General features: G+C 40.3%; 1 protein-coding gene and 1 long non-coding RNA gene across 2 annotated transcripts; one reads left to right on the top strand and one right to left on the bottom strand.

Moving 5' to 3' along the window:
* Positions 7,554 to 8,437, bottom strand: LOC110269512. The gene is made up of 3 exons (XR_002358323.1): positions 8,244 to 8,437; positions 7,707 to 7,831; positions 7,554 to 7,581 (listed from the first exon to the last, which is right to left on the bottom strand). It is a non-coding gene; the product is annotated as an uncharacterized LOC110269512 (long non-coding RNA).
* LOC107605902 lies at positions 16,469 to 37,869 on the top strand. Its single transcript, XM_016307846.1, has 4 exons — positions 16,469 to 17,205; positions 17,827 to 18,160; positions 18,242 to 18,662; positions 37,697 to 37,869. The coding sequence occupies exons 1-4, from the start codon at positions 16,469 to 16,471 to the stop codon at positions 37,867 to 37,869; spliced, it is 1,665 nt and encodes a 554-aa protein (XP_016163332.1).

Below are 64,770 nucleotides of genomic sequence, written 5' to 3'. Positions count from 1 at the left end.
TTGATAGTTATTTTTATTTATAAAAACAAAATAAATTGCAAAGTAATTTTCTTTGGTTGTGTTACATCTTCTAAGATCAACGAGTCGAGTCTATCCTTGGTAGTTGGTAACAAGAACTGGAGGGTTTCCTCGTGCGACGGGGGTTGGATCTTACTAAGTTACTAGATCCGAAAGTTCTATATTGGCTAAATCAGACCTACATAGACAAACTAATTAAATACATATGGACCTCGGTGACACGCATTTAAGAAGTTATCCTTAATGAGACTAGTGGGTAGTGGCTAACTAACAAACCTTGATGTGGGAACCAACCCGTCAATATCATTAGAATTTTTTATTTTATTTAACTTAAACTCATACTAATAGTTAGGAGTGTTTGCGGTATAGTTTGATTCGGTTTTTGAGAGAAAAATCATCCGATCCGACGTCTAATTAAACTGTGGTTCAGTTTGGTTCGGTTTTTTATCGAGGTCATCCGAATCAAATCACACCAATTAAAATCGGTTTGGTTTAGTTCAATTTGTTCGGTTTTTTCAATCAATTCAAAAAAAATACTATCATACTATTTCACAAAGTCATAACATTGAAATCGACAAACACAAATACACAATAACTAACAAAGTCTTAATCCAATGAAATTTAACGACAAAAGGAATTCAAATACGACAATTGAAGAAGTTTAAAAATTCAATAGTCAACACAACTGAAAATAAAAATAAATTTCCATTAAAAGATAGCTAAGTTATGGTGTCTTCTCCAACAAAACAGCTAAACTTCTTAACATAAACCAACCTGATATGAGATATACCACCGAGTGAATTCAAATTTTCTGAAGGTTGCTCCTCAAGTGGCTAATTCTTCTGTAGTCTTTGTAACTTCTGCCCACTGAACAAAGAAGATACCACAATGCTAACGAATTTGCGAGTGGTAGTAATGGTAGTGTCAGCCAAGGAAGAATGAAAAAAGTAACGCATAGAGTCAGTGAACTATGAAAGGAAAAAAGGTGTCAAGGAAGTTTTTGCAGTTTACAAGCAATCAGACAGATTGAGGGACAAGGTTTGCTTATATTACCTTCCTTTTAAGGAATCCTGAGTTGCATTTGTAAAACCATTAAATGCAAGGTTCAGGAAACATAGTCCATATCCAAGGGGAGCATTTGGATGTAAATTAACAAAATCAAGAGCAGAAACACAACAAAAAATAAATTAAAAATAGAACAATACCAACAATAAAGTAATTCAACAAAAGTAATTCAACAATATCCAATTTCTTATGATATATACTAAATTATTAGATACACTGATGAAGTGATACGTGGTCAAGAGGGAATTTTCGTCATTTTAGAGCTAAGGGGCAGAATGGTAATTTTGTCATATTCAACTATCTGAATACTAGAAGAATTGTACTATGCCAATCTTAGACATCAAGAAGACCAAGAGTCCGTCTCAAAAACAGTGGTGCTGAAAGGGCAACAACTCATAAGGCCAATTGGGTTAAGGTAGGACAACAAGAAACCCAATAATACTTTTTCAAATTCAATGGGAGGCATAATTTATTTTTAATTTTCAAACTTTTATAGGCATTTATTTTAATTTGTTTTGCTGTTAGAGTTTGTTGAAAGATTTGATTTACCTTTGATTTGCTTAGTAGTATTTTTAGGGATTTTAAATTTAAATCAAATATGATCTAATCTAATAAGATCAAATTTGATTCAAATTAGTTATCATATCTTTACGATTTTAAAATTTAAATTAAATATGATCTAATCCAATAAGATCAAATCTGATTTAAATTAGTTATCTTATCTTATCTTTTAGCTAGTTTGTTAAGGGTCTATTTTTTTTTTTGGTGACTCGTTAAGGGTCTATTTAAACACTTTTGTTGAGACAATTTACATAACTTTGATGAATAAAATTTTCTTAGTGCTTTATGCATGTTTTTTTAGTGTGATTAGTGAGGTGAGTGATTTGCTTCACTTGTTGTATGGAGAAGATTGAGTGATTCAATTTTTATCCCTCTAATCTTGGTTGTCAAGGACAGGTTCTTTGAATGTTTAGTAGGAAAAATCCTTCCCGTGACCTAGGTTGCTAAGAACAGGTTTCTTAAAGGTCTAGTAGGAAAAATTCTATTTATCTATCTTTTTATGTTTCCGTTGTGTTTCTTTATACCAATAAATTCCTCTTCTTAATGCCATTCTTTTCTTGTCCCTCTTCTTGATAACCAACTAGCTTCACAAGTGGCAACATCAAGAGACCTATATTCAACTTTTGCAGAGGACTTGGCAACGGTGGTTTACTTCTTACTCTTCCAGCTAACGAGAGAGTTTCCAAGCATGAAGCAATGACCAGAAATGGAGCGACGAATATCGGCACAGGTAGCCTAGTCAGTGTCGGCAAATCTAGTGAGATGTTGATTAGAAGTAGAGGAGAAGAATAAACCAGTTACAGGTCTGCCTTTTAAATATTAGAGTACGTAGAAAGCAGCCTATAGGTGAGAAGTGGTTGCACAGTCCAAAAACTGGCTCAAACATCCCACAGCAAAAGAGATATCAGGTCTAGTGTTTGTGAGATAAAGGAGTCGGCCGATGAGCTGTCTGTAAGTAGTGTTTTCCGTTAAAATGGTACCTGACTCCTTCGAGAGTTTCTGACTGTAATCAAATGAGGTGGAGAGAGGCTTGCAATCAAGATAACTAAAATCCTTGAGAAGGTCCATGGCATACTTCCACTGATAAATGTGAATTCCAGTGTTAGGGTATGCTACTTCCATTCCCAGAAAGTAATTGAGATCACCAAGATCCTTTATTTTAAATTTGTCATCCAAAATTTTCTTGATGGAATTGATTTCGACAATCTCATCCCCGGTTAAAACTAAGTTGTCAACACATACTAGATGGCAGTGAAGCTTTCGGATTGTTGCTTGATGAAGAGGGAATGATCATAAATAACTGCTTATAACCATCATCAACAAGACTTTGAATGAGCTTAATGTTCCATTGTCTATTTGCTTGCTTGCTTAAGACCATAAAGAGACTTTTGCAGTTTACAAACCAAACTTGGTTGTGGCAAAGCCAAATCAGGTGGTATCCTCATATAAACTTCCTTGTCCAAATCTCCTTGAAGAAAAGCAGTATTGACATACAGCTGTTTCAAATGACATTTTTTTACTGCTGCTAATGCTAACATTATTCGTAGAGTAGTCATTTTGACAACTGGACTAAAAGTATCACCATAATCCACTCCTTGTACTTGAGTGAATCCTTTTGCAACTAGTCTCGATTTGTTCCTTTCTATGGTGCCATCGTGATTGAATTTTAGCAAAAAAAAAAAAAAACAATTTGTAACCCACAACTGTCTTGCCTTTTGGGAGTTTAGTGAAGCACCAAGTTCTGTTATGATCTAGAGCTATCAACTCAACTTGTATTGCATTTCTCCATCATTCATGTGTAGCTGCTTCCTCATAAGTGCTAGGTTCCAGATTTGAGGTGATGGCTAGAGAAAGGGACTTATATTTTGGGATTAGTTTATCATATGACAAGTGTTGTGAGATAGGATATAAAGAGTTACAGTTGGAAAAGTTGTTAGAGTGAGCTGCGTGGGTTATTATACAATTATAGTCCTTCAAATAAGCAGGCGGTTTCTTGACTCTTTCAGATTTTCTAGTGATGCAGTCATGTGTGATGTCATAGTTTTGTGATACAGGTGCATTGTTAGTGTGTGGTATGATAATGGGTGCAATGGTGTGTGAGAAAATTGGTGAGTACTTGAGCTTGAGAAATGCTCATTTGAATATGTGAGTGTGATATGTGTGGGTGATTGCAAATGATGTGTGGATGGTGTATCATATTAAAAAAGATCAATGCATTATGGAGTACGAGTGGGTACCGCAGGAATGTCAGTGCTAGTAGAATGTGAAAATGAAAAATGAGTTTCATAAAAAGTTACATTTCTAGATATGAAAATTTTCTTTGATTTTAAATCCATAAGTCGAAAACCCTTTGTTCCTAATTTAAAACCGAGAAAAGTTATTTTTCTGGCTCTTGGGTCTAATTTTGTTCTTGAATTTGTTAATGTGGAGGCATATGCAAGAGAACCAAATACTCTTAAATATGAAAGGTCAGGTAAGTTACCATACAAAAGCTTATAATGACTAGCATTATCCAGTTTAGTGTTGGACAGCCTATTAATTAGGTGAATAGCATGACCAACAGCATATTGCCAAAAATAATGTGGAATTTCTGATTGAAATAATAGTGCTCTAGCAACACCTAAAATGTGCTAGTGTTTTTGCTCTACAATTCTATTTTGCTCTGGTGTTTTTACACAAGAACTTTGGTGTAAAATACCAGTTGATGCGAAAAAGGATTTTAAAGTGAATTCTGGCCCATTATCAGTCCTTATACACTTAACTTGTTTTTGAAATTGTACTCTGACAAAATTCATAAAATTAATAACCAATTGTGATGCCTCAGATTTGGTTTTCATAAAAAAATCTAAGTGAATCTACTCTTGCCATCCACCACAATTAAAAAAAATTCCCATGTCTTTTATTGGAAGGGGACAGAAATAGGACCCCAGATATCCATATAAACTAAGTCAAAACAATCTTTTATTTTATTTGTACTAAGATCAGAAGATAGTTTTTTTAGTTTTGCAAAATGATATGAGTCATAAGGAAGTTTTGAAGCAATACAATCTATAAAAGGATAATATTTCTTCAGTAAAATTACTTCATGCATGGGTATGTGTCCGAATCTAAGATGCCAAATATTGTTGTGCTCAGTGTATGAAGGTGTTGTGGGATGAATAGTAGTCGTAGTTACTGCCAATGAAGCTTGCTTTGTTGGAGGAGGGGGAAAGTGAGAGAAATTCTGGTTCTCTACTTATTGTGTATAACCCTTCTCTACACTTAGCAATGTCAATCATCTTTGATGTGGATCGATCTTGTATCTCACAACACTTATCATCGATTAACAGTTGGCAATATAAGTTTGAGTTTAATTATAGAGATCAGTTTAAAATCAAAAGAAGGAATGTACAAAATATTTTTGAGAAAAAAGTTTTTAGAGAATGTGATTATACAATTGATGGTGCTAACAGTTTTAGTCCTATTTGGCAATATCACATTGATTGGAGCAATATTTTGAAAGCTTGTAAATCTTTTAAGTCGAAAATCACATGATCTGTTGCACCAGAGTCAATGACCCATAGTGCAGATTTTGGAGTGATAATGCTCATAATTCTCGCATTAAAATGTAATGCAATGATTTTACCTGGAGTGGAGGTCTGAATGGAATTAGTCAAAATTTGGTATGCATTATGCGGTTGTTACTGCACACTTTTGTCTTTGATCAACTCTAACAAGGCAAATCTTTGATCTGGGGTGAACTCAGATCTTGATATTCTAGTGTTCTCTTGGCGACAATTGAGCTGGAATTGTTTCTCATTGAGTATATCATCATACTCCTCAGTAATCCCGTGATTGATTGTGGTGTTATGTTGTTGCCATTGATGGAATTGGGAGGAGTACGCATGCTTCTTATATCACACATCTTCTGTGTGGCCTTGCTTGTTACAATGAGAGCATGCCATTGTAGCTCCACGACCCCTACTACCTAGATTATCTCTAGGGTGGAGAAAATAAGGATTTGATTGATCTTGAATCGAACTTGTGTTGCTCTTCAAAATTTGAGATTGAAGATTCGTGAGTTGATAGAGGAGATTGGCATCATTCTGGTTGTCAAAACCACCACTCGAGGATCTGCTTACTGTGTTTGCCATTTTAAAAAATCAATGAATCACAGAGAAATAAGGATTCAGATCTTCTTCTTCCTTCCAACTCGTTGATATGAACAACTATGTTCACCAAGAAAGAATCTTGCAAAATATCCTCTCATAAAACTCTATTAGATGAGTTTGAAGGAAGAGGTAAAAAAGGAAAAAAGAAAATATCGAAGGAAAAATAAGGAAAGAAAGAAAACGGCGTCATTGGCAACTATTGGCAATTCACAACCGATAACTACAACAAATAAGGATTTTCACAACGGTCGAATACCATTGGCATAAATCAAAAAACCATTCCTAATACTTTAGACAATGCTTTGGTAATGGTTTTTGACCGGTGGTATATGCGGCCAGTTACCAATGCTCATAGGCAATGGTTTTCTACCTAGGGCAACAGCAACAAAAAAAAACTGTTATTGGCATAGATAACGGTTTTGACAATAATTTTTAAAGAACAGTTTAGAACCGTTACTGGATAGGCAAAGGTTTAGAACGGTTCTCTTTCATGACGTGATGGTTTAAAACCATAACTGGATAGGCAACAGTTTTAAACTGTTGTAGTTTTTTTATTTACAAAACCAACGGTTTAAAAGTGTTGCCTTTGATTTTTTTTTGCAACGGTTTTAATACCATTGCCATTTTGTTGCTACCCTTGACCACGGTTTTAACATCATTGCCTTTTATAACTTTTGACAACGATTTTTTGTAATTATATAATTCTTTATTTATAATAGTTGTCTCATGTTGCATTAAAATTTGTTCCAACTATTTTTTTTAGTGTCAATAAATAACCGTAACTATTTGAATCAAATTACTAAATAAAACTAATTGAAAATTTACCATCAAATTTGTTTTATAAAGCATTATGTAAGATCCACTATCACATTACATCATCATTGCAAAATACTATAATACTAGTCTAAGTCTTAACTACTTCTAATTATATGATCATTATTTTTGCAAATACCATAATACTAGCATAAGTCATAACAACCTCGAACTATATCATCTAATTTTGCAAAAAATACAATAACAAAAGAGAGTTGAAATAGCTAAGTAGCAAGTAGGTTTATCATCATGTCCACAAGTTCATGACTTTTACTCTCTAATATTTGCTCTTCAAAATTTGTGACCTTAATTAAGTTCGTTTTTCGCTTCAACATGGTTTTTCTGTAAACAAAATAAAAAATTAGTAAATCAAATATAAAACTATACATTTCTAATACTAATAATGTTTACTAAGAAAATGTTTGAGAAAGAGAGAGGACAAACATATATATAACATTTTTCTATTTGGATACACAAAACAATTGAATTAACATTCACTATAAGAAATACCGTTAAAATTGACACCAGTCATACCACTAAATTCATCTTATCTATTTTGGCTATTAGTTTATACATGCCTAACATCCAAGTTTGAAGAAATTCCTCAGTTTTCAGTTGTGTGAATGAACGACTATAGTTGCAATAAAGATAGGAATTAACTAATTAATTCAACTAAATGCAAAACCTGCAAGAACCAGTATTTATTTCTCACCAACTCAGGTGGAAGGGCTGAGATGTTGTTATTAGATAAATCAAGCTCCTTGAGAGGACTGAGATCTTTTATCCCCTGAAAGAAAGGGAAAAATGAAAAAAAAAATATGCATTGAAATTAGATATGCCTGCTGCTTGTTCTTTAAAGAGAGGAGAAAAAAAATACCAGAATTGATTGAAGGGGATACTATTTCAAATCAAGGATCTGTAGTTGATGCAACTTCAATATATCTTATGTGGGAACTTATCGAGCTGCATTCTCCTGTTATTTTGTGGTGTGGAAGTTAATCATAAGATCCCAAAAATATAAAGTTATTTGAAAGTGAAATTCTGTACATATGATTATCTAATTAATCTTATGTAAATCATAAGATTCAAATAACGAACCTCAGGTAAAGCTCTTGAAGGTGTGTCTAACAAGAAAATGAAGGACCATCAACTAATGAAGCTGCATTACCATTGAGATCCAGGAGCTGAAGCATAGACACTGCTTCAAAACCATCTGATGGTATCTATAATCAAATTGCAAATTTGGGTCAGGATATTACTCTTCTGATTGGAATTTTAAATAGAGAATAAATTATATGCACACAAAAGTTTATTTTACATACAGCAGGGTCACTGACATAGTTCAATACCAGAGAAAAACCTTAACTTGGAAATGACAAACTATAAAGGAACAAAAACATATATTTTCTTACTTTCTAATTTATCTTATCCATGTAGGCATAGAAATGCAGAGAACCTAAATAGCAATTGCCACCATGGAGAGACGAAATTATTTATACACATTTTTCTATTAGAGAAACTATCTTAATAATTTATAAGGCATTACGTTTTGCAATGGTTATATACACATGTTGATATCATTATTCATTTTACAGGATAAAAGAAAAGAAAAACTCCCAAATCATTAGTCATTACCTGTCTCAGAGGATTATTGTCCAGCTTCAGACATGACAAACTAGAAAGTGACTTAAGAATTGAACCTGGCCAGTCTCTAATTTAATTCTTAGATAAAATCAATGTCTGAAAAGTGCAAAAGTATACATATGAATTAGTATGAAAATTTCAAATCTGCTTCAACGTAATTTGTAACCAGTAATTACTTTTTCCCAGCTCCAGTAACCTACTTGTTCATACCCTAGACCGAGCTATAAGGTCCGAGTTGGACTAAAACAGATCGACCGACCTCTTCAAAGGTTGGTTCGACACTGACCTCTTCATAAAGAGCTCGGACAAATCACCACAGAAAGGCCCAAAGTAAAAGGAACCACCGCCCACTAGGAGGCGGTTAGACAAAGATAATGATCTCACCTACAAAAGATAAGATAAGATAACAAATTTATCTCAAAGGAAGGTCACTCGACACTACTATAAATACACTGGAGCACCCAGGTATAACTCATATCCCAATTCTATAAAAAATCTGCCTAAAGCCCGTACTGACTTAAGCATCGGAGTCTCTTGCAGGTACCACCACCCACCGGTGATCAAAGGCCAGCAACATCTCAAACTCCAACAAGCCGGGCGTGACAGGCTCAAACAGACCAGAAGATCCCGTCCGAGATCGGCCTCAGCGTTTCAGGTAACCCTCGAAACATTGGCGCCATTGCTGGGGACCTGGAAGTCATCCCATTGTCATGGCAAACAACCTTCTTACCAATGACCACACCTCCAGATTAGAAGAAGGAATGCCATTAAAGAACACGGAAGCTACACCAACCTCTCCGAAGGATGCACACCACTCCAAGGGAGAAAAATAACCCCAGAGCGCAGAAATCTTAGAGGCCATCCGTGAACAGCAGGATCGCCTCAAACAGCTCAAACAAAAAGCCGAACGACTACGAGAAGCCGAGCGAAATCTCCGGAGAGAAACAAGGTAGCAATGGGAGATGAAAGATAAGCTCCTAAAACTCGAAGTCGATCTAAAACTAGAACCACTCGATCCGACCGTGAAACTAGCGCCCACAAGGACCAAGACCCGTTCACAAAAGAAATCATGAAAGCTAAGGTCCCAAAAGACTTCAAAGCTCCCGCCATGACCCCATATGATGGCACGTCCAACCCAAGCCATCACCTCAGCAATTTTAGGAGTCGGATGTATCTCACGGATGCCTCAGACGCAACCCGTTGTAAGGCCTTCCTGACCACCCTGACCAAAACAGCTATAAAGTGGTTCGACAGTCTACGACACAGATCAATCACGAGTTTTGACGACCTCGACAAAAAATTCCTAGCTACGTTCTCCATACAAAAGGATAAAGCCATACACGTCCCAAGCCTGCTAGGGATCAAGCAGGGAGATCGGGAAAGCCTCCGAAGCTACATGGAAAGGTTCAATAAAGCGTGCCTCGACATACAGATCCTCCCCACAGAAGTAGCCATCATGGAACTCATCAACGATCTACGTGAGGGGCCCTACAGCCACTGTATATCTAAAAAACACCCCACATCCCTAAATGAAGTACAAGAACGGGCTGAGAAATACATCAACATGGAGGAAAACTCCCGATTAGGAGAAACTTCTAAAGCTGGGTTCTCCTACCCACCTTGGGACAAAGACAAGGAGTCGAAGAAAAAGGAAGACCAATCTACAGAGAAGCCCAGGAAGTACCATAACTACACCCCCTTCGGGTATCCTTAGTAGACGTCTACTAGGAAATATACAACACAGACAAGATCCCACCTCCACGCCCAATCAAACACAAAAGGGGAGAAGTCGGACTGAATACTGTGAATACCACTGGATCTATCGACATCCCAACAATGAATGCTACGACTTGAAGAATGTCATAGAAAAATTGGCGCGAGAAGGAAGACTAGATCGATTCCTAGCAAACAAAACGGACGAGCCAAAAAAGAGAAGGAGGGATGAAGAGGGCGGATGAGCTGAACGTCCCACTCACACCTCGAAAAGGCGCATTCATATGATCAATGGAGGATTCGCAAGAGGAGGAATCTCCAAATCGTCCTGCAAAAGGCACCTCAAAGAAATATACCATGTCGGAGAAGGGGATGGATCACCCGACCTCCCCACTATTTCTTTCACCAAAGAAGACGCCGCGGGCATCATCCTTGGGCATGATAACCTCGTGGTCATTACCATCATACTGGCCAATGCCAACCTTCACCGGATACTAGTCAACCAAGGAAGCTCCGCAGACATCCTATTCAAGCCCGCCTTCGACAAGCTCGGACTGCAAGAAAAGGAGCTCAGAGCATATCCCAACAGCCTATTTGGGCTTGGTGACACTCTAATCCAAACACTTAGATACATCCCACTACACACGACCTTCGAAAAAGGATCCCGGTCCAGAACACTAAGCATAGACTACATCGTGGTTGACGTGAGCTCCGCATACAACGCCCTCATAAGCCGGACAACCTTAAATCAGCTCGCCACAGTAATCTCCATTCCACACTTATGCATGATGTTCCCAACTCCAGAAGGTATAGCCACTGTTAAAGGAGACCAAAAACTCGCGCGACGCTACTACAATGAAAGCCTGAACCTAAAGGGCGACCCCAAAGGTAAATAAACCAATACCATTGAACTCGGAGAAGCCTAGGCGCGCGACGAACTTTGTCCTCAATCGGAGAGCGAGACCGAAGAGGTCCAGATCAGAGACACCAGAGATAAAACAACAAACATAAGTGCAAACCTGAAGAAAGATCTAAAGGAGCTGCTAATAAAGTTCCTAAGGGACAATTTCTACCTCTTCTCATGGAAAGCCGCGGACATGCCCGGCATAGATCCTGGCTTAATGTGCCACAAACTAGCAGTATACACTGGATCTCGACCAGTACAACAAAAGCGCAGAAAGCTCGGCCCAGAGAGGTCACAAGTCATGGAGGAACAGGTACAGGCCTTGCTACAGGCCAGGTTCATAAGGGAGGTCAAGTACCCACTGTGGCTGGCCAACGTTGTACTGGTCAAAAAGCTAAACGAAAAGTGGCGGATGTGTGTAGACTACACCAATCTCAATAAAGCCTACCCAAAAGATCCCTATCCCTTCCCGAATATCGACACCCTGGTCGAAGCCTCGTCAGGATAAAAGTACCTCTCCTTCATGGACGCCTACTCGGGGTACAACCAGATCCCAATGCATCAACCCGACCAAGAGAAGACCTCGTTCCTAACCCCGAAAGCAAACTATTGTTATGTACTGATGCCGTTCGGACTCAAGAACGCAGGGGCCATATATCAGAGGTTGATGAACGAAGTATTCACCGACCACATCGGGAAGTTGATGGAAGTCTACGTAGATGACATGCTAGTAAAAACCCAAAGAGAAGAAATACTGCTACCCGACCTCGCCAAAATATTTGGCACCATAAGAAAGCACGGGATGAGACTGAACCCCACAATGTGCACCTTCGCGGTAGAAGCTGGCAAATTTCTAGGGTTCATGCTCACCCAAAGAGGGATTGAGGCAAACCCAAACAAATGCCAAGCTATACTCAACATGAAAACCCCGACCTGCGTCAAGGAGGTACATCAGCTGAATGGAAGACTAGCAGCCCTGTCTAGGCTCCTAGCCGGATCGGCCCTAAGATCTCTACCTTTCTATGCAACCCTAAGAAAAGGAAAGAGGTTCGACTGGACCCAAGAATGTGAACAAGCCTTCCAAAACTTTAAAACATTCTTGGGGCAACCACCTATCCTGACCCGACCTTAACAAAGAGAAGGACTGATACTATACCTCATCGTTGGAAGTTGGGCGATAGCATCAGCGCTAGTCAGAGAAGACGATAACGGACAACAGCCCATCTACTTTATCAGTAAGGCTTTACAAGGGGCTGAACTAAACTACCAAAAGATAGAAAAGTTTGCCTACGCCCTCATACTTACTTCCCGGTGGCTTCGACCATACTTTCAAGCCCACAGCATCAGAATACGGACCAACCAACCCATGAAAGGTATCCTACAGAAAACCGACTTGGCTGGAAGAATCCTTCAATGGGTAGTCGAGCTGTCCAAATTCAACCTCAAGTACGAAGCTCGGACGACCATCAAGTCCCAGTACCTGGCCGACTTCGTCGCAGAGTACACCGACACCCCAGGAACCCCCATTGAATGGAACCTCTATGTTGATGGCTCATCAAACAAAGCTGGGAGTGGGGCCGGCGTTATCCTGGAAAAGTAACCAAGGGACCCAACTTGAACTCTCCTTAAAGTTCGAGTTCTCCGCCTCAAATAATCAAGCCGAGTATGAAGCCCTACTGGCTGGTTTGAAGCTGGCTAGAGAAGTCGGAGCCCAAAAGCTTACTATCTTCAACGATTCACAAGTGGTCACCTCACAAATAGAAGGAAACTACCAGACAAAGGATCCCACCATGAAAAAATTCCTTGACAAAACCAGAGAACAACTCGAGAAATTCATGGGGTATGAGATCCGACATATACCTCGGGAACAAAATGCCCGAGCCGACGCACTTTCAAAACTAGCCAGCACCAAACCAGGGGGCAATAATAGAAGCCTCATCCAAGAAACCCTACAAAACCCGTCAACCTCAGAGGAAGAGAAGGTCCTAAACATATCAGACCAGGACCAGGGGTGGATGACCCCCATAATCAACTACCTCAAGTCCGAAACACTCCCCACAGATAAAAGGGAGGCAAAAAGGCTCATACGAGAGGCACAATATTACACCAAAGCGCACGACGTCCTATTGATGAACAACAATTTTAGGGTTTATTTTGTGTAGAATTTGGAGCGTTTTATCAATATTCTATCATACTTATCCATATAAAATGTATAGTTTTGTATCTCCTTCCTAGTATTGCTTGATGGTTGAAAACATGCCTTTTAGGCCCTAAATAGGCTATATTTTGATCTCCCTCTATTACCATTCGATGCTGTGATCTGTTTGTTGAGTGATTTTAGAGTTTATAGGGGCAAGAATGGTCTGGAAGAGAGGAAGGAAGCATGCATAAGTGGAAAGAGCATGGAAAATGGAGCTTTGGAGTATTGGCATCGACGCGCACGCGTGGCCAACGCGCACGCGTGGGAGCTAGGATCTGGATAGGTGCGTAAAAGTGGATGCATACGCGTGGCTGAGCAAAAATCCCATCGACACGTACGCGTGCCTAATGCGTACGTGTGACTTGCAAATTCTCATCGACGTGTACGTGTGACCCACGCGTACGCGTGACGCTCGGTGATGAACAGGTTTTTGCTAGTAATGAATTCACAATAAATTCTCGTTGCAGGTATAGTTTCTAAACTAACAATAATCCTTTCATACAAAAACTTGTTTGTCACTAAAGCAAACCCAATAAAATAAATCAAAGTATTTAAACCTCGGGTCGTCTCTCAAGGAATTGCAGGGAGGTGTAGTTATTATTGGTTATGGAATTATATCTTTTTGGGTTTTGAATAATGAACAGGAAAAGCAAATTGCAAAATTAAAATAATAAATAATAAAGCTCTTAGCAAGGAATGAGAACTGGACGTCCTATCCTAGTTATCCTTATCAATTGTGATGAGAATTGTTCATTGCTCCCACTTAGTTAACCCTTACTAAATAAAGGAAAGTCAAGTGGACTAATCAATTTGATTCCTCAAGTCCTAGTCAACTCTGAAGGAAAGACTAGCTTTAGAGGGATCCAAACTAACCAGCAAATTCCAATTTTCAATCAACAAGGAGTTTGATAACTCAAGTGTCTCCAGTTAATCAATTCAAGCTAAGAATATAAAAAGCTAGATTAAAATCATAAATATGAAATACTTCAAATTGCATTAAATAAAAAATCAAATTAAACATGAGAATTCATAAACCAAATAGCAACATAAAGTATAGGGGAAATAGATAAAGTAGGATACTAAGACAAATAAAAGTAGAAAAGAAACTAAATTAAAGGAATATTGAACCTAGAATTGAGAAGAAATAAACCTAAAACTAAGAGAAATCCTAAACCCTAAACTCTAGAAACTACATCTAAAACCTAAAATTATGTGAATGAGAAGTTGTTTGTATGAATCTCTGAATTTTCCCATTCTGTAGCCTCTAATCTATGTTTTCTGGGATGAAAATTCGGTCAAAAACAGCCCAGAAATTACCACCAGTGATTTTTGATACGTCCAGCACGTTGCTCTGTCACGCATACGCGTCGTCCACGCGTATGCGTGGATTGAACTTTTGCCATGTCACGCGTACGTGTGATCCACGCGTACGCGTCATCTAACAGCATGGCAACTATAATAAATTATATATCATTTTAAAGCCCCGAATGTTAGCTTTCCAACGCAACTGGAACCGCCTCATTTGGACCTATGTAGCTCAAGTTATGGTCGATTTAGTACGAGGAGGTTAGGCTGGACAGCTCAGCAATTCCTTCAGTTTCTTGTATTCCTTCCACTTTTGCATGCTTCCTTTCCATCCTCTAAGCCATTCCTACCCTATAAACCTTGAAAACACTTAACACACATATCAAGGCATCGAATGGTAATAAGTGAGGATTAAACATAGCAAAATTAAGGCCAAAGAAGCAAGTTTTCGATTATAGAACAAAACTAGGAAGAAATTGTAAAACCATGCAAATTATATGAATAAGTATGCAAAGACTTGATAAAAACTACTCAATTGAGCACAAGATAAACCATAAAATAGTGGTTTATCACTCGGCACGTGACTTCTTTAGTAAAAATGTGGCCGGAGATTTCAGAGGAGCCCCAAGCCCAGTTTTGAGCAGAATTCTGGAGGGAAAAGACATAAAGGACCAAGGATTAAGGGGGGATTCACACTTTACACACTTTTTAGTTAGTTTTGGGAAGTTATGTTTCTAGAGAGATCTAACTTCTCTCTAGATTTTGGCTTTCTCAATTTCAATTGCACTTGGATCCTTTGGTTAGATCTGAATTCAATTTAATTTTACATTGCTCTAATGTGTAGATCTCATTCTTCTACTCTCAATTTAGTGTTCTTGTTACTCTAGCATTGTAGATCATGGATTTGGATCTTATTACTTTGATTTCTATTAATGAATTGAGGAATTTCATGTTCATTGTTGTTAATTGCTTGATTGTTGTTAATTGTTTGTAATAGAAAGCTTTACTTCAAATTCTCTTTTCAGTTTCATGACGTCTTCCATTATTGCTCACCAAATGCTTGAAAAAATGTCAACTATAGCTATGGAGTAGATCTTCACTCTTGGCTTAGGGATTGGGTAATTGGAGACACTTGAATTGTCAAGGTCTTTTGTTGATTGACAATTGAAAATTACTAATTGATTTGAATGACACTAACTCTAGTCTCTCCCTAGGATTTGACTAGGACTTGTGGACTCAAATTGATTATCTCCACTTGACTTAGAGGTTAACTAAGTGGAGCAATAGCCAATTGATGTCACAATTGATGGAGATAATGATGATAGGACTTCCAATTCTCACCCCTTGCCAAGGATTTTATATTGATTGATTGTCATTCACTCTTGTTTAGTTCCAGTTCTTGTGTCCCTTAGTCTAAGTACTAGTTGTTCATTGCTTTGATTCAAGCCTATTCACATTTCTCGTGTTCAATCTCAAAACACCAAGAGAACTCCTAACCAATGATGTGCATCTTAGGGCAACTCCTAGGGAGAACGACTCGGGACTAGTACTCTCGATTATTGATTTGAATTGTGGACACACATTTTCTTTGTTTGATGTGTTATAGCTGTTGGTTTAGACTATACTCACGACGGAATTTATTGGTAAAAATTCTATACCGACAAAATAATACGCATCAAAATGGCGCCGATGCCGGGGAGTTGCATATGTGTGCCATGTTGTTGGTTAGTGTAAATATGTTGATATGTGAATACTTACATTTTTCTGTCTTGATTGTTTGCTAGCTCAATTGTTAGTTAGGATTAATCCTTGTTTAGTGCATTTTGTTGTCATAAGCTCTATGCCTCTTTTATTGAATGACGCGTTCACTACCAGATCCGAGCTTAGCTACTTTTGATCCCGAAATTGAGAGAACTTTACTCCATATTAGGCAAGCTCGGCGTCGGTTGGCCTTTGGAGGTGGTGAAAGGGTTCCTACCAATTCACCAACCCTATCCGAGGTTAAATCGAAAGCGTCATTCGAAGAAGGAATGATATACTCTTCCATTGATACTACTAATACCTCTTCCATTAACTTAGCTAGGTACTGATACTATGGCCGTTCCACGGAGAGTCACTCTTAAGGAGGTCGGTGCTCCGGACTTTGTTCTTCAACCGCTTCAAGTGCGTCATCCGGAGTTGAATGCTAATTTTGAGCTTAAGACCGCTTGGATTAATCTTCTACCCAAGTTTCATGGGCTCTCCACCCAAGATCCTATTAGACACCTCAGAGATTTTCAAGGTGTATGTTCAACAACAAGACGGGAGGGTTCCGATGAGGTTGCTATTTGGTTGTTTGCCTTCCCATTCTCACTTGAGGGAAGAGCCAAAGAGTGGTTCTACACTTTGCCCGATGAGATTGTCAGTGATTGGAATTTGCTTCGAATGGAGTTCTTAGATAAATTCTTTTCTCCGAAAGTGACGGATAGATTGAGGAAAGAGATTTCATGCATTGTCCAAGGTGAAATGGAAACTCTATACGAGTATTGGGAAAGGTTTCGGAGACTTCTTGACTCATGCCCTCACCATATGATTGACACTCTAGTGTTGATTAGCTATTTTTGCCAAGGAATGAAACCACAAGACAAGATCCTTTTGGATGCTTCAAGAAATGGTTCCTTAACAAAGTATAGAACGGCAGAGGAAGCATGGCAACTAATCACCGATTTGGCCGAGTCCACCCAACATGCTAGACAAAGAAACCATCATCCAAGAGCCATAAATGAAGTTTCTTCTAGTGGTGAGACCGCCGCCCTTACCAAGACCTTGGGAGAAATGACAAACATTCTCAAGCAACTCCAACTCAATCAACAACAACCTCCACCTCCTCAACAACAACTAAGTCAACAATTGGTCCCCCAAAGAGTGTGCGGAATTTTCTCTTGTTACTCCCATTACACCGATGAATGCCCAAACCTCCAAGAGGATAATACCTTGGTGGCTACTAATGCCTACTATAATCGTCCAAACCAAGGGTATCATCAACAAAGAGGCAACTATAATCAAGGGGGTAATTATAATCAAGGTTGGCAAGATAATTCCAACCAAGGATGGAGGGACAACTATAATCAAGGAGGAAGGGACAATGGCGGGAACTAAAGGTGGAACAACAACCACCAACAAAACCGATACCAACAAAACCCTCCATATCAACACCAAAACCAAGGCAAACCATACCAAGCCTACCAAGCACCTCATCAAAGGCAAGCACCACAACCCAACCAACCACAATCCCCCCAAATTACTTACCCTTCTTCTTCTTCCAACCAAGACGAGACCATCCGCTCTCTCATTCAAGGACAAAAAGAGTTTCAAGCCTCGATTAGCTCTAGCATTAATGGTCTCACCTCTACCATCCAAGCCTTTCTTTTCTGCATAGAATCAACCTCTACCTCTAATATTCAACCCTAAAGCTCGAGTGAACTACCTTCTCAACCCATACCCAACCCCAAGGGTAGCATCAATGCCACCACCTTGAGGTTCGGAACCAAATTACAAGAGAGGAGTGAGCAAAGCCCAAAAGAGGTCACTCAAGATGAGGATGTGGTTGAAGTAGAAGAAGTCGAAGAGGAGGATGAGGTACAAGAGGAAGTAGAAGACGTGATTGCTCAACCAAGGGGTGAAATTCCTAAGGATGGAAATGTCTTGCAAGAAGCTACTCCAATTCCTTTTCCCACATTGGCAAGGAAGACCAAGAAGCAAGTTGAGTTGGACCCCAAAATGGTGGAGATATTCAAGAAAGTTGAGGTAACCATTCCTCTCTTTGCTTCTATCCACTAAGTACCTAAATATGCCAAGTTTCTAAAGGACTTATGCATGAACAAGCAGAGAATTCATGATTTAGAAACCATTCCATTGGGGAGCTCAATTTCCGCTTTAATGGGTGATATACCGGAGAAGTGTGGCAACCCCGGTCCTTGCCTAGTCACTTGCACCATAGATGGGGTACAATTTGTTGACTGCATGTGTGATCTTGGTGCTTGTGTGAGCATCATGTCTTTGTCCATTTATGAGGTCTTAAAGCTTCCACCATTGAAACGGTTGGCCGCCCGGTTTGTTTTGGCGGACAAAAGCATAATTTCTGTGGTAGGTATTACGGAGGATGTTCTAGTGAGTATAAAAGGGTTCGTCTTCCCAATTGATTTCCATATTCTCAAGATGCCCCCTAGTGACACCGGTAGGACATCATCTATTTTTCTTGGGAGGCCATTCTTGAAGATCTCCCGGTTCAAATTGGATGCGTTTTCGGGTACTGGTGCACGAAATCACAATCACACTTTTGCAATTCCGCACAACTAACCAGCAAGTGCACTGGGTCGTCCAAGTAATACCTTACGTGAGTAAAGGTTGATCCCACGGAGATTGTCGGCTTGAAGCAAGCTATGGTTATCTTGTAAATCTTAGTCAAGATATCAGTAATAATTCTTAGTTTTAATAGTAAAAAGTAAAAGAACATGGATTAAATAATACTTGCTATGCAGTAATGGAGAACAGGTTGGGGTTTTGGAGATGCTCTGTCTTCTGAATCTCTACTTTCTGACTGCCTTCTTCTTCACGCACGCAAGGCTCCTTCCATGGTAAGCTGTATGTTGGTGGATCACCGTTGTCAATGGCTACCATCCGTCCTCTCAGTGAAAATGGTCCAACTGCGCTGTCACCGCACGACTAATCATCTGTCGGTTCTCACTCATGTCGGAATAGGATCCATTGATCCTTTTGCGTCTGTCACTACGTCCAACACTCACGAGTTTGAAGCTCATCACAGTCATCCCATCCTAAATCCTACTTAGAATACCACAGACAAGGTTTAGACGTTCCGAATCTCAAGAATGCTGCCAATTAGTTCTAGCTTATACCACGAAGACTCGGATCTGAACCAGGAGGCTAAGAGATATGCACTCCATCTAAGGTAGAACGGAGGTGGTTGTCAGGCACGCATTCATAGGTTAAGAATGGTGATGAGTGTCACAGATCATCACATTCATCAAGTTGAAGTGCGAATGAATATCTTAGAATAGAAACAAGCGTGATTGAATAGAAAACAGAAATAATTGCATTAATCCATCAAGACACAGCAGAGCTCCTCACCCCCAACCATGGGGTTTAGGGACTCATATCATAGAAGATACAAAATTCAGATGTAAAAATGTCATGAGATACAAAATAAATCACTAAAAGTGGTTTTTATAATAAACTAGTGACCTAGGGTTACAGAAAATGAGTAAGCTAGGATAGTTAGAGTAGAAATCCACTTCTGGGACCCACTTGGTGAGTGCTTGGGCTGAGCATTGAAGCTTTCACATGTAGAGACTTTTCTTGGAGTTAAATGCCAGCTTTTGTGCCAGTTTGGGCGTTTAACTCTAGCTTTTATGCCAGTTCTGGCGTTTAACGCCAGAATAGGGTAGAAAATTGGCTTTTAAACGCCATTTTGCGTCCTCAAAACTCGAGAAAAGTATGGACTATTATATATTGCTGGAAAGCCCAGGATGTCTACTTTCCAACACAATTGAGAGCGCGCCAATTGGGCTTCTGTAGCCCGAGAAAATCCATTTCGAGTGCAGGAGGGTCAGAATCCAACAGCATCTGCAGTCCTTTTTCAGCCTCTGAATCAGATTTTTTCTCAGGTCCCTCAATTTCAGCCAGAAAATACCTGAAATCACAGAAAAACATACAAACTCATAGTAAAGTCCAAAAATATGATTTTTGAATAAAAACTAATAAAAACATAATATAAACAAACTAGAATATACTAAAAACATACTAAAAACAATACCAAAAAGCGTATAAATTATCCGCTCATCACAACACCAAACTTAAATTGTTGCTTGTCCCCAAGCAACTAAAAACAAAATAGGATAAATAGAAGAGAATATACTATAAATCCCATAATATCAATGAAACTTAGTTCAAATTAGATGAGTGGGGCTAGTAGCTTTTTGCTTCTGAACAGTTTTGGCATCTCACTTTTTCCTTTGAAGTTCAGAATGATTGGCATCTATAGGAACTCAGAATTCAGATAGTGTTATTGATTCTCCTAGTACAGTATGTTGATTCTTGAACACAGTTACTTTATGAGTCTTGGTCGTGGCCCTAAGCACTTTGTTTTCCAGTATTACCACCAGATACATAAATGCCACAGACACATAACTGGGTGAACCTTTTCAGATTGTGACTTAGCTTTGCTAAAGTACCCAATTAGAGGTGTCCAGAGTTCTTAAGCACACTCTTTTTGCTTTGGATCACGACTTTAACCACTCAGTCTCAAGCTTTTCACTTGGACCTTCATGCCACAAGCACATGGTTAGGGACGGCTTGATTTAGTCGCTTAGGTCAGGATTTTATTCCTTTGAGCCCTCCTATCCATTAATGCTCAAAGCCTTAGATCCTTTTTACCCTTGCCTTTTGGTTTAAAGGGATATTGGCTTTTTCTGCTTGCTTTTTCTTTTTCTTTCTTTTTTTTTAATTTTCGCCACTTTTTTTCGCAAGCTTTGTTATTCACTGCTTTTTCTTGCTTCAAGAATTAATTTTTATGATTTTTCAGATCATCAATAATATTTTTCTTTTTCCATCATTTTTTCAAGACCCAACAAATTTAACATTCACAACTTCACTATCAAAAATATGCACTGTTTAAGCATTCATTCAGAAGACAAGAAATATTGCCACCACATCAAAATAATTAAACTAATTTCAAGATAGAATCTGAAATTCATGTACTTCTTGTTCTTTTGTAATTAGGCACATTTTTCATTTAAGAGAGGTGAAGGATTTATAGGACACTCATAACTTTAAGGTATAGACTCTAATTTTTATTAATCATAAGGAAATTAGACATAAAATAAACATAAAGGCAGACCCATAATAATAAAAATAAGGAAATTAAAAATATAAAAATAAATGACTCTTAAAATAGAACTATACTAATAAAATTTATCACAGATTTAGGACTTAACAACCTTTGTTTTGGGAAATGGATGCTCCTTCAATTTGTGGGGTGTCTGGTTCCTCAAGGGAGAGCTTCTAGCGCTTCAACTCCTGTAGCTCGCGCCCTTGCTTTTCCTGTTCCTTAAGCAGCTTGCAGAGCATGCTATTTTGATTTTGTTGTTCTTCCTTAAGTTGCTCCATAGCTTCTTGCAGCTTTGTGACATATGCTTCTAGGTGGGTCCAGTAGTCAATTTGAGGAATTTCTGGGAGGAATTCCTGCGCCCTCCTTTCGATGGAGTTATCTTGCACTTGTTGTCCTTCCATTGACTTCTTGATGATTGGGCGTTCGACTGGGATGAATTCATCTACTCCCATCTTCACTCCAGCATCTTTACACAGCAAAGAGATTAAGCTTGGGTAAGCTAATTTGGCTTCAGTGGAGTTCTTATTTGCAATTGTGTAAATTTCACAAGAAATCAGATGAGGAATCTCCACTTTGTTTCCCAGCGTAATACAATGAATCATCACTGCCCTTTTTACAGTGACCTCAGAGCGGTTGCTAGTGGGCAGTATAGAATGCCCAATAAAGTCCAACCAGCCTCTAGCGATTGGTTTGAGATCTCCTCTCTTGAGTTGGTTTAGGACACCTTTTGTTTTGGTTATCCATTTAGTTTCAGGGAGGCATATGTCCTCTAGAACTTGGTCCAACCCCTTATCTACTCTCACCATTCTCCTATTAAAGGATTCTGGATCATCTTGCAGTTGAGGCAGTTTGAAGACCTCTCTTATTTTGTTCAGGTGGAAGTAAATAATCCTTCCTCTGACCATCATTCGAAAGGTACGAAAGGCGGTTCCAGTTATTCTCTGCTTATCTGTCAGCCACATATTTGAGTAAAATTCCTGAACTATGTTTCTCCCCACCTTTGTCTCAGGATTAGCTAGAATTTCTCAGCCTCTGTTTCGAATCTGCTCTTGGATCTCCGGATATTCGTCTTCTTTCAGATCGAATTTAACTTCCGGGATCACTGACCTCAGACCCATTATTTTGTGGTAATGGTTTGCATGTTCTTTGGTTAAGAACCTCTCTTGATTCCAAAGACTCTTTGGAGTATTCTCTTTCTTGCCTCTTGAATTGGTTTGTTTTCCCGTAGGAGTCATGATCTTAATGAGTCTTAGCTCGGTGATCACAGAAAAACACACCAAACTTAGAGGTTTGCTTGTCCTCAAGCAAAAGAAAGGAAATGAGAGGAGTATGAGGAGAGTCAGATTCGAATGGTGGAGAGATGGGGATGGCCGAATGTGTATTTTTAATTGGAGGGGGGATTTCAAAAATTTTTAAAAAAATATGATAGAGAGATATGATTGGAAGAAAATTGAATTATGATATGAAAAGGATGAGATTTTAAAATTCAAAAGATATGAAAAAGATATAAAGAAGTTAAATCTGAAAATTTGTTGATGCATCTAGGAATTAAAAGAAGATATGATGAGTTGGAAAAGATTTGGAAAGGAATTGAAAAGATAAATGAGTTTTTGAAAAAGATTTGGAAGAGATTTTGAAAGAAAATTAAAAATAATTTAGAAAATCATTAAGTTTTTGAAAATTGAATTTGAGAGATGGAGATTCGTAACATGTTTATGCAGAAAATTATGGATTTAAACATGAAAATTTGAAAAAAATTGAAGTGAAAATGAAATTACCTCCCCAGTCTGTTCTGGCGTTAAACGCCCAGAACGGTATCCATTCTGGCGTTTAACGCCCACTTGTTGGCCAATTTGGGCGTTTAACGCCAAGCCAGGTACCCTGGCTGGCATTAAACGCCAGAAATCTTTTATCACTGGGCATTTTTCTAAACGCCCAGGATGCTGCAACTCTGGCGTTAAACGCCCAAAATGGTACCTTTACTGGCGTTAAACGCTCAGAATGGTACCCATTCCGGTGTTTAATGCCGAAAATGGTATCTTTACTGGCGTTAAACGCCCAGAATGGTACCCATTCTGGCGTTTAACGCCCAAAACACCCCTTACTGTCATTTTCATGCCAGTAAGCTCATTTTCTCTGCTTTATGCTCTGAATCCTTCTATAACTTTGTGTAATCCTGCAATTGATAATTAACCTTGAACATACTTTATATCAAACTCCTATAATTATTATTTAAATAACAAATGCATTATGCTAATGGCTGGGTTGCCTCCCAGCAAGCGCTTCTTTATTGTCTTTAGCTGGACTTTACTGAGCTTTTTAATCTAGTCTCAGTTTTGAGCATTCTTGCTCGACATTGCTTTCAAGATAATACTTTACTCTCTGTCCATTAACAATGAACTTCTTGTCAGAGTTAATATCCTGAAGCTCTATATATCCATATGGTGACACACTTGTGATCACATATGGTCCCCTCCATCGGGATTTTAATTTCCCAGGGAACAATCTGAGCCTAGAGTTGAATAGCAGAACTTTCTGTCCTGGTTCAAAGACTCTGGCTGACAGTTTCTTGTCATGCCATCTTTTTGCTTTCCCCTTGTAAATTTTTGCATTTTCGAAAGCATTGAGTTTGAATTCCTCTAGCTCATTCAACTGGAGCAGTCTTTTCTCTCCAGCTAATTTGGCATCAAGGTTTAGGAATTTGGTTGCCCAGTAGGCCTTGTGTTCCAGTTTCACGGGCAGGTGATAGGCTTTTCCATACACAAGCTGGTATGGAGAAGTCCCTATAGGAGTTTTGAATGCAGTTCTGTATGCCCATAGAGCATCATCCAGACTCCTTGCCTAATCCTTTCTACGGGTACTTACAGTCTGTTCCAAGATTCGTTTCAGTTCTCTATTTGAGACTTCAACCTGCCCATTTGTCTGTGGATGAGATGGAATTGCCACTTTGTGGTTAATTCTATATCGGATCAGAGCAGAGTCAAGCTGTTTATTGCAGAAATGAGTTTCTCCATCACTGATTAGTATTCTGGGGACACCAAATCTGCTGAAGATATGCTTCTGGAGGAACTTTAGCACAGTCTTAGTATCATTAGTGGGTGTGGCAATTGCCTCTACCCATTTAGATACATAGTCTACCGCCACCAAAATGTAAGTGTTTGAGTATGATGGTGGGAAAGGACCCATGAAGTCAATACCCCATACATCAAACAACTCAATCTCTAAGATCCCTTGTTGAGGTATGGCATAACCATGAGGCAAGTTACCAGCTCTCTGGCAACTGTCACAGTTACGCACAAACTCTCGGGAATCTCTATAGAGAGTAGGCCAGTAGAAGCCACATTGGAGGACCTTAGTGGCTGTTCGCTCACCTCCGAAATGTCCTCCATATTGTGATCCATGGCAATGCCATAGGATCTTCCGTGCCTCCTCTCTAGGCACGCATCTGCGAATTATTACGTCTGTATATCTTTTAAAGAGATATGGTTCATCCCACAAGTAGTACTTCGCATCAGAAATTAGTTTTTTCGTTTGCTGCCTGCTGTACTCCTTGGGTATAAATCTCACAGCTTTATAGTTTGCAATGTCTGTAAACCATGGTGTTTCCTGAATGGCAAAGAGTTGCTCTTCCGAAAAAATCTCAGAGATCTCAGTAGGAGGGAGGGACGCCCCTGCTACTGGTTCTATCCGGGACAGGTGATCAGCTACCTGGTTCTCTATCCCTTTCTTGTCTCTTATTTCTATATCAAACTCCTGCAGAAATAACACCCATCTTATAAGCCTGGATTTTGAATCTTGCTTTGTGAGTAGATATTTAAGAGCAGCATGGTCAGTATACACAATCACTTTTGATCCTACTAAATAGGATCTAAAGTTGTCAATGGCATAAACCACTGCAAGCAACTCTTTTTCTATGGTTGTGTAATTTTTCTGTGCGTCATTTAGAATACGGCTGGCATAGTAAATGACGTGCAAAAGCTTGTTATGCCTCTGTCCTAATACTGCACCAATAGCATGGTCACTGGCATTACACATTAGCTCGAATGGTAATGTCCAGTCTGGTGCAGAAATGACAGGTGCTGTGACCAGCTTAGCTTTCAGTGTCTCGAAGGCCTGCAAACACTCTGTGTCAAAGACAAATGGTGTATCAGCAGCTAGCAGATTACTCAGAGGTTTTGTGATTTTTGAAAAATCTTTTATAAACCTCTTGTAGAATCCTGCATGTCCCAAAAAGCTTCTGGTTGCCTTAACATTGACAGGTGGTGGTAATTTTTCGATCACCTCTACCTTAGCTTGATCCACCTCTATTCCCCTGTTCGAAATTTTGTGTCTAAGGACAATTCCTTCAGTCACCATGAAGTGACATTTCTCCCAGTTTAAAACCAGGTTAGTCTCTTAGCACCTTTTCAGAACAAGTGCTAGATGGTCAAGACAGGAGCTGAAAGAGTCCCCAAATACTGAGAAGTCATCCATGAAGACTTTTAGAAATTTCTCTACCATATCAGAGAAGATAGAGAGCATGCACCTCTGAAAGGTTGCAGGTGCATTGCACAAACCAAAAGGCATTCTTCTGTAGGCAAATACTCCAGATGGACATGTGAATGCTGTTTTCTCTTGGTCTTGAGGATCTACTGCAATCTGGTTATAGCCTGAATAGCCATCCAAAAAGCAGTAGTATTCATGACGTGCTAGTCTCTCTAACATCTGGTCTATGAATGGTAAAGGAAAATGATCATTTCTGGTGGCTGTATTGAGCCTTCTGTAGTCAATACACATACGCCACCCTGTAACTGTCCTTGTAGGGACCAGTTCATTTTTTTCATTATGAATCACTGTCATTCCCCCCTTCTTTCGGACGACTTGGACAGGGCTCACCCAGGGGCTATCAGAGATAGGATAAATAATCCCAACCTCAAGTAATTTAGTGACCTCTTTCTGCACCACTTCCTTCATGGCTGGATTTAACCGCCGCTGTGGTTGAACCACTGGCTTAGCATCATCCTCCAATAGGATCTTGTGCATGCATCTGGCTGGGCTAATGCCCTTAAGGTCACTTATGGACCACCCAAGAGCTGTCTTGTGTGTCCTTAGCACCTGAAGTAGTGCTTTTTCTTCCTGTGGCTCTAAGACAGAGCTTATGATCACAGGAAAAGTGTCATCTTTTCCTAGAAATGCATATTTCAGGGATGGTGGTAGTGGTTTGAGCTCGAGTTTAGGAGGTCTCTCCTCTTCCTGAGGAGTTTTCAGAGGTTCTTTTCTTGTCTCTGGTTCCGCCAGATCAGGCTGAACATCTTTAAAGATGTCCTCTAGCTCTGATTCGAGATTCTCTATCAATATTGATCTCTTCTACCAAAGAGTCAATAATATCAGCGCTCATGCAATCATTTGATGCGTCTGGATGCTACATAGCTTTGACAGCATTTAACTTGAACTCATCCTCATTGACTCTCAGGGTCACTTCTCCTTTTTGTACATCAATGAGAGTTCGTCCAGTTGCTAGGAAAGGTCTTCCTAGAATGAGAGTTGCACTCTTGTGCTCCTCCATTTCCAGCACTACAAAGTCCGTGGGAAAGGCAAATGGCCCAACCTTGACAATCATGTCCTCAATTATGCCTGATGGATATTTAATGGAGCCATCAGCAAGTTGGAGGCATATTCGGATTGGTTTGACTTCTTCAGTCAAGCCAAGCTTTCTGATAGTGGATGCACGTATCAGGTTGATACTTGCCCCAAGGTCACATAGAGCTGTCTTGGTACAAGAACCCTCTAATGTGCATGGTATCATAAAGCTTCCCGGATCTTTAAGCTTCTATGGTAAGCTTTTCAGAATGACTGCACTGCATTCTTCAGTGAGGAAAACTTTTTCAGTCTCTCTCCAAACCTTCTTATGACTTAAGATCTCTTTCATGAATTTAGCATAAGATGATATTTGCTCAAGTGCCTTTGCAAACGGGATTTTTATTTCAAGAGTCCTGAAATAGTCTGCAAAATGGGCAAATTGTTTATCCTGTTCTGCTTGGTGGAGTTTCTGAGGATAAGGCATCTTGGCATTGTATTCCTCAACCTTAGTTGCTGCAGGTTTATTTCTTACAGAGGTGGTTAAGGAAGCCTTCTTAGGAGGGTTACAATCAGCACTTGCAAGTGTCTGATCCTTCATTGGCGTTTGAACGCCAGGATTAGGGGTTGGATGGGCGTTTAACGCCAATTTTCTACCCTTTTCTGGCGTTTGAATGGCAGAACTGGGCATGGAATGGGCATTCAACGCCAGTTTTTCACCCTTTTCTGGCGTTTCAACGCCAGAAGTGAGCATCCACTGGGCGTTTGATGCTAGTTTTTCACCCTTTTGTGGCGTTTGAACGCCAGAATTATTCCTCTCTGGGCTCTTACTGTCCTCAGAGGGATTATCCTCTGTCAGTTGTTCCTTTCTTGGCTTTCTGCTACCTTGAGCTGAATTATTCAATGTCTTCCCGCTCCTCAGCTGAACAACTTGACATTCTTCTATTATCTGTTTAGATAGCTGCTGTCTTGTCTGATTCAATTGTGCTTCCATATTCTTGTTAGCATTTTTAGTGTCTTAGAGCATCTCTTTAAATTCTGTTAATTGTTTTGTCATAAGGAGCAATTGCTGATTAAGTACAACAACTTGTTCTTGAGGACTAGGATCAGTAGACACTGCCCTAGCCTCTTCTTTTATGGAGGACTCACTGCTTGAGTACAGATGTTGATTTCTAGCAACTGTATCAATGAGTTCTTGAGCTTCTTCAATTGTCTTTCTCATATGTATAGATCCACTGGCTGAGTGGTCTAAAGACATCTGAGCTCTTTCTGTAAGCCCGTAGTAGAAGATGTCTAACTGCACCCACTCTGAAAATATTTCAGAGGGGCATTTCCTCAGCATCCCTCTGTACCTCTCCCAGGCATTATAAAGGGATTCATTATCCTCTTGTTTAAAGCCTTGGATGTCCAGCCTTAGCTGTGTCATCCTCTTTGGAGGGAAAAATTGATTCAAGAATTTGTCTGATAACTGTTTCCATGTTCTTATGCTTACTGTGGGTTGGTTACTTAACCACCTTTTAGCTTGATCCTTTACAGCAAATGGAAACAGTATTAATCTGTAGACATCCTGATCTACATCCTTATCATATACGGTGTCAGCAATTTGTAAAAACTGTACCAGAAACTCAGTAGGTTCTTCTTGTGAAAGACCGAAATACTGGCAATTTTGCTGCACCATGATAATGAGCTGAGGGTTTAGTTCAAAACTGCTGGCTCTTATGGGGGGTATGCAGATACTACTCCCATATGCAGCAGTAGTGGGGTTAGCATATGACCCCAGAGTCCTTCTGGACTGTTCATTTTCACTTAGGTCCATGATGGAGAAAGGGAGATGACGTGGATTGGAAATAAAATATATTTTTTGTTTTTTTTTAAATACCTAAAATAAAATAAAGTAAAATAAATATAAAATTAAATATAAATTCAAAAATTAGAAAAATAAAAAGGAAAATAGAAAACTAAAACAATTAATTAATTAAAAAGATTTGAAAAAGGTATGATATTAAAATTTGAGATTAGAAAAGATAAGATAAGGTTTTGAAAAAGATATGGTGTTTGAAAAAGATTTGAATTTTGAAATTTTAAAAACTAAGATATCATAGAATAAAAAAAATTTAAGATAGAAATCTCAATTTTTAAAAGTAGAATCCGAGAATTCAATTAAAATAAGGAGAAACAATATTTTTGAATTTAATGAGGGAAGAAAAAAACAATAAAATGACACCAAACTTAGAAATTTTAGATCAAGAAAGAACCAAGAACATGCAAATTCGAAAAAATGAAGGAAAATAAAAGCATGCAATTAACACCAAACTTAAAATGTGAAACTAAACTCAAATAAAAGACTCAAATTTAGTGACTCTAAACCAACAAAAATAAATTATTCCTAATCAAAGCAACAAGATAAACCGTTATTTGTCCAAACTCGATCAATCCCCAGCAACGGCACCAAAAATTCGGTGCACGAAATCACAATCACACTTTTGGAACTCCGCACAACTAACCAGCAAGTGCACTGGGTCGTCCAAGTAATACCTTACGTGAGTAAGGGTCGATTCCACAGAGATTGTCAGCTTGAAGCAAGCTATGGTTATCTTGTAAATCTTAGTCAGGATATCAGTAATAATTCTTAGTTTTAATAGTAAAAAGTAAAAGAACATGGATTAAATAATACTTGCTATGCAGTAATGGAGAACAAGTTGGGATTTTGGAGAAGCTCTGTCTTCTGAATCTCTACTTTCTGACTGCCTTCATCTTCACGCACGAAAGGCTCCTTCCATGGCAAGCTGTATGTTGGTGGATCATCGTTGTCAATAGCTACCATCCGTCCTCTCAGTGAAAATGGTCCAAATGCGCTGTCACCGCACGGCTAATCATCTGTCGATTCTCACTCATGTCGGAATAGGATCTATTGATCCTTTTGCGTCTATCACTACGCCCAACACTCGCGAGTTTGAAGCTCATCACAGTTATCCCATCCTAGATCCTACTCAGAATACCACAGACAAGGTTTAGACGTTCCGGATCTCAGGAATGCTGCCAATTAGTTCTAGCTTATACCACGAAGACTCTTATCTGAACCAAGAGGCTAAGAGATATGAACTCAATCTAAGGTAGAACGGAGGTGGTTGTCAGGCATGCATTCATAGGTTGAGAATGCTGATGAGTGTCACAGATCATCACATTCATCAAGTTGAAGTGCGAATGAATATCTTAGAATAGAAACAAGCGTGATTGAATAAAAAACAGAAATAATTGCATCAATCCATCAAGACACAACAGAGGTCCTCACCCCTAACCATGGGGTTTAGAGACTCATGCCGTAGAAGATACAAAATTCAGATGTAAAAATGACATGAGATACAAAATGAATCACTAAAAGTGGTTTTTATAATAAACTAGTGACCTAGGGTTACAGAAAATGAGTAAGCTAGGATAGTTAGTGTAGAAATCCACTTCTGGGGCCCACTTGGTGTGTGCTTGGACTTAGCATTAAAGCTTTCACATGTAGAGACTTTTCTTGGAGCTAAACGCCAGCTTTTGTACCAGTTTGGGCGTTTAACTCCAGCTTTTATGCCAGTTCTGGCGTTTAACGCCAGAATAGGGTAGAAAGTTAGCGTTTAAACGCCATTTTGCGTCCTCAAAACTCGAGCAAAGTATGGACTATTATACATTTCTGGAAAACCCAGGATGTCTACTTTCTAACGCAATTGAGAGTGTGCCAATTGGGCTTCTGTAGCCCGAGAAAATACATTTCGAGTGCAGGAGGGTCAGAATCCAACAGCATCTGCAGTCCTTTTTCAGCCTCTGAATCAGATTTTTGCTCAGGTCCCTCAATTTCATCCAGAAAATACCTGAAATCACAGAAAAACACACAAACTCATAGTAAAGTCCAGAAATATAATTTTTGAATAAAAACTAATAAAAACATAATAAAAACTAACTAGAATATACTAAAAACATACTAAAACAATGCCAAAAAGCGTATAAATTATCCGCTCATCAGGTACCTACTCGTTTGAGATCGATGGAAGAGAAGTGAGCTTTAATCTTGATGAAGCCATGAGACATCCACCGGAGGATCATTCTATCTTCCGGTGCAATTTGATTGATAATGTTGTGGCTGAAGCCCGCTAAAGAACTGATGATTGATGGTTTAGAATTCAGAATAAATTTCCGTTGCAAGTATAGTTTCTAAACCGAGCAATCAACCTTTCTTACAAAAGTTTTGGTTGTCACAAGTAACAAACCCTTTTTTAAATTGATAACCGAAGTATTTAAACCTCGAGTCGTCTTCTCAAGGAACTGCAGGGAGGTATGTTCTTATTATTGGTTATGAATTTTGTAAATTGGGGGTTTTGAAAGTAAGGAACAAGTATTTTAAATGACAAGTAAAATAAATAAATAACTGTAAAATAAACTCTTGGTAAGGTATAAAAATTCGGAAGTCCTATCCCAGTTACTCCTATGAGAATGGAAGTTAATCCCACTTAGTTAACCCTTATGAAAGCAAGGGAAAGTCAAGTGAACTAATTAGTTAGATTCCCAAGTCCTAGCCAACTCCTAAGGAAAGACTAGAGTTAGTGGAATACCAGTCAATTTAGCCGACATAACAACCAATCACGGATAGTTGATAACTCAACAGCTTCCAGTTAATCAATTAAAGCCAATAACATAAAAAACTAAATAAGAATCAATGATTTAAAATACCTCAATTGCATTAATAAGAGAAAATCAATCTAAACATAAAGAGTTCATAAGCAAATTTGGCAACATAAGTAATTAAATGAGAGCATTAAAGTATCTGAAAGTAAAAGAGAAATACAAAGTAAAAGAAATATTGAACCTGATGAAGAGTTGAAATTCTAAATCCTTTAAGAGGATAACTAATCCTAAAACCTAAGAGAGAGGAGAGAACCTCTCTCTCTAAAAACTACATCTAAACTATGAAAAGTGAATAATTGAAGACATCCTCATGAATGGATCCATTCCCCCACTTTATAACCTCTAATCTCTGCTTTCTGTACCTGGATCTGGGCCAAAAAAGGCTTCAGAAATCGTTGGGAGTATTTTCTGTATTTTCTGGTGCGTGGCATCTGTCACGCGTCCGCGTGGGTCACGCGGTCGCATCATCTGGAGTTTTCCTTATCACGCGTTCGCTTCGGTCACGCGTACACATCATCTGTGTTCTGCTCATGGCATGCGTCTGCGTCAGTCACGCGTTTGCGTCGCTCCCTTTTCGCGCTGGGCATGCGACCGCATCGTCCATGCGTTCGCGTCGCTGCCAGTTTCTTCAAAAACTCCATTTCGTTCTTTCCTTCCATTTTTGTATGTTTTCTTTCCATCCTTTAAGTTATTCCTACCTTAGAAGATTTGAAACTTCTCAACACACAAATCACGGCATCGAATGGTAATAAAGGGTAATTAAATAAATAATTTCAAAGCATAGGAAACATATATTTCACATATATCACATAATAAGGAAGGGAAAGTGAAACCATGCAATTTACATGAATAAATGGGTGAAGGATTGAATAAATCTCTTGAATTGAGCACAAAATATATCATAAAATATGGGTTTATCACCCGCCAAGATGATATTGATGGAAAGAGTATGATTCAAGACTCAAGTGTGGGGAGTTCCCATGTATGTGAAGAAGATGCCCTACCACCTCCGGTGCCACCGGATGACCAAGTGCCGAGTCATGCACCAAGTGTGGATTTGAAGCCACTCCCAACCCACCTAAAATATGCCTTTCTTGAGGAGAACCAAAAGTTCCCGGTGATAATTGCAAGGGAACTTATCTCCAAACAAGAGGAGAAGTTGCTTAATGTCTTGAGGAGGAACAAGAAGGCCATTGGGTGGAGCTTGGCAGACTTAGTTGGCATTAGCCCCCAAGTATGTGAACACCGAAATTTCTTAGAAGAAGGAGCCAAACCAATTTGACAACCTCAAAGGCATCTAAATCCTACCATTCTAGAGGTTTGAAGAAGGAGGTCACCCGGTTATTGGAAGCCGACATTATGTATCCGATTTTGGATAGTGAGTGGGTGAGCCCCATGCAAGTGGTTCCAAAGAAATTCGGTGTTACTACGATCAAGAATGCATATGGGGAGCTTATAGCCACAAGGGTTCAAAATTCATGGAGAGTGTGTATCGACTATCGGTGTTTGAACTTGGCTATTAGGAAGGATCATTTCCCATTGCAGTTCATCGATCAAATGCTTGATCGCCTATGCGGTAAATCTCATTACTGTTTCTTAGATGGCTATTCTGGTTATTTTCAAATCCACACTGCTCCCGAAGACCAAGAAAAAACAACCTTCACATGCCCTTTTGGAACGTATGCGTACAAAAGAATGCCATTTAGCTTGTGCAACGCACCGGCTATGTTCCAAAGGTGTATGATGAGTATATTTACGGATCTTTTAGAGCAATGCATGGAGGTATTCATGGAAGATTTTAGTGTTTATGGGGACTCTTTTGAACTTTGCTTGGACAACCTTGCAAAAGTATTAGAGAGGTGTACTAAATCAAACCTTGTGCTAAATTTTGAGAAATGTCATTTTATGGTGAGGCAAGGTATTGTTTTAGGGCACATTGTCTCTAATGATGGTATTTCTGTGGATCCAGCAAAGGTCAATGTTATTTCTAGTTTGCCTTACCCCTCTTCTGTGAGGGAAGTCCGTGCTTTTCTTGGACATGCAGGTTTTTACCGGCGTTTCATTAAGGACTTTAGTAAGGTGGCACTACCTCTCTCTCGATTGTTGTAAAAGGATGTGGAATTTGATTTGAGTGAAGAGTGCATGGAGGCATTCGACAAACTCAAAATGGCTTTGACCCAAGCTCTCATTATAAGAAGGCCTGACAGGAGTAGGCCATTCGAAACCATGTGTGATGCATCAAACTATGCGGTGGGAGCGATGCTAGCTCAGCGCGAGGGTAAAATTTCTTATGTCATTGCCTACACCTTTAAGACTTTAAATGGAGCCCAGTCCAACCATACTACTACCGAGAAGGAACTGTTAGCAATTGTTTTTGCCTTGGATAAATTCCAGGCTTATTTACTTGGCTCCAATGTAGTAGTATATTCGGACCATGCGGCATTGAAATATTTGTTGGCCAAGAAGGAATCCAAACCAAGGTTGATCCGATGGGTATTGCTTTTGCAAGAATTTTACCTAGAGATAAAAGATAGGAGTGGTTCGCAAAATCTAGTGGCGGACCACTTGAGTCGCCTTGAGCACACAAAGGGCGATTCCACTCCTATCAATGATACATTTCCTCTTGAGGGCTTGCTAGCAATATCCGAGGTGATCCCTTGGTATGCACCTATTGCCAATTACTTGGTTTCTCGCACCTTTCCTCCCGATTTCTCTCAACATCAAAAGGATAAGCTTAAAAGCGAATCCAAATATTATGTATGGGATGACCAATACTTGTGGAGATGTGGTGCCGATCAAATAGTTAGGAGGTGCATACCACAATCCGAGCATCAATCTATTTTGGAGGCTTGCCACTCTTCCGAGGGTGGTGGCCACTTTGGTCCTCAAAGGACGGCTCGGAAGGTCTTGGATTGCGGATTTTGGTGACCTACACTTTTCAAAGATGCATCTCTCTTTTGTAACTCTTGTCCACAATGCCTTAGGTTTGAAATATCTCTAAGAAGAATGAGATACCCAACAAACAATATTGTTTTGCAAAACTTTTTATGTTTAGGGTATTGACTTCATGGGGTCCTTTCCAAATTCTAATAGTTTCATGTATATTCTGCTAGCTGTTGACTATGTTTTCAAGTGGGTGGAGGTAATTCCCACCCGAAAAGATGATGCTAATGTGGTTCTTTCTTTTGTTTGAAATAACATCATTTGCCGCTTTGGATCACCACGAGCAATTGTGAGTGATCAAGGCTCGCATTTTTGTGACAAAAGGATGACAGGTTTAATGAAGATGTATAGCATCATCCATAAAGTGGCCACGGCATATCACCCACAAACAAATGGCCAAGCCGAGGTCTCCAACCGGGAAATCAAGCGCATATTGAAAAAGGTTGTGAAGCCTCATAGGAAGGATTGGAGTTCTAAGCTCGGAGATGCGCTTTAGGCTTACCGGACGGCGTATAAAACGCCAATTGGTATGAGTCCATTCCGGTTAGTCTATGGGAAGGCTTGCCATCTCCCGGTGGAGATAAAACATATAGCGTATTGGGCTGTAAAAGAATGCAACACAAGATTTGGGGTTAGATTTGAAAGGAAGTTACAGTTAGTGGAGCTTGAGTGCCTTCAATTGGAAGCCTATGAGAATTCAAGGCTTTACAAGGAGAAGATGAAGGTGGTGCATGATAGAAATACTAAAAAGTGAGAGTTTAGGGCTGGGGAGCTAGTCCTCCTCTACAATTCTAGGTTAAGAATGATGCCTGGCAAGTTGAGATCAAGGTGGGAAGGTCCTTATAGAGTAGAGAAAGCTAAGCCATATAGGGTCTACCACCTAAGAAACCCTTCAAGCCCCCAATATCTTCAAAGTTAATGGTCACCATCTGAAGCTATACCATCGAGAGAAGATGAAAAGAAACAAAGAGGTTGAGGTGTTCCTTCTTGACGACGCACCCGAAGGCGAGGATATTTGAGCTCATGATCGTCCAACTTAAGGACGTTAAAGAAAAGTGCTAGGTGGGAGACACCCCACCATGGTATGATCTTCCTTTGTATATAGCTCCTTGCATATAGCTTTTTGAGTCTTTGTGCTTTTGTGATTGCTTGATTTGTGAGTTTGTTCATGGTATAATTGCTTTTTGCTTGATTTTTGTGTTAAATTGCTTATGACGAGTCCATTGATAATTGTTTGAGTGAATTGAGATGTTGAAGAAATGCTTAAGGTTAAGTGTTACATGAGATTTTTGATGTTTTTGACTTCTTTAGCATGCATTACTACCAATATGTGCTATAATTTCCCCTCCTCGTGTTTAAAAAAAAAAGGCATCCACGCGCAAGCGTGCTGTACGCGTACGCGTCGGCACGGTTTCACAACTCTTGGTACTAAACCCAGAGAGTTGTGGCTACTTTGTGCCCATTTTGTGCCAAAGGCACAATTGCGACCCACACATAAGCGTAGGTGATGCTTGCACGTCCCTTGTCATTTCGCACACCCACGCGTAAGCGTGAGCGACGCGTACGCGTCGGTTGTGAATTTTGGACTCCCTGGTACAAAAATCAGAGAGTTATGCCCACTTTATGCCTACTTTGTGCCAGCCGACCCACGCGTATGCGTGATAAACGCGTACGCGTCGATTGTGCTGCATGCCACTCCTCGTACAAAAACCCGAGAGTTGGTCCTACTTTGTGCCACCTTTGTGCGCAAGGCACAATTCTGCCCACGCGTGCGCGTCACCTGACGCGTACGCGTCCCCCTCTCTTTTCTGCAACCCACGCGTGCGCGTGGGGGACGCTTACGCGTCACCTCCCTTCTCTATCCATCCACGCGTATGCGTAGAGCGCGCGCACGCGTCGCATCCTAGACGCAACTAATGCACATTACGCGCCATGTTCTATTTCCTTTTCCTTTTCAAGTTTCCTCTTCCACTCTCTTCTTCCATCACTTCTTCTATCTTCTTCCATCACCCTACCACCCTTGTCTCCGGCCACTCCACTAGCGACCACCACCACCGCCTCCGGCGGCCCCATACTTTCTCTCTCCTCTCTCTCCCTTCCCTCTCATCTCATATTTTTCACCTACACTCCACCTTGCTCTCTTTCTCTTCTCAAGGTTCACTCCTACTCCTTCTTCCTTCTTGTCTCTTATCCTAAATTTTCTTTCTCTTACTAGTTGCATTCAGTTTCTTTTTTCTTCTCTTCTTAGTTGCATTTTTATTGATTGGTTCTTGCTTGTTTGCTTTTTCCCTTCCCTCTCCTCTCCTATTTCTCACCTACACTCAACCTTGCTCTCTTTCTCTTCTCAAGGTTCACTCCTACTCCTTCTTCCTTCTTGTCTCTTATCCTAAATTTTCTTTCTCTTACTAGTTGCATTCAGTTTCTTTTTTCTTCTCTTCTTAGTTGCATTTTTATTGATTGGTTCTTGCTTGTTTGCTTTCTTTCTTTTCATATTTTCCATGGGTGTTGAACATTAAGTTTTCTCTTGCTTTGATGGATCATTTTGATGTCTCTTGCTTCCTTTGTGACTATGCGGTATTGTGTTGTTGACTGGTATTCCATTTGGGATTGTATTTGTTGGAATTTTTCATACTTGCTTATTGTTTGAATATTGCACACTAAGTATTTGTTGAAAGGCACCTATACCATTTTAGTTCAATTTTTACTTTGTGCTCTCAACTTGGTGCCTCTTCTTCATCCACTTGCCTTTTTTTTATGCATTGAGCCTATTTTGCCTCTTGTTTACTATTCTTATGCTCATTACCCATGACTTGCTTCATTATTATTGATGCTTGAGTTTATCCTTCTCATGCCTTATTGCATGCCTTACTCACTCTTGCATCCCACGCTAAGTGTTATGACCCATGCTTTTATTATTGTCTTGATCACATGTTACAGTTGTCATGTCCTCAAGACGCATTATTCTTTTTGGGCATTACTTTTTTCTTGCATGTTATTTTCTATGTGTTGATTCTGTGGGTTTAATGTTTCCTCTTTTCCTTCCTTTTTTAGGATGGCCACCAAGAAAGGCAAGGAGAAGGCGTCGAAGAAATCGGCAACAAGAAGGGCACCCCAAAAATCAACCTCCAAGGCGCACCCTACACTAGGAGCTAAGCCTCACTCAAGGAAGGCGAAGCCAATTGTTCATATTGATGACCAAGAGAAGGGCAATCCGACAAGGGACCCCACAAGGTTTCCCAACCGCTTTTGTAAGCTCATGTTTCCCGCTATAGTTGAGAGGAACTATCATTCTGAGCATCTACTCGCCCCACCGGACCATATTATTCAGTATGTGATGCCCCGCATTGAGCGGCGGCAATGGAAATTTCTAATGCAGAGACCACAGGAGGCCAACCTTTCTTGGGTGGTGGAGTTCTACACCAACTACCACTCCCCTTCTCTTTAGTCAGTATATGTGCGCCAGAAGCAAGTCCCGGTTTTGAAAGAGGCTATTCAGCGAGTGCTTGATGTTTTCCCGGTACCGGAGGAAACAGATGGTTACCAAAAGGTCCTACATCAGCGGTATGAATTTGAGTTTGATTGGGACTCGATCCTTCGGGTCATTGCCCAACCAGAGACATTTTGGACCCAAGGGAGACTCAGGATGCGACCTAAGTGCATTGACGCACGCTACCTTACTGTGGAGGCTCGAGCATAGGCCCAGATCTTATCTCACTACGTGCTTCCAAGCACCCATAAGTCCTCCATCACAGCGGACCTAGGCTTCCTTGTCTGGTGCATACTCACTGAGAGGCCAGTCAACATCGCTCTCCTCATCCAACAAGCGATGGGTCGGGTCCACGCCAAGGGTAATCTACCATTTTTCACTTTGGTATCAGATTTGGTTGTTGCTGCTGGTCTCTCTTGCGAGGCTAAGGACATAAAAGCTATTATTCCGGCAAAGGGAGATGTCGTCCCGAGCGGGAAATATCTTCAGCCTCCCATGGACACCACAAGCCTTGACATAGCTCCTCTTTCCACCACTTCATCCGCACCACCAAAGTCAATCCATCAACTGCTTGTGGAGCTTCATGAGAAGATACATCGATAACAAACGCCGATTTGCTTACCTGAAGAAGCTGTGGGGTTGTGTCAACCCGCCTACGGAAGAATCGCACATTTCCTCATCCGCTTCGGACCATAGTAGAGCAAGTACTCAGGACACGGATGATGGAGGTGGCGACCTCGATTCCATCTTACGTATCACCATTAGCACGGAGGACCGTGCAAACTTTTAAGTGTGGGGAGGTCGGTTACCAACTTCCGTAGGTAACATCTCTTCTCTTTTCAATTCCCATAATTTTGACTTTTCTTTCGTTAGTTAGGATAGATTGCATGGTTAGTTTTTGTATTTGAACACTCTTTACATGTTAGGACTACTTGGTTAGTTAGGGTGATAACTTCTTTTCCAAGAAACTGTTTTTAGGGCACCCTACCAATTTGAAAAATATTTTTTTTTTGAACTTGCTTGAAGAATTTATTTTCGAACATTGTTTTTGAGCTAAGAACACAAGCATGTGAGTTTCGAGCCCAACTGTGTGGTTACATCTTATAACCACTTATTTCCATTCTTGTGTGCATTATTCTCTTTCTATGATTGTAATCTTTGATTTGTTTAATTCTTTATGTCCATTATTCCATGTATACATGCATTTATATGATTGAGGCCATTGTTTCAATTAGCTCATTTACCCAAATAGCCTACCTTTTATCTTCCTTTGTTAGCCAACTTTGAGCCTACTATTAACCCACTTTGTTCTTAATTTAGCACATTACAAGCCTTAAAGCGAAAAACAATAAATGTCCTTTATTTGGATCTTTGATTCACTTAGGCTAGTGAGTGTGTATTACTCATGTGTGGGGAAACTTGGGACATTAGTTGAGGTAAGAGAGTGTGCTTTTGTATTTCTATTAAAAATATTGGGAGTTGGGTACATACTCATGTGTTAAGTAAATGTAAAACCATATGCATTGCAAAAAGAAAAAAAATAGATAAAAAAAGAGAAGCAATAAAAAGGGGACAAAATGCCCCAAAGTGGGGCTCAAGAATGAACAATGCGTATGTGTTGTGATAAAAAGAAGAAAAATGCATGAGTATGTGAAAGACTGGAGAATGGGTAGTTAGGCTTGTTTTAGATTTTTATAGGTTGTTGTATAGGTTAGGTTGGACGCTTATGTTAATCAAAGATTCAAATCTTGAGCTCACTTAACCATATATAACCTTACCTTGACCCTAACTCCATTACAACCGAAGAAAAGACCTCATGATATATGTATGCATGCATTGAGTAATTGTTGATTGTTAGATGAAAAATAAATTTTAGAAAGCATGATTAGAGGAGAATTGAGTGAATCGACCCTAAACACTTGAGCGACTAGAGTGTAAACACTTCTGGTGAGGGTTTGATGCTCAATTCCTTGTTCCCAGCCTTCACAAGCTTTCTTCATGCAAGTTGTATACACTCCGCTTTTATGTTCGAATTGGTAGAGTCATGAATTATTTTTGTCACTTTGGCCCTATGTGCTCATATATATTCTTGGAAGTTGATTTGCCTTTGACCAAGTAGATAGATGCATTTGCATTTGTTGCATCCATATAGGTAATTTGCATCTAATAAATCCCCATTCTCCTATGATTCTTTGGTCTTTCAATCCCTTTTAGCATGAGGACATGCTTGGTTTAAGTGTGGGGAGATTTGATGAACCCCAATTTTAGGCTTTATTTTGTGTAGAATTTGGAGGGTTTTATCAATATTCTATCACACTTATCCATATAAAATGCATAGTTTTGTACTCCTTCCTAGTATTGCTTGATGGTTGAAAACATGCCTTTTAGGCCCTAAATAGGCTATATTTTGATCTCCCTCTATTACCATTCAATGTCGTGATCTATTTGTTGAGTGATTTCAGAGTTTATAGGGCAAGAATGGCCTGGAAGAGAGGAAGGAAGTATGCATAAGTGGAAAGAGCATGGAAAATGGAGCTTTGGAGTATTGGCATCGACGTGCATGCGTGCCCGATGCGCACGCGTGGGAGCTTAGATCTGGAGAGGCGCGCAAAAGTGGACGCATACGCGTGGCTGAGCAAAAATCCCATCGACGTGTACGCGTGCCTAACGCGTACATGTGACTTGCAAATTCTCATCGACGCGTACGCGTGATCCACACGTACGCGTGACGCTTGGCACGTGACTTCTTTAGTAAAAATGTGGCTGGCGATTTCAGAGGAGCCCAGACCCAGTTTTGAGTAGAATTCTGGAGAGAAAAGACATAAAGGACCAAGGATTGAGGGGGATTCACACTTTACACACTTTTTAGTTAGTTTTGGGAAGTTATGTTTCTAGAGAGAGAAACTCTAATTTCTCTCTAGGTTTTGGCTTTCTCAATTTCAATTGCACTTGGATCTTTTGGTTAGATCTGAATTCAATTCAATTTTACATTGTTCTAATTTGTAGATCTCATTCTTCTACTCTCAATTTAGTGTTCTTGTTACTCTAGTATTGTAGATCTTGGATTTGGATCTTGTTACTTTGATTTCTATTAATGCATTGAGAAATTTCATGTTCATTGTTGTTAATTGTTTGTAATAGAAATCTTTAAGTCAAATTCTCTTCTCAATTTCATGATGTCTTCCATTATTGCTCACCAAATGCTTGAGAAAATGTCAACTATAGCTATGGAGTAGATCTTCACTCTTGGCTTAGGGGTTGGATAATTGGAGACACTTGAATTGTCAAGGTCTTTTGTTGATTGACAATTGGAAATTTCTAATTGATTTGAATGACACTAACTCTAGTCTCTCCCTAGGATTTGACTAGGACTTGTGGACTCAAATTGATTGTCTCCACTTGACTTTCCTTCATAGTTAGAGGTTAACTAAGTGGAGCAATAGCCAATTGATGTCACAATTGATGGAGATAATGATGATAGGACTTCCAATTCTCAGCCTTTGCCAAGGATTTTATATTGATTGATTGTCATTCACTCTTGTTTAGTTCCAGTTCTTGTGTCCTTTAGTCTAAGTACTAGTTGTTCATTGCTCTGATTCAAACCTATTCACATTTCTCGTGTTCAATCTCAAAATACCAAGAGAACTCCTAACCAATGATGTGCATCTTAGGGTAACTCCTAGGGAGAACGGCTCGGGACTAATACTCTCGGTTATTGATTTGAATTGTAGACACACATTTTCTTTGTTTGATGCGTTATAGCTATTGGTTTAGACTATACTCACGACAGAATTTATTGGTAAAAATTCTATACCGACAAAATATCACGCATCACCTATACAGAAGAGGGATCTCAACACCCCTCCTAAAATGTGTCCCAACTTCCGCCACAAAGGAAGTCCTGGAAGAAGTCCACAGCGGCATGTGCGGCAATCACCTCAGAGCACGAGCTCTATCCAAAAAGGTGCTCCGAGCCGGCTTCTACTGGCCGACCTTACAGAAGGAGGCCGCTAAATTTGTTAAGACGTGCCCTCCATGCCAGAAGCACGCCAATTTTCATGCCGCCCCGCCAAAAGAACTTATCTACGTCACCTCTCCTTGGCCATTCGCAAAGTGGGGGCTTGACCTCCTCGGACCATTCCCCTAGGGATCAGGGCAAGCCAAATTCCTCATTGTTGGAAAAGATTACTTCACAAAGTGGATTGAGGCAGAGCCACTGACCGCGGCCACTGCCCAAAGAAGTCAGAAGTTCCTATACAGGAACATCATCACAAGGTTTGGGGTACCATACTCCATCACCACGGACAACGGAACTCAGTTCACCATCACGGGCTTCAGGAACATGGTGGCTGATCTAAAGATAAAGCACCAATTCACCTCAGTAGAATACCCACAAGCCAACGGACAGGTGGAAACCGCCAACAAGGTTTTACTGGCCGGGTTGAAACGCCGTCTGCAGGACGCAAAAGGAGCTGCACTGAAGAGCTCCCACAAGTCCTATGGGCATACCGGATGACGCTGCATTCTACCACGGGAGAATCACCTTTATGACTTGCTTACGGAGTAGAGGCAATGATCCCCATAGAAGTAGACGAAAGATCCCCTAGAGTGACCTTCTACAACGATGACACCAACTCTCAAGCACAAAGGGAAGAACTTGACCTGCTTCCAGAAGTCTGGGAAAGAGCTCAGATCCAAGAGGAAGCCCTGAAGCATCGAATGACCACAAGGTACAATCGGAAGGTAATCCAACGAAGCTTCGCTACCAACAACCTCATCCTCATCCGAAATGACATCGGAACAGGTCAGTCAGGAGAAGGAAAGCTGGCAGCCAATTGGAAAGGCCCATACCGGATAACAGAAGTACTAGGAAAGGGTTACTACAGGGTGGCCGACCTCGAAGGGCAGGAGCTCCCAAGGTCATGGCATGCTTGTAACCTAAGAAGGTACTATAGCTAGAAAAAGGCCTTGAGCCAAGGTGCGCTCTTTTTTCCACCAAAGGATTTTTTAATGAGACACCAGGCCAAGACCTAAAGGCTGCCCGACTAGCAGGGTAAGCCCTCTGATAAACCCATATTTTATGATATATATTGTGCTCAATTTAAGTGATTTATTCAACCCTTCACCCACTTATTCATGTAAATTGCATGGTTTTACTTTCCCTTCCTTATTATGTGATATATGTGAAAAACATGTTTCCTATGCTTTAAAAATAATTATTTCAATTACCTTTTATTACCATTCGATGCCGTGATTTGTGTGTTGAGTAGTTTCAGATCTTCTAAGGCAGGAATGACTTAAAGGATGGAAAAGGAAACATACAAAAATGGAAGAAAAGCACAAAATGGAGTTTTTGAAGAAACTGGCAGTGACGTGAACGCATGGACAACGCGGCCGCATGCCTAGCGCGAAAAGGCAGCGACGCGAACGCGTGACCGAAGCAAACGTGTGACAAGGAAAACTCCCAGATGACACGACCGCATGACCCACGCGGACGTGTGACAGACGCCATGCACCAGAAACTGTAGAAAACACTCCCAGCAATTTCTAAAACCCTTTTTGGCCCAGATCCAAGTCCAGAAAGCAGAGATTAGAGGTTATAAAGTGGGAGAATGCATCCATTCATAGGGAGAGCCTTCAATTAATTACTTTTCATAGTTTAGATGTAGTTTTTAGAAAGAGAGGTTCTCTCCTCTCTCTTAGGTTTTAGGATTAGGATTCCTTTTAAGGATTTAAAATTTCAACTCTTCATCAGGTTCAATATTTTTTTACTTTATATTCCTCTTTTACTTTCAGATACTTTAATGCTATCTTTTAATTACTTATGTTGCCAGATTGGCTTATGAACTCTTTATGTTTAGATTGATTTTATCCTATTAATGCAATTGAGGTATTTTAGATCTAAGATTCTTATTTAGCTTTTTATATTATTGGCTTTAATTGATTAACTAGAAGCTCTTGAATTATCAACTATTTGTGATTGGTTGTTATGTCGGGTAAATTGACTGGAATTCCACTAACTCTAGTCTTTCCTTAGGAGTTGGCTAGGACTTGGGGATCTAACTAATTAGTTTACTTGACTTTCCCTTGCCTTCATAAGGTTTAACTAAGTGGGATTAACTTCCATTCTCATAGGAGTAACTAGGATAGGACTTCCGAATTTTCATATCTTGCCAAGAGTTTATTTTGCAGTTATTTATTTATTTTATTTGTCATTTAAATTACTTGTTCCTTACCTTCAAAACCCCCAATTTACAAAACTCATGACCAATAATAAGAATATACCTCCCTGCAGTTCCTTCAGAAGACGACCGGAGGTTTAAATACTTCGGTTATAAATTTTAAAAGGGGTTTGTTACTTGTGACAACCAAAACATTTGTAAGAAAGGACTTTTGTTGGTTTAGAAGCTATACCTGCAACGAGGATTTATCTGCGAATTTCTAGACCACGCAAAAGTTTTCTCTTCAAAATGGCGCCGTTGCCGGGGAACTGCAAACGTGTGCCTTATTATTGGTTATTGTAAATATTTTTCTTTTACTTGTTTATTTGTTTTTGTTTTCTCCTTTTATTTCCATTAGCTACTATGAATTCTCACCCCTTTCGCTTTGAGTTTGGTTCTAATATTGTTGAAGGGAACAAAAGCTATAGCCGGAACATGCATCAAGGTCAGAGCAATCAAAGATGGATGGAGCCAAGAGGATCTGATCAACTCTTTAGGCAACAACACCCTCCAATATATCATGGACGAGGACCACTATACAATGCGTACCAAGCTAATAGACATGGTGGACCCCCTTGTAATTACCAACAAGCCCCACCCTGTGCTTATAGACCATCCTCTCAACGTAGCTTTGAACCACCACACTCACAAGTTCCTTTTTACCATTCACCACCATATGACCCTTATCCACCACAATCCCAATCCAATTACTCCCAAGAACCACCACATTCTTATTTTGAACCCTCTCTCCCTACCAATGAACCCTCATACCCACCCCAACCCCCAATGAATGACAAACTTCGTGTTGTTCTTCAAGGGCAAGCAAGGATACAAAAGGGCGTACTGGAACTCACTACTGCCTTAACCGAGGTAGTAAACATAATAGCTTCCCGACATCTGAAAACTCAAGGTACTCCCATGGCTGCATGTGGAGAATCAAAAGAAGAGCATAGCATGAAGGAAATACTAGAAACTCCGGTGGACAATGAGGAGCATGGCTTTGTATTGGAACAAGTAGAAGAAGCCATGATAGCTGTAGAGAAAGAAGTGGTTGAAGATTTAGGAGATGCTAAACCTCCATGGGAATCAAGAACTGTAAAGGATTCCGCTGAGAAGTCCAAAATTGATGCCAAAGAGGACAGTGCACAACCTCCAATGCATATACCTTGTGAAAAATTGGACAGAACAGACCAAGAAGTTGATTCCATGGGTAGTGATGATCATGAATCAAGCTCTCCTAGTCACGAACTCACATCCGCAACTGAATTCCTTGAACCTGAAGAACCTTATCCAAGTGAATACGAAGATGACGTCGAGGTGGATTTCTCTCAACCTCCAACGTATGACTTAAGTGATGAGGAAGACATAGAAGACTTTGATCAGGACGCAGTTGCAGTTGAAGAGTTTTGCAAAGAAGTGGAGGAATTCACAGAAGAATACAAGGGAGTAGAGCTTACAGAACCACTGGAAACACCTATCCCAAGGCCATTACCACCTAATACAAGCTTCAAGTGGGTACAATCCTTAACCTTTATCTTTACTTTTCCACTTGAATATGGTTTGCTTGAAACAGATGGCCAGCTTAGAGTTCTCTGCGGCTTTAAGAGTAAGAGGGAAATGGCTCGTACTCAGAGCTGGTGTACCAGGTTCAATAAGGTTCCGCGCTTCAATTCGAAGTGCACGGATTGGTACCAAGTGCAATTGAATGGGTCTCGAAAGACGTTTGGTCATCTTGGTGAGAATACAATTTCTAAACCGCCCGGATCGAAGAATATAGATCAAGACAACGACGGATTTAAAGGCAAAATTTGGGATCCTGGAATCTATTCTGACATTCGTCACCCCGGGAGCCTGAGAACCTGTTTGAAGCTACTTAAAAGCTTCACATGCCTAGTTTGGGACCCCGGAGGCTGTTGGCATTCCAAACATTGGTGGAGATTTCTGGATGAATTTAAGCATAAGCCTCCATAACAGGAAGCTTATCCAATGTCCAACTTAAGGACTTTAACTAAAAGTTCTAGGTGGGAGACAACCCACCATGGTATGGTCGTTTCTTTTTCAATTTTTATTTCGTATTGTTTGTTTTTATGTTATATTATTTTTATTGAACCTGGATGTTATTCGTAGCATTTGCATTAGTATTGCATAATGCATAATTGCATACTTGCATGAAAAAAAATTTGCACGCGACGCGTCCGCGTCACTACTGCATTAGGAAGAAAAGGAAAGTGAACAGAAAGTCACGCGAAAGCGTGGCTGGAGGTGTGCCTTTGGCACAAATTGTCCCACGCGACCGCATCGCTAAAGCGTTTGCGTCAGTTGCGAAAACTACCTCCCACGCGTTCGCGTCAATCACGCGGACGCGTGATCTGGAAATCGGCGTAAAAATCTAATGCCCAGAAATCTGGGCTGGAATTGTGCGGCTGGTGTGCGTTTAGCACAAAACGGCCCACGCGTTCGTGACCCTGACGCAAACGCGTCACTTGCAAAACACCCATCCCACGCGAAAGCGTGAGCGACGCGTTTGCGTCGCATGGATATTATGGCACCCCAATGGAGATAGAGAGTTGTGCTGAAGTGACGCTGGAATTGTGTGTTTAGCACAATTTCCAGCAACGCGGTCGCGTGCCTCACGTGACCGCGTCATTCATCCTTTTACCCATTCCATGCGATCGCATCACTCACGCAATCGCGTCAACCCCATTCCACCCTAGCCACGCGATCGCATGCTCCACGCATTCGTGTGGATTCAAAATCACTAACCCAACCACGCGAAACCATATTTCCCCTCCGCATCACCATTCTCCTTCCCCAACCACCCCTGACCGCCGCACTAGCGCCAACCATCCACCCCCCTTCTTCTTCATCTCGTCTCTGCAACCCACCCTCCCCAAACATCACCACCGCACCACACCACCAACACTCCTCCCTCTTTCTTCCTCCCCTCTCCTTCTTCTTTCTCTTCTTCCCTCCACCACCGCTGCCCCCACCGCGGCCAGCCACCACCACCACGCCACCAGCACCGCCTCCCACCATCACAACCACCCTCCACCCCACAACCCTCGAACCCTCCTTCCTTCCCCTCCCTGTACCCCAACCCTAACCCAGCACCACCAAACCATCCCTGCCGCAACCACGGTTCCCCGCCGCATTGTCCTACGTCACCACCGCATTGCTGCCACTACCATCCCACTCCCACCATCTCTCTTAGTTCCATACTTGTGCCTTTAACCACCAGGTTCCGCCGAACGCCACTTTTCTTTCATTCGTAGTTAGTTGCGTATTTTTCGGTTTATGTTCAAAATTAGGCTAGTTAGAGATGCATGTTTGTAGTGGATTCTAGGTGGTTAGATAGCTAGGATGTGGTTAGTGGATCTAGGCCTGATAATTGCACCGTACTTGTTGCTTGTTTTACCTATTCTGCAAGTTTGATCTGGCTGTGATGTTAATACTGTTCATACGCTGTTCTTTACTGTTTCATGCTGCTGTTACACTGCTCTTTCATGTTCATACTCCGTATGTGTCTTTGCAGCTTTATTTTCATTTATATGAACTCTTCTTCTTGCTGTTTATTACCCGAGAACATCTAATTTTAGCCGAAATGCTGCCCAATTTTCTGCAAATTATTTTAATTTTCATTCATTTTTTGGTTTTGGCAATTTGAATTTTGCATTACTTAGCTTTTACTAAACCAATTCATGAATGCACAGGCCAGCATTCTTATTCCTTTCGATTTTCTGGTTAATAAATTGCACTATTGATGATTCGATTTTAATTTTTGCTATTTTTATATCTTTATGAATCATCATCAATAACCTGATATTTTTGAATATGAGTTGACTAGTCTTTAAATTTATAAATTTCTTGTTACTTAGGAAACATTTCTCAATGCCACTTACTTTAATTTTTTTTTCTCCTAACTCACTGCTTTCCACTTTTTCACTTTTAACCACTTTTAACTTTCTAACTTCTCCCTTTGCTTTTTAACTAACTCCTTCAACTTTTTCACTCATGGCATGATTATTGTTTCTCTTAATTAACAGGTATTCTCCTTATAATATATTTTGGATTGTGATTTCTCATCTCAGATTTCTAACTCCGAAACAATCCAAAATGCACAATTATTCAACTTATTTCATAATTCTACTGCTCTTTTGCCACTATGTGCTTATATTGCTATTATTCTATCTGCCTACTTGTTTTCCTGCTTTTGTTCTTCAATTATATCCTAGATTTCTGTTTTTCAGGATGTCTGACCCTCAACGAAAAGGAAAAGAAAAGGCAATAACTAGAAAATGAAAAAGAGGTGAATCCTCTATGTCTATCCTGGACATTATGCATGATGACTCCTGGCGGGAAAAGTACTTTACCCCGTAGGAGAAGGCTGACCAGCTCCTCCCTGCCAATGATCCCATTAAATTTGCAAACAGATACTATGAGCTGAAGTATCCAGTGTTTGCCACCTCCAGAAACCTGTACCTGGAGAGGACTCTAAAAATTCTAGAAGAACTACAGCAGTACACCTCCGATCAGATCAAACAGAGAGGCTGGTTCTTCTTAGAGAGAAACTTGACAGAGGTCAATGCTTCCTGGGTAAGAGAGTTTTACTGCAACTATTTCAAAACTTCCCTGGATGCAGTGCAGCTCAGAGGGAAACAGATACTGGTCACTGAAGAGGCTATTGAGGATATTCTACAGCTTCAGCCTAAGTCAGATCAGCCTGACGGTTACCAAAAGGCTGAAGAGGACATGCACTTTCTGAGATTTGACTGGGATGCTGTCAAGCAAAGGATTGCTCTTGACCTTACTGTCCCATGGGTCATCGGAAAGAACACAGCCATGCCTAAGGGAATCAAGTTGATGTATCTGAATGATGAGGCTCGGCTCTGGCACCAGATCCTGATCAACTTTGTTATGCCGAGCACTTATGAGACGGAGCTGCCTGCTGCTATGATCACCCTCCTCTGGTGTGTGATGGAGGGTAAGGACCTATACCTCCCACGTTTCATCCGGTATTACATGGCCAGGGTCCATGTCAGAGGCACTCTCTCTTTCCCATATCTGATTACCCAGCTCGGCCATCGAGCTGAAGCGCCTCGGGAGCTTGCTGATGAGAAGTCACCTGCTGTAGACTGCAAGAAGATCATTCCTCACAGCAGGAAGTTTCAGGCTTTAGGCTACAGACCTCCATTCCTTACTGCTTCTGATGAGACAGCCACGCCTTCAGCTGCCCATTCTTCTTCCACTGCTGCACCAGCCCCACCCACTGCACCTCCACCTGCCTCAGAGCCTGTTTACCACCTCGTGCACCGCTTATTTCAGCAGCTGGACCAGATGGAGCGCCACAACCGGTGGCGATATGAGAGATCTGAGCGTCGCAACAAGTAACGCTATGAGCACCTCAAGTTGATGATCCGATCTGGCAGCGACTTCCCCTCCGAGCCTGACACACCATCAGAGCCATCTGAGGAGAAGGAGGACGAGCATGAGGAGGAGACCCATCAACAGAGAGAGGCTGAGCAAGCAGGCTCAGAGTAGGCTGCGCCACAGCAGGAGGAGCCACACCAGATACATGCCGCAGATCTAGAGATTCCTATCCAATCAGAGCCTCCACTGTAGCAGACAGATCCTTTTACCCTCATCCAGTCTGCAGACTCTCAGGCCACCACAGAAACTCCAACAGCCCATCCTTTCGGTGATGACACCCCTTCACACCCAGCTTGAGTGAGCATCGAGGACGATGCTTTATTTTAAGTGTGGGGAGGTAGCCATCCCTGGCATATCTTTTTGGTGAACCACTATAGACTCTTTTTATCTTATTTTGTTTATTTTTCTGTATTTTTATCTTTATTTTTATTTTTCAGTACTTGCACACTGTTCTTTTGCTGTATTTTTACTCTATTTCCGCATTCTGCACTTTAGTTCATACCTTAGCCAGTTAGTTTAGTTGCAATTCTAACTTATTAGTTATAGAAAATGTGGATTAATTAGTATAGTTTACCCTTTTAGCATATGATAGTTTGGTTTAAATTGAAAATAAAAAGGAAGTAAACTAGAGACTTTAACATAATCAAACAATCCACACACCTTGTATATATAGCATTACATGTTAGTTAGTTAACAACATTTCATCAAGGAGAAGCACTAAGAGTTTAAGGGCCACCCTAAAAATTACATTGAGAATAATGGGAACTCTTAATTTCTACTTGCATGACATGTATAACTGATATATGATTTTTGAGCTGGAGAACACACAGCCTGTGAATCTTGAGCTTCATTGTATGGTTACATTCAAACCATAATTTTTATTCCTGTGTGTTTTGCGCTTCTTTTTCATTCTGACGTTCTTTACTTTGTTTTAAATCTATATGTCCAATTATAGAATATAGATACATACCAAGAAAGTGATTGAGGCCATCATTGGAATTTTTCCTCACTTATCCCAAATTAGCCTACCTTTTACATCACCCTTGTTAGCCCCCTTGAGCTTCTTAATCCCCTCTTGCTCTATAAACCACATTACTAGCCTTAAGCAGAAAGACAAAATAAAAATTCCAAGTTGAATCCTTGGTTAGCTTAAGATAGAAATTGTGTATTGCTTAAGTGTGGGGAATTTTTATGGAAACATGGGATGATAGAAACAAAGTAGGAATTTAAAAAGGGATCAGATGTTTCAAAATAAAAATTTGGGAAGCATGTTCATGTGAAATCAAAACAATTACCAGATGCATTGAAAAAAAAAATATATATATATATATATATATATATATATTTAATTTATATTTAAATAAAGGGGATACAAAAATTCCCCAATTGTAAAATAAAAAAAATCAATGCACATGGGACAAAGTTAAATCTAATGCATGAGTTTGCACTACAAAGTGGAAAAATTTGGGCAAATAGGTTAAGAAACTTTGATTTATAAAATATGTATGTTAGGTGAGATCTTAGACTAATCAATGATTCACTTATTAGCTCACTTAGCCTTATACATATACCCTTACCTTTACCTTGGCCCCATTACAACCTTGAAAAGACCTCATAATTTTTGTATGTCTGTATTCTATAATTGTTGATTGGTTAGATGAAGAACAAAGTTATAGAAAGTAAGGATAAAAAGAAGAATAGAGTGGTTAACCCAATAAACACTGAGTGACTAGAGAGTAAACAAAAAATCCAATGAGGGTTCAATAGCTCATCACCATATATCTCTGCTTAAATTGTTAATTGTCTTGCAAGTTTGTAAAATATTTTTACCCATCTCAATTGTAAAAGTGCTTTAACATTATCTAGGGTTTGGCTATGCATATATGATTCCTTGAGGATATGAATTAATTTAACTACATGTAAGTTTTATATACAAGTGAATAATAATTAGAATTGCATGATTCATTTAGGTAGTTGCATTTAGAATAGATTGCATTGCATGAGATTCCACCACTTTGACCTTACCTTACTCTTTATCTTGGATTTAGCATGAGGACATACTACTGTTTAAGTGTCGGGAGGTTGATAAACCCATATTTTATGATATATATTCTGCTCAATTTAAGTGATTTATTCAACCCTTCACCCACTTATTCATGTAAATTGCATGGTTTTACTTTCCCTTCCTTATTATGTGATATATGTGAAAAACATGTTTCTTATGCTTTAAAATAATTATTTTAATTACCTTTTATTACCATTCGATGCCGTGATTTGTGTGTTGAGTAGTTTTAGATCTTCTAAGGCAGGAATGACTTAAAGGATGGAGAAAGAAACATACAAAAATGGAAGGAAAGCACAAAATGGAGTTTTTGAAGAAACTGGCAGCGACGCGAACGCATGGACGACGCGGCCGCATGCCTAGCGCAAAAAAGCAGCGATGCGAACGCGTGACTAACGCGGACGCGTGCCTTAAGCAGAACACAGATGACGCGTATGCATGACCGAAGCGAACGCGTGACAAGGAAAACTCCCAGATGACGCGACCGCGTGACCCACGCGAACGCGTGACAGACGCCACGCACCAGAAACTGCAGAAAACGCTCCCAGCGATTTCTAAAACTCTTTTTGTCCCAGATCCAAGTCCAGAAAGTAGAGATTAGAGGTTATAAAGTGGGGGAATGCATCCATTCATAGGGAGAGCCTTCAATTAATTACTTTTCATAGTTTAGATGTAGTTTTTAGAAAGAGAGGTTCTCTCCTCTCTCTTAGGTTTTAAGATTAGGATTCCTTTTAAGGATTTAGAATTTCAACTCTTCATCAGGTTCAATATTTCTTTTACTTTATATTCCTCTTTTACTTTCAGATACTTTAATGCTATCCTTTAATTACTTATGTTGCCAGATTGGCTTATGAACTCTTTATGTTTAGATTGATTTTCTCTTATTAATGCAATTGAGGTATTTCAGATCTAAGATTCTTATTTAGCTTTTTATATTATTGGCTTTAATTAATTAACTGGAAGCTCTTGAGTTATCGACTATCCGTGATTGGTTGTTATATCGGCTAAATTAACTGGAATTCCACTAACTCTAGTCTTTCCTTAGGAGTTGGCTAGGACTTGGGGATCTAACTAATTAGTTCACTTGACTTTCCCTTGCCTTCATAAGGGTTAACTAAGTGGGATTAACTTCCATTCTCATAGGAGTAACTAGGATAGGACTTCTGAATTTTCATATCTTGCCAAGAGTTTATTTTACAGTTATTTATTTATTTTATTTGTCATTTAAATCTTGTTCCTTACCTTCAAAACCTCCAATTTACAAAATTCATGACCAATAATAAGAACATATCTCCCTGCAGTTCCTTGAGAAGACGACCCGAGATTTAAATACTTCGGTTATCAATTTTAAAAGGGGTTTGTTACTTGTGACAACCAAAACGTTTGTAAGAAAGGACTTTTGTTGGTTTAGAAGCTATACCTGCAACGAGGATTTATCTGCGAATTTCTAGACCACGCAAAAGTTTTCTCTTCACCCTCATATGTACATACTCTTATTTATATTTTGTCTTCAGATTTACTACTTAATAGAAATAAAGATTCCCTAAAAATTTTCCTACCAAGACGCATTAATTTACGCTCGAAATAACGCAAAATTCATCGCCCAACCAGGAAAGGTCGGCAAGGTGAAGCGACAAAGCCCAAATTAATGCAAGAAGTTATAAAAGTAACACGTATAAAGCGGCCTGACGAGGTCGGACTAAAACGGGGTTACTAAAAATAACTTTGAAAGGCCCGACATAAAAAGTCGGACCATCTAAAAGGATTACTAAAAAGGGAATAGCACCATACAAAGGCCAAAAAAAAAAGTTTGAAAAACCTAGTGCCAAAGTTCTAAGCTAGAAGGGTAAAAATCCGAAAAGGACATTACTTAAAAAGTAAAAGGAACTCTCAAAATCCGAACAAGGCTCAAAAAGTCGTCCGAATAAACTAAAAAGGGGTTCTGCATAAGAACACTACCTAGAAAGTTATTGGAAATCGACTAAAAGCCCGGACAACAAGCCGCAAGGATGATATCGCCAAAAACAGAAAGTCGACACCACAACCGAGAAGAGGCGTGACCCAAAAGGCAAAGGTAGAAGTTCATAAAGCAAACATTACCTCAAAGGATGCCAGCCAAAAAAGCTCCAAACATCCCAATCCTAGGACACAAGAACCCACGAGGGGATGCCACCACCAAACGTAAGGCTGTGCAAAGGTTAAGAAAACAACCTAAAAACGAAAGCACTTTGCCAAAAGTCGAATACTTACCACCAGAACGGCCAAATACACAAAAATTAAAACATTAAATACTCAAGGGTTGCCAATGACAATCCAAGAGTGAAAGTGTTTTGATAAAAGACCAAAAAGTTGCTAAAGGAGCAACTAATAAAGCGTCAGAAGAGCCACACCAACAGTTACAATAACAAAAGTTCAAAAGGTCCATAAATCAGACTGTTTCAATACATAATAAAAAGAAAAGTAAAGCAGCGAATCACAAAGGGTGCAGCTTCACTCCAGTCGCTGCATCCTGAGGACTAGAAGGGATGACAGAGATCGGGACAGCACCAACCACACCATCAGGTCCATTAAGGATCTCCACATCAGGATTCGCCTCGGGTCAGGATGTCTCGGTTGGAGGGGCTGAAGAAGCTTTAGCCGTTGACACAGAAGGAGGAGCCTTATCATCATCATTAGGGGATGGCACGATCTTTCCATCCTCTACAACATTATCCATACTAAATAGGCTGAGGTCAGCATCACGAGCAATAACCCAGACTTGGGCCTTCAAATTTTCATACAGAGTAGTTATACCACTCACCACATGGCCCTAAAGCCCAGCAAAATCATCATAAGCAGATTGGAGTTTTTCCTTGGCCTCCAGAAGCTCACCATAAGTCCAGGTATAACTCTCCTTAGCCTTCTTTGCCATATCCTCAGCCAAATTGGCAGCAGCCTCAGCAGTAGTAGCCCGGCCTTTTCCCTCTCTAAAGCAAGCTCCAACCCCACATTCTTTGCCTCCAACTAAAGACTCAAACTCTCCACCCTATCATAATCAACCTTGGCCTTCTCGAGAAAGGCACTAGTAGCGTGGATAGGGGACTTCTGGAACTTCCGAGATAAAGTAGCACTGAGATTAGCCATCCGAATACTATTGCTAGATATAAAGTCGAGATGATGAAGGATGGACACATCATTAGTCGAAACCTTGCCATGAGGAGCGATAAACTCCGTAGCAAAAGTCGCACCATCAAAGTCATTATCATTAAGATCATAAGTCCCCACAGTCCTCGATCTCTTGGGAGGAGGGCCAGATGAAGTAGGAGAGGAGGCAGCACTAGAAGTTGCCAAGGGTGGATCAGTAGAGGCCGTCCGAACTCGAGGGGTTGGGATGAATTTCCTTGAACCCTAAGGATCAAACTCCAGTTTCTTCGGTGGGAGCTGGAAAGAACCTTCCCCCGAAGTCTTCTTTTGAATATTCTGGGCAGCCACCGTCTTCTTGGTCTTCCTGAGGAACTTCATCGAATCAGAACTGGCCACCATTTCTGAAAAACAAGGAAGGGACCACAGAAACAGTTATGCAATGGATGGATTAGAAAAACGACAAGAAAAACTGCCTTATAAAGAAGTCGGACGCTACTTAGTTTGGAACGAAGGAGAGCAGGATCTCCTAAAAACTTCTTTGTGTCTAAGTGAGAAGGCTCTCCCCAGTGCTCCTCCAAGACACCCACAAAGGCCCTCTCTACCTCATCTAAACTCTCCCACGAATACTTAAGGACTACAGGATCCTTTTGCCACCAAAGGGGGAAGGTGGGTTCATTGTTCTCGTCTAGAAAGAAGGGGTGGACATCCTCAACAGCCCAGACTTTGAAAAATAAGTTCTTAAAGTCATGGAAAGAATCATCAAAAATAGAAAAGACTTTCTTTCCCTGAGTAGCCTCGAAAAAAATCCAAGAAGCCTTCTTCTTGGCTGCCCCAGGTTTAGTCATCACAAACAAATAAAGAAAAAGAGAAATGGTAGGTCGAACACCCAGCTCCTGACACAACAACTGAAAAACCTTTATGAAAGCCCAAGAATTCGGGTGAAGTTGGGAAGGAGCCACATTACAGTTCCAAAGGATATCGGTCTCAAATGCAGTAAAGGGAAGGGTAACACCTAATTTGGTAAAAAAGTATTCATAAGCACGCTCTGCCCGACCTAAGGGAGGGAAACTGATCCTCTCCTCAGGGTCGGGGGACAACAGCTCATAACTCTTCTCATCCTCCCTATTCTCGCAGATCCTATAGAACCTCCTAAACTTCTCACAATACTCTGGATCTGCTACAGACACACACATCAAAACTATGGAATCTAACCAGTCAGCCATACCAGCAGGGACCTTTGTAGACATCTCAACAATATTCCTACGAGAAGACATAGAAAACTACACCTATATCAAGAAAAAAAAGAAGCATCACTACCAAGCAACTCGGGCAGAATCAGAAAACAAAAAAGCAACCAGCAAACAACAAAATGCAACAGCAGAAAGGAGCCCCCAAGGTCAGCAAAAAACTACAACTTACCATCGAAACCTAGGGGCACCCTTTGGAGGCAGTACAGATACAGAAAGGAAGAAATGACAAGAAACCAAAACCCAAACCCCCAACATTCCTTCCAACAAGCAAAAAAAGCGCAAAGACAAAAAAGCTTCAACCTTTTCTTCGAAAAGCAAGGCAAGATCAAAACTTCAAAAAGAAAATAAGGCCATGCAGCGGAAACAAAAACACCAAAATAAAGGAATCATAACCAATAAAGAGAACGCAAAGCCCATGAAATAGAGTACCAACCTGCGATGAGAAAAGAGCAGTAACGAATGAATGAACAGCAAAATGCGAACGATCCACGAGCGCCTCGAAGGGTCTTCAGAGGAGAAGGAAGCTGGGGGCAAAATCGAAAGGACTCAGAGGAAAAAAGCTTTTTCGCAGAGAACCAAGAAGTAAGAATGAAGAAGAAGGAAGCAAAGAAAAGAAGAAGATCAAAAACCCTTTTGATTTCAAATAAGAAGGGGGAAACGAAACGGCAAAAAAGAAATAAAAGCCTAATTAATGGGCTCGAAAAACGTTTACATAAACCCAAGGAACTAATGCCCTCGAAAAAGGCGTAGCATTTAAAAACAAAGCAAAAAATGCTTCGCATCTCAAAGAGCAATAAAAGCGTGAGACTCACACAAGGAAGGAATAGACCAAGAGCAACCGAACAAGATGCTTGAACACGATTTCCCCAAAGAGGTCGAAGCTCAAGGGCACAACCTCTCGGAAAGGTCGAAGCTCATGCAGGGTCACTGTTCATACCTTGGACCGAGCTATAAGGTCCGAGTTGGACTAAAACAAATCGACCGACCTCTTTAAAGGTTGGTTCGACACCGACCTCCTCATAAAGAGCTCGGACAAATCACCACAGAAGCCCAGGAAGGCCCAAAGTAAAAGGAACCACCGCCCACTAGGAGGCAGTTAGACAAAGATAATGATCTCACCCACAAAAGATAAGATAAGATAACAAACTTATCTCAAAGGAAGGTCACTCGACACTACTATAAATACGAGGTAAGCATCAAAGTGGTCCCTGAAGTTATCCTCGATGCTCAAAGTAATCCCTGAACTTAAAAATTTATCTAGATCGTCCCTGAAGTTGATCTCCGGTACTCATAGTGGTCCTTCCGGTGAATTTCGTCCAGCTGGTGCAACCAAAAAGCTGACCTGGCGTCGTTGGTGACACGTTAGCAGCCCAAAACGACGTCGTTTGTGGGGTGGTGCCAAAAAGACATAAAACGTCGTCATTTTATGCGAAAAAACCCCCCTCCCTCAACGTTACACTAACGTCTCGTCTCCCACACTCAAACACACAAACACAACACAAAGCAGAGCTCTCTTCTTCTCTGTTACCCTCTTCACTGGCGCCAGTGCTATTGCAGTCACCAGAGTGTATTTCGGTGGAGAACCTAAGCTCTAGAGGATCGCCTTCATCATCTGCATCAGACAGAGAGTTGTGAAAACAGGTTTCTCTGATAAAGGTACGCAAAAAAAGATTTAAATGTGTGGTGAAGCTCTGTTTTTTGAATTTTGTTGTTAATCTATTCTACACAAGGGGAAAAAATGTTTTCTTGGAGTGTTTTGTATCAGAATGCATGCTTGTGTTTTGGGGTATTGGCTAGGGTTAGATCAGGAGGAGGTTTCTTAGTGGTTAGGTTAACTAAGGGGGTTTTTGTTAAGACGAAAACTTGTTTTTTTTTTGTACAAGGGTTTGCTGCATTTACAGTTTTAGTTATGGAGTTAGTAAGTTGGTAATGTGGTTGAAGTTTAGGGAGGCTGATATAAGATTAAAATTTTTTAAATTGCATATGGGTGATGATTTGATTACCATCCTATTTCACCATGGAGGATCATTCATCACAGATGTTGATGGAGGTGTGACTTACAATGGTGGAGATGTCTCTGAATTGCCAGGAGTTGATACAGACAAACTGGATGTCTTCTTTGTCCGAGACTACCACAAGGATCTTGGATATGACAAGGTCCATCAAACATGGTGGCTGGTTCCTAATAGGCCGTTGCAAAATGGTCTAAGGGCTTTAACAAATGACAAGGAGCTGTTGGAGATGTGCTATCTTGGTCAGCAGAACAAGGGGGTTGTTCATGTTTACTATGAACATGGAGTCTCAGAACCTCTGTACATTGAGGAAGCAGAGGCAGTTTCATCTAAAGAGAAGGAGCTCTTGGTGATACAGGATTTGAATCCCACCCCAAACCCCATCACCAATGATAATGCCGAGCCAATTCCCACCACAGCAGCATCTATTCCAACCTCTGCACCAAATGACAGCACTATTCCCACCCAAAAACCAGACTCAACTACAAAGCTCCCACCTATTTCAATTACTGTTAGTAAACCAGCAAAAAAAATACACCCCCACCCCACTGCAACTCCTATGTCAAACCCCAATCCACCCCCAAAAACAGTGACTCAACCCAGTAAAACCAAGCCAAAAAACCCACCCAAAAAAATGTCGCTACCCACTGAAATGCCTAAACCATGGTCGAAATCAAAAGAGACCAAGAAGTCTGTTGTACCAAGGAGAGGTACTAGGAATGTAAAATCTGCAGCACCAAAACAAAATGGAAGGAGGCCATTAACAAGAGCAGCTGCTAGTGGAACTAGTGTAAGACGTAATGGTAAAAGAAAACAACCCCAAACAGAACATGTGGCATTATCTAGCTCAGAGGATTCCTCAGATAGTGAAGCAAGTGATGGTTGTGAGGAGGATAAACCATATCGGCCTGATGGTGATTTAGTGTCTAGTGAGGAAGATGTGGGTGTGGAGAGATTAGCAGGAAAAAAAAGACAAATGTGAAGGAGAGAACCAAGATAGCTAAGAAAACTTCTAAACAAAAGAGGGCTATAATGGTTGAGGATGATGGTCACGTGTGTGCTGACTCAGGCTCTGAGGATGATGCACGTTTTTTTGGACCAATTCCTAGGTTCGGGTCCATGGGAACATATGATGATGCCCAAGATAAAGGTTATGAGAAATCTGATGGTGGAGACTCATGGCACTCAGAAGAACTGAAGACTCCTCCAAACTCTGAGGATGAATTGGAGGAGGTTGATTCAGATGAGGTTTTCCCTGTGTTCAGAGATGGATGTAGGTTTGGGGAGCTTAGACTTGCTGTTGAAATGACATTTACTATAAAGATGGAGTTCAAAGAGGCTGTGCGTGAATATTATATACAGGAAGGTCAGAGGATTTGGTTTAAAAAGAATGATAATGTAAGGATGAGAGCAGTGTGTAAGGATGAGAACTGTGGATGGCTTGTCTATGCTGCTAACAACACTAAAAATAATTACTGGTAGATCAAGACGTTCAATGATGATCACAGTTGGGTAAGGGAAACCAAAAATAGATTGGCTAATAGGAAGTGGCTGGCTGGGAAATTGGTGAAGAAGCTACGAAAATATCCTAACTTAAGACACTGTGAGGCTGCTCAATATTTTAAGACAAAATGTGACTTGGAACTAAGCAAGTGTTCACTGACTAGGGCTTTAGGAGATGCTAGGGCTGTTGTGTATGGTGATACTGCTGCCCAGTATGGGATGGTAAGGGATTATAGGCTGACACTGCTTAGGAGTAACCCAGGCTCTACAGTCACAGTTGGAGTTATCCCTCAGCCCAACCCTGATGATGAACCAATATTTGAAAAGATGTACATCTGCTTGGATGCTTGTAAGAAGGGATTTCTAGCTGGCTGCAGACCGCTCATAGGCTTGGATGGAGCTTTTCTGAAGACCAGCATGGTGGCCAGATCCTGTCTGCAATTGGACAAGATGCAAACAATCACATATATGTGATTGCATATACAATTGTCCCTGTTGAAAATACTGAAAACTGGAGGTGGTTCTTGGAATTACTTCATCAAGACTTGGGAGATTATAAGCAAAACAAGCTCTGTTTCATTTCAGATATGCAGAAGGTACGTTTTATCCATGTTTTTGTTGTTTTGTTGTTGTATAATTTGTATAGGCTGCTCTGATATTAGCATGAGTAATTGCATAATTTGTATAATTTGTATAGGCTACTCTGATATAATTTTTATAGGCTGCTCTGATATTAGCATGAGTAATTGCATAATTTGTATAATTTGTATAGGCTGCTCTGATATAATTTGTATAGGCTGCTCCATGTTTTTGTTGTTTTATTGTTGTATAATTTCATTTTATATATGCTGAACTGCTGAACTGCTGTGTTTGTAATGAACAACTGCTTTGCCTAAATAGATGGACTACTGCTCGATGAACTGGTATATATATATTGAACTAATATGTAATGCAACGAACAAGGACTAAATTGATGTCACTTATAAAACTTAAGGGACTAAATTGATGTCACTTATATAACTAAAGGGATCAGTTTGATGCTCGATAACTTGTATGTCACTATTTTCTTTTTTAAATTCAGGGCCTAATCCATGTTGTTAAGGAGGTTTTTCCAGGTGTCCATCACAGATTCTGTGTGTGGCACTTATGGAAGAACTTCAATAAGTAGTGGAAAGATCTCCAGCTAAGAGGGTTGCTATGGGAGTGTACAAGGTGCACCAGCCAAGATGGGTTTCTAGAGAGTATAAAAAAAATTGAGAGGATTAACAAGGAAGCTTGAGAGTATTTGAACAAGTGGCCTAGAAACTCTTGGAGCCAGCCTTTCTTCAGCAACGCACCTAAAATAGACAATATCTGCAACAATGCTTGTGAAGTCTTCAACTCAAGTATCAAAGAAGCTAGAGCCAAACCTATCATTACACTGTTAGAGGAAGTCAGACTGTATGCAATGAGGTCAATCGTTAGGAACAAAGTGAAGCTTAATTCGAACACTGGTATTCTACCACCTATATAGCGCAGCAGATTGGAAAAAATAAGGAATGAGTCAAAGAGTTGGGTCCCGATGTGGTCTGGTGACTCTGAGTACGAGAAATTCGAGGTTCACGGGTGGCCGACTAACGTGGTTGTTGATCTGGGAAAGAGGCTCTGCACATGTGGTTTTTAGCAATTGAGTGGTGATATACTTTTACTTGTTTCTTGCTTTGTTTATTTTTATTCTTAACTTTTGGCTTAATATTTGTAATCTTTGGACTTGTGATAATGTTATTTAGGGATGACGTGTGTGCATGCTTGTGCTGCATTGGCAAGGGTTGGTAGAAGACCAGATGAGTTTTGTCACCAGTGATTGACAATGAAAGCATATAATAACACATATGCCTTCCATATCAACCTAATTCCAGGCCAAGCCCTATGGAAAAAGTCACCACATAACAGACCACAAGCACCTAAATTTAGAAAGAAACCAGGTCCACTTACGAAAAAAAGAAGAAAGGATGCAGATGAGGAGCCAAGTGGGATAAAAACCAGAGGAAGAAGATGAAAAGAATCTATCAAAAAGGTCACTGTCGTTATTGTGGTGAATCGGGACACACGAAGAGAAACTGTGAAAAGAGAGCTACTGATGAGGTGGCTGCTGCAGGGGCTGCTGCTGTCCAACCTCCAGCTGCTAATGGTAGTGAAGCCACCCTTGTCCCAGAACCCCCCACTGAAATTCAACTTGAAGTCAGTCAACCACCATTGTCACAAACCGATGACTCTCAAGAGGTTCACAAAATTAAATCACATTCAGTCTTATTATGTGCATGTTCTTCTCCACTTTTACTAACTATTATACATGTCTTCACTAATAGGTCTTGCCTCCTCCTGTGTGAGGCCACCAAAACTGCCTCCCAAAAGGAAGTCATCCAAACAAGAAAAGGCAACTCCAGGAAGCAGCTCTCAAGCAGCAACCACCCCACCTGCTCCCACCCCACCAGCAACCAGTCAGCCCACAACTCTTCCTCCATCTCATCCTATGCAAGGTGCATCACAGGGGACTGTAACAAGACTTTTTAACTTCATGAAGTTTGTTCCGAATCCTGGATTCAGACAACCAAGAAACAAAAAATGAAGACTAGGTTTATTATGTTTAGGAGAACATTATTTTGTTTAACTATTTTGATGAAGCAGTGTGCTTTCTGCATTTAGAACCTAAGTTTTGGGGATTTTTTTTGTTCAAAACTTGTGTTCTCAATATGTTGAGAACTTCTGATATACTTGCAGAATATTGCCCTGGCTCTTCCTTGCCTATTTTGAATATATTTTCTGCATTAATATATGATTATGGATTATGACCTCATTGAACTTGAGCTGTGCCATATTTTCTTTTTGTTGTTCTCTGATATGCCATTACGATTAAAAAAATTAGAGGATTCCATTAGTACTACAGGAACAATTATTTACATACAACCTCTACTTTATTCAGATTCCAAATTACACTTGAACAGTCATGTGAAACAGTTTAATCTGCATTCCTTTCAACCAAAATGACAAGTGCAATTACATGAACAGAACAACATATGCATATCACATTTCACTTAGTTTTTGGCTAAACACAATTGACTCTGCTGCCTATCCAACCTTAAGACAAGCACAACAACTGTAACCAGCAGCAGCATCATACATGTAAACAAGAAAATCCCCCCCCCCCATTTTCAGAACTCTAACTTCAGACTCTAGTCTTCCAAGTTTTCAAGCAATCTTCATCTTCTATTCTTCGTTGTCATTTGAAGAGCTTGTTCTACCATCACATGTCACCCCATCTTCTTCCAGAATTTTGTCCACCCAGAGAAACAACCCACGCCACCTCTTACCTGCAGTCTAAACCCAGGAAAGTGAATCAACCAACCTCTACATTTACCACAAGGAATAGCATCAAGCACCTACATTGTAGTTTGGGTAACCCACGAACGGTCTCCCTAGATTAGAATCCGTCGCTGACCATCGCAACACTGGTCTCGACCCGCATGCACACCATTCTGGCAGAGGCGCATCTCTGTTTTTATTCATCCTCCTCATGATGCTTCCAAATGATCTTGGGTTGTTAGAACTCCCAGCTGCATTGCTTGCGCTAGCCATAACGTCTGGTGTTTGAAGATGAAGACAACACTGAAGACTCACCTCTGGTGCAATGGAGAAGAACGGAGAGAAGACAAGAACAGGGTGTGCGATGGAGAAGAAAGGAGAACAGAGTCAATTTGGGGGGGTTAGGGTTTTTAAACTAAAATTAGGGACCAAATTGACTCCAAAACGTTTACTAGGCCATGTCAGCTAGCCGTTGGGTTGCTAACGTGTCACCAACGACGCCAGGTCAGCTTTCCGGTTGCGCCAGCTAGACGAAATTCACCGGAAGGACCACTATGAGTACCGGAGATCAACTTCAGGGACGATCTAGACAAATTTTTAAGTTCAGGGATTACTTTGAGCCTCGAGGATAACTTCAGGGACCACTTTGATGCTTACCTCCTATAAATACACTAGAGCACCCACGTATAACTCATATTCCAATTCTATAAAAAAAACCTGCCTAAAGCCCGTACTGACTTAAGCATCGGAGTTTCTTGCAGGTACAACCACCCACCGGTGATCAAGGGCCAGCAACATCTCAAACTCCAACAAGTCGGGCGCGACAGGCTCAGACAGATCAGAAGATCTCGTCCGAGATCGACCTCAGCGTTTCAGGTAACCCTCGGAACACTACTGATACAAGTTACTAAATTTCCTATCTCTTAACAAGCCCATCAAGAAATCAACAATTATATACTTAGTGAATCAAAAAACTTTTCTGGTCTATGACATCCAAAAATTAACAACAATAGAAAATAGAAAATACATTTCCAGCCAGAAAACCAGTAATCAAAACAAGCAGTATTATACCAAATCAATATTCAAATCAAAATAAAAAACAAATCAATTAAAATCATAGAACAAGAGACATTTGAGTTACCTAAACAGATGTTGAGCCACAACGAGGAGACAGAAAACCAATGATAGGGCACGATTCAGAAGTAGCGATGTCCAGAGGGGCAAACAACGGCGTGATAGCAGAAGCAGCAAAGCAGAAGCAGAAGAGGTGACAACCCACAAACGACGAAGAGAAGCATCGATGGCCAAGGCAGCAATGACGACGACGACATCACCCAGCAGCAATTCCGTCTTCCTTGCGCGACACATCCCTCTCCTAGACGGTGACACGGGTGACGGCTGCAGCAGGATGCGGTGGCGTGCTGGGCGCGACAGGGGTGCAGTGGTGGCGTGGCTCCCTCCCCTCTTCTCCCTTCTTCTCCGTTCTCTCTTTCTTTTCTTTCTTTTGTGGGTGTGTTGCCGTATGTGTTGTGTTGTGTATATGAGGAGTGTGGCGGCAATATGAAGAGCAAGGGAGGGTGAGTGTGAGTTAGAGTTAGTGTCAGTTAGGATTTTGTTTTGAGAGAAAAGGGTTAGGGTTAGTGTAGGTATTTATAATAAAAATAGGCTAATTTAATAATTAAAGATTAATTTTTTTATCTAACAATAATATTTATAAAAATACTATTTAATTGTCAACTTGTAAATTATTTTTAACTAAATACTCTAATTCTATAATTAGAGATAATCAAATTAATTTCTTTTAAAATCATAAAATAAAGTTAAAAATCTAATTTTTCAAATTAAAGCATATAAAATTCTTATTATTTTTCAATCACTAAAATTTTAAATCAACAATAAAAAAGTACTCAATTAATAAT

The sequence above is a fragment of the Arachis ipaensis genome, chromosome B01, assembly GCF_000816755.2.
Source record: "Arachis ipaensis cultivar K30076 chromosome B01, Araip1.1, whole genome shotgun sequence".
Lineage (NCBI taxonomy): Eukaryota > Viridiplantae > Streptophyta > Magnoliopsida > Fabales > Fabaceae > Arachis > Arachis ipaensis.
The sequence above is the reverse complement of the archived record's forward strand: the minus strand, read 5'-3'. Positions and strand labels throughout refer to the sequence as shown.

Bases quoted from the DNA above. Each gene is read 5' to 3' on its own strand.
- LOC107605902 (XM_016307846.1), top strand. From the start codon at position 16,469: ATGGCCGTTCCACGGAGAGTCACTCTTAAGGAGGTCGGTGCTCCGGAC. The intron at 17,206-17,826 runs GCAACTCCAACT...TCAACCCTAAAG, and splicing joins GAAATGACAAACATTCTCAA to CTCGAGTGAACTACCTTCTC. The intron at 18,161-18,241 runs GTAACCATTCCT...ATGAACAAGCAG, and splicing joins AGATATTCAAGAAAGTTGAG to AGAATTCATGATTTAGAAAC.